This window comes from Taudactylus pleione, unplaced genomic scaffold (genome assembly GCF_031769625.1).
Source record: "Taudactylus pleione unplaced genomic scaffold, aTauple2 ptg000130l, whole genome shotgun sequence".
NCBI lineage: Eukaryota > Metazoa > Chordata > Amphibia > Anura > Myobatrachidae > Taudactylus > Taudactylus pleione.
This window is the reverse complement of record NW_028284532.1, coordinates 1989883-2050830: the sequence shown is the minus strand read 5'-3', so window position 1 is coordinate 2050830 and position 60948 is coordinate 1989883. Positions and strand designations below refer to the sequence as shown.

General features: G+C 46.8%; 1 protein-coding gene across 1 annotated transcript; it reads left to right on the top strand.

Moving 5' to 3' along the window:
* The first annotated feature begins 8612 nt into the window (after positions 1-8612).
* Positions 8613-42852, top strand: CDK2 (cyclin dependent kinase 2). The gene is made up of 7 exons (XM_088473083.1): positions 8613-8952; positions 17976-18053; positions 18518-18638; positions 19202-19372; positions 29335-29436; positions 39551-39754; positions 41788-42852. The coding sequence occupies exons 1-7, from the start codon at positions 8837-8839 to the stop codon at positions 41887-41889; spliced, it is 894 nt and encodes a 297-aa protein (XP_088329209.1). The 5' UTR covers positions 8613-8836; the 3' UTR covers positions 41890-42852.
* The last annotated feature ends 18096 nt before the right edge of the window (positions 42853-60948 follow it).

Here is a 60948-nt window from a genome sequence, read left to right as displayed (position 1 = left end):
TACCTCCACACATTACAGAGAGCATCCTAATGACTGCTATACAATAGAGAGCATCCTAGTGACCACCATGCAATACAGAGAGCATGCTAACAACATCCATTCAATACAGATAGTCTCCTTGTGACATATGTACAATACAGAGTGTATCATAGTGATTACCATACAATACAGATAGCATACAAGTTACAACCATATAGCATTGAGCATTTCAGTGATTGTCATACAATGCATAGAGCATCTAAATGATGATCAAACAATACATAGCATTCTAGAGACCACCACAGAATACAGACCATCACATAATACAAGGAGCATCTCAGTGACCACTACATAATACAGAGAGCATCCCAGAGACCACCATACAATATAGAGAGAATCTTAGGAGTAAATAGTAAAGTTATCACTATCACTTTACTGCTGAGTTCAGACCCAGGGCCTGATTCAGAGCCGGACGCTCTGACCAGAGCGCTCGCTCTGAATCAGTGCCCTCCTACCTAAAAATGGAGCGGCCTCTTGGACGCTCGCATAGCTGTGGGTTACCACCCACAGCTATAGCGAGCATCCATGATGATGGTCGCGATGGTCAAGACCATCGCGGCCATCAGGCTTGCGATGAGATCCTGCGGTAGGGTCTCGTAGCCGCAAGCCCTGGAGTGATTTTGGCTCTATCAGAGCCAAAATCACTCCCACTGACATCACTACTGATGTCAGTTGGGCCGGACCTAGATGGTAGGCGTTCCCATGGGAACACCTCCGTCTGGCAGCCATGCCCCCGGCACGCCCACCAAAGGGGACGTGCTGTCACTCACCAACGACAGCACGCCCCCTTTGGCATGAGACCCCGAGTGACGGATTCCTCGTCGCTCGCCGGGTCTCGCGCATGCGTACGACGGAGCTCCCTCCGCCGTGCGCATGCACATTAGGGCACCATCGACACGCTTGCGAGCGTCCTACGCTTGCGAGCGGGTCTGAATTAGGCCCCAAGTTTGTGTACTGCACATGCACACCCATCCAGGGCCCCATATGTGTAAGTACAGGCTACATGGATGAATTGGATGATCCCTCTGGCACAAATTTTACTAAAATGTAGTGTCGAAACTGGATTATTGGCTGAGACAAGATCAGTTTAAAATTGAATCGCAGCGACGCCATTTTGTGAAATGGCAACCTAAGCACCATTTTAGATAAACTCACACTTTAGTACATGTGGCGATAATACTATCAGCATCATGCGAATGCATCTGTGACCATCGCCATAAGTTACGACGATTCACCAAAAGAATATTTCATGACTTTACGTATTATAAAGGATATATTTCAGAAATGGCTTTACAGTATGTCAAAATTGGATTGCATTAGATGAATAGAGCAAATGGCCACGTGACAACTAGCTTGTGTAGATAAGCTTCCTGGTTAGTGTCTGTTCTCACTACAGGTGGCCTGGCTCGAATACACACCTTACATTAGCAAGCTTCCTGCAATGAAATGACTTCAAAGACTAGAGTGTTAGCTTAGATCTGTGTCTTGTAGCTAGGCTATTTGCATTCACACAAGAGACTGGGAGAATAAAGAGTTTTTCTTTTGAAGCCTGGGAAAGGTGGGGGCCTGCTGACAGAGGGGGCATGTGGAACTATCAGGCTCAGCATGTTACATTGCTAGATGTTCACTTAGTGAGATTTAAGTGCATAATTTCTCATACACACATTAATACGCACAATTGCGCTGTTAACTAGTCGCATATTAGCGAATGCATAGGACTTTGCATGAAACCGCTGTTTTATTAGCTTTATGCGCACGCATCTGCCCCAAGTTAACTAGCGTCCTTATATCAAACCCTGCATACTCACACATTACATATTCACACATAAGGTTTAATAAGCTTTAAAGTATAAGATTTAAGTTGGTTCAGTTAGTTTAAATGCTGTGAAATAAAGATATTTGATAACTAAGAATTTTATACATGCTAAGAGAGCCATGTTTGGTTTCGTACTGATGCGTACTCTTTCAACAGAATTCCGGTACTATCGGTGTGGAGATTGCATCATGCATTCTCAACTTATGAACTGCAGAGACTACAAGCAACAAAATGTATATTTAATGAACAACTGTTAGGATGTAGCATGGGGGCGGGAGGGAAGAGACCCCCGGTTGTCAGAGGCTGGGTGGGTCTATTTGAACCAGCCTGTTAAATGCACTGTAACAGATGCTTCTCCCCTGGGAACCAATGATATCAGCAACAAACTTCTCTATTGTCCTGTCTATTCTGGGGGGGTATAAACATGTGTGCTCAAACACTGAGTTTTTAGTCTTCATGTTGAATGCTGACGGAGAAGGGGTTTCTTGCTGATACCTAACATCTGGACCAGAGGCGCTGCGTATGTATTCTGTACTTGGGTCTGTATAATTCCTCTGCGCTAAATTGTACACAGATCATAGCGTGTAACTGACTGTACTTTTACTTGAATAATTCTTTGTGCTTCGGAACCACATGTTCTGAGTCTGGAGTCTCTATTTATTGTATGACTGCGTACGCAAATTAGCGTCATCCTTAGAGGTTTATAGGAAGGATTTTAGAAGGTACAGGCAGGGGTATATAGAGGTTCAAATATAAATTCCTTAGTAGGCTGGAGGCTACAGTGGCTAAAATGGCATAAGCTTTCGGATCTTGATAAATTGCCATTTTTACAGTCCCTATAAAAAGCCATAGGAACTGTGGGCTTGATTCAGACCCACTCGCAAGCGGGTCGATGGTTGCGCATGCGCAAGCCCCGGAGCGAGTGAGAAACTCACTCGCTCCGGGGCTCGCTAAAGATGGGGCGGCTGTCGATGCTGATCGACAGCTCGTCCCGTTTTGTAGGTGGGGTGGCTAGACAAACGGAGGTGTTCCTGAAGGAACGCCTGCCGTTTGTGGGAGGCCCTACTGACATCACCAGTGATATCAGTAGTGAGCTTCCGGCTCTATTAGAGCCGGAAGCTCACTGGGGCTTGCGGCAGACGAGGCCCTACCACAAGGGTCTCGTCGCAAGCCTGATGATCGCGACCATTACCTGGCCGCTCGCAAAAGTTGTGGGTAGTCACCCACATCTTAGCGAGCGGCCAGGAGGCCGGTTCAAAAAAAAAAGTGGCCACCTTGATTCAGAGCGAGCACTCGCTTTTTGCGAGCGGCTCTGAATCAGGGCCTGTTTTTGTAATTGAAAACTGAAGGAACACTTTAGATATCTCTACTATCTACAGCATTATCCTCATAACAAATAACTCCCCATACTTGCCTACATCCCGGCTTCTTCCTCCGGGAGGGAGCAGCCAGGTCAGCTTAGCAGACCTATATAGAGGGACGTGGCCAGACACATTACAAGCCGTTTAGGGTCGGAGACACGCGATCGTGTCATTTAGGCCCCGCTACACAATGCTGATCTTTCTGGCATTGCGATGCAGGGGGCGGGGTCATGATGACCCGATTCAGCGAGAATCGCGTAATCAGCCCCTCTGCTGCGGGGGTTTGGAGCTACATTGCGGGGGGACAAGAGGAGTGGGGAGGCCTGCCTACTTTTCCAGGGGGCCAGGAGCGGCACCCGATTTTCGGGAGGCTCCCGGCCAAATCGGGAGAGTAGGCATGTATGTAACTCCCATACTTAAATTAAACAGAAATCTTCCAAAACTGTCTATGCATAGAACAGATGGAATCTTTATTAAAAAAAAAAAAAAAAAGATATTTAAAACTGGTCTGCCAAATTGAACATTTTTGATGGGGTCTCAATCGGTCACCTTAATAACTCTAAGTTTAGTGTGTCTAGTTTGGTGGCTGACACAAAGGGTGACTTTTACTACAGAATATGGAGATAATAATAGCCAGCAAGAGACCACTCACTCCCCTATAGAGTAAGCTGGTAATAGGGATGTGCGCCGACCCCCGTGTTTTGTTTTCGGTTTTGGATCTGTGTCTCCTTCGTGTTTTGGATCTGGATGTGGTTTTGCAAAACAACGTAAATGTAAATGATCCCATACATAAACAGCAGCGATTGACGACACAGGAATCACTAGGTTGCTGCTGTCTGATAATAAGTGCGGCTAACACACACGCACACAGAAAAAAATAAATACTTTTTATTATATATACTGTAAATTTTTTTTTGTCCAGAACTTGGGGCCCAGAGCACCCCTGACGGAGGCAGCAGCGATTGACGACACAGGCAGCACTAGGTTGCTGCTGTCTGATAATAAGTGCAGCTAATGCACACACAGAAAAAAAAATACACTTTATATTATATATATATATATATATATATATATATATATATATTTTGTCCAGAACTTGGGGCCCGGAGCACTCCTGACGGAGGCAGCAGCGATTGACGACACAGGCAGCACTAGGTTGCTGCTGTCTGATAATAAGTGCGGCTAATGCACACACAGAAAAAAAAAATACACTTTATATTATATATATATATATTTTGTCCAGAACTTGGGGCCCGGAGCACTCCTGACCGAGGCGGCAATGATTGATGATACAGGCAGCACTAGGTTGCTGTCTGAATAAGGGCGGCTGACGCACACTCGAAAAAAAACAACACTTTTTATTATATAGATTTTTATTTATTTTTTGCCCACAACTTGGAGCCCGGAGCATCCTTGACCGAGGCAGCAGCGATTGACGACACAGGGAGCACGCTATCATCCCAGATGGACACAGCACAGCAGCCCAGGTGGACACAGCAGACAGCACCAGCCCAGATGGACACAGCACAGCAGCCCAGATGGACACAGCACAGCAGCCCAGAGGGACACAGCAGACAGCACCAGCCCAGATGGACACAGCAGACAGCACCTGCCCAGATGGACACAGCAGACAGCACCAGCCCAGATGGACACAGCACAGCACCTGCTCAGATGGACACAGCACAGCACCTGCTCAGATGGACACAGCAGACAGCACCAGCCCAGATGGACACAGCAGACAGCACAGCAGCTGTCAGCCTAGATGGACACAGCAGACAGCACCAGCCCAGATGGACACAGCCCAGCAGCCCAGATGGACACAGCACAGCAGCCCAGATGGACACAGCAGACAGCACCTGCGCAGATGGACACAGCAGACAGCACCAGCCCAGATGGACACAGCAGACAGCACCAGCCCAGATGGACACAGCAGACAGCACCAGCCCAGATGGACACAGCAGACAACACCAGCCCAGATGGACACAGCAGACAGCACCAGCCCAGATGGACACAGCAGACAGCACCAGCCCAGATGGACACAGCAGACAACACCAGCCCAGATGGACACAGCACACAGCACCAGCCCAGATGGACACAGCAGACAACACCAGCCCAGATGGACACAGCAGACAGCACCAGCCCAGATGGACACAGCAGACAGCACCAGCCCAGATGGAAACAGCAGACAGCACCAGCCCAGATGGACACAGCAGACACCACCAGCCCTACACTGCCCACCCTCCCTGTTCACTCTCCACAGCCGGAGTGAAATGGCGCTGACGCGGGCTCCTCCTTATAAAGCAGACACGAAAGCTCGCAAGCCGCAAGATTTTGTCTCTGAGGTTTTGCCTCGGTTTGAGATACGGGGCCGGTGGGGGAACCGAACGCACGTTCAGTTCTCGCCCCGGATTTCTAAGTTCGGGTGGGTTCGGATCTCTGAGATCCGAACCAGCTCATCTCTAGCTCGTAAGGCCACCTCATACTTGACTGAATATTTATTTATAAACATTTACTTATATAGTGCCAACAGTAATAAAACAAGACTGGGTAATACTAATAACAGACATATGGTGCATGCACACAGGACGATTGTCAACGATAACGATATCATTGAACGATCTCCCGGGTGTGCTGGATGTTAGATATCGATCATCCTTCACACCACCTACCCACCAACGATGGCCAACGACCCTTGATCGTCCCTATAGTAACCTGGTCGATATAGGTTGGCCTGCATGCACGGGCGATGGACAATATCGTTATCGTCTATACGTGCCCGCACTTCGCAGGTCGTTGGGCAACGATAAATGCACGATATGAACTATAACAATATGATTGATATCGTTATCGTTCATATAATCCATTTTAATCGTACCGTGTGTACGCACCAATAGAAGAGGCAAGAGGGCCCTGCTCACAAGATTACAATCTATAGGGAAATAGGAATTTGGTACATGAGGGTAAGCGCTACATATTGCAAATGGTCCAGAAAGATTGTAGCATACTTGCTGCCCACAAGTGAGAGCAAGTCTCCCCAACCCCACCGCAGCCGCCCACTTACTGAGTGAAAATGGGTTGCCGGGGGGGGGGATGATGTAATTTGCGCTGAATCGCATCATCATAGCCCCTTCCCCTGCTTTACCAATCTTGTCATTTCGGCATTGTATAGCGGGGAGAGGGCCATTATGACACAATCGCGCCACCATGCCCCACTCACCATTGCTTCCACTTTGCCAGAAAGTCGGCAAGTATGAATTGCAGAGGTTCTTGTTGGGCAGTGGTGAATTTCTTGTGAGGCACGTGCCTATGGGCGCCACTTGGATGCTTTAGTACTGTTAGTCCGCAATTTACCAGTAACTACAAAATATTTCCATTCTACTGTACCATACTGTATGTAACCTTAAGTAGAAACAGGTAGGACATGCACAAACTGCCCCTGTAAACTGTCCTACTTAGTAAATATGTATACATAATTAAAAACAAAATGTAATAGTTTATGGCATTTTTATTTTTATATTAAATTCCTCATTACCAAATGAGGGCTTATAAACAAACAATGAAAATAATAAAACTAGGCAAAAGGGGGGTAGTTATGCTGGCCTCGGGTCGTGGGTTGTATGAGTATACATAGAGGGCCTGATTCAGCAGCGTACGCAATGGCAATTACGTACGCACTTTGGTTGATTGTTCACAACTGCGTATGTGTGTAAGCCGCACTGCGATTTCACACGCAGAGAAATCCATCGCACAGTGATTGACAGGCTGTGTCTGTGTCAGGGGGTTATGACGGGGGAGTTGTCGTAGAAACGCAAGAGTGTCTGTCCGTTGGAATGCCATTGCATGGGCGTGCATAAATTAGCCACTGTGATTGCATACACAGTTTGAGCACTCACTGCAGTGACGAGACTAAACCCTGTATCCACTAGCAGATACCGGCACGACAGTACGATTACGACATTGTAATCGTACCGTTGTTACCTTCCCCCTGCAGTGCCTACACTGAACGACTGATCGTTCAGTGTAGGCACATCAATCATCTCTGAACATGGGCAATCTGTCGGATTGACCAGCATGTTCAGTAGATGATCGATGTCGGAAACGACCAGCGGGAGCGGGCATCGCTGGTCGTTTCCGACATAATAGTGCCAAATTTGTGCCCGATTACAATTTCTCTGGCTGGTCAGACCTGGTGTAAATTTTGTGACGGGCTGATGTCTGTCAATGGTATCGCATACCCTCCAACATTTGTCCCAGATGAATTGTGACTTCCGTGCGCAACGTGGCCTGATAGTAAAATGGCCGTGGCCTGATGGCATGCCCCCATTTACATCACTAAGGGGCGTGCCCACCATCTCCGAGATGCAGGGCTTTCCCCCGCACTGTGAATAGATGCTGTGCGCATGCGCATGGCATCTATTCTCGTTCTGCATACCCGCTGCTCTGCTCCCCCCAACCGAGAGACACTGTGGCCCATGGGTGGGACAGTCCCAGAACAGTTGGGAGGTATGGTATCGTTCAGTGTAGGCACATCAATCATCTCTGAACATGGACAATCTGTCGTTATCGGCAGATTGACCAGAATGTTCAGTAGATAATTGATGTCGGAAACGACCAGCGGGACCGCGCATCGCTGGTCGTTTCCAACATAGTAATGCCCGATTACTGAGCGATTGCACGATTACGATGTCGTAATCGTGCAATCGCTCAGTAACATTGCGTAGTGGATTTGCGGCTTTAGTTTCTGCGGCTGGTCAGACCTGGTGTAAATTGTGTGTGACGGGCTGATGTCCGTCGATAGTACCAATATATATGCAGGAGTGTATTACGGATATGAGAAAGCAGCAGTGGGCGTCTCTATGCCGGATGAGCTATGGCAGACATTAGCATACATTTGCAGATGCATTCTGTATGAGCCTTACTGAATCAGGCTCATAGAACATATATGTGAATTGCATAATACTGCTTGTGGGCGATAATATCTGTAATCACGCTTTCCTCTATAGTAAATTTGTATATATTTGGTTGATTTTTTTTTTAAAAAAGCATTTTTAATAGAAAATTGATTCAAGTCAGGTGTTAGTGTAATAAGCTGCTGCATTTATTCCCCACATCCTGCATTATACTGTAATGTATATGCACGGTAATCGCTTTGGTATTATTACACATGACCCTCTCCCATGCAGCAGGTACAAGCAGCCTGTCGTGCTAATTCCTCCCTACAAAATCAGTGAGCGATTATCGTAATTTGCAGCCCAGGATACGACAGGAGGATACTACATATATAGGAGTAGAGTAGACTGTAGGACAGTACAGCCAGTGTAGCGGACAGAATAGTAGTACACTAGTACACACAGTAGGAGAGAGTAGATGTGGACACTCACTCAGTACTGCCCAGTTTGTGACGTGTAATTAAAGTGACGCCCTCCTGTATGTGACGTCACAAAGCAATAGCTCCACCAATCAGAAGTTTCGGGGGTGTGGCTGAGCGGTGGCGGGAAGTTTTCGGGGGGCTGCTGGTAGTGTAGGGAACCCGGAGGGGACCTCCCGACTGAGCCCGGACCCGAGTGACGTACACGGCGAGAAGTCAGCCCAGGAGCCGGCACTCTCCGCCTCACCCGCCATGGAGAACTTCCAGAAAGTGGAGAAGATCGGGGAGGGCACGTACGGGGTGGTGTACAAAGCCCGCATCAGGGACACCGGGGAGGTGGTGGCATTGAAAAAGATCCGGCTCGATACGTAAGTCCGCCGCTATGTTACCACAGACCGCCATGGAGTTGGGCTTCTGGTGGCCCTTCATCTGTCCGTGGGACTACAATTCTCAGCATGCCTTGTCTGTTGGGGAATGCTGGGGAAAAGCCACATGGTGCCCCCATCACTCACAACAGGTTCCCGTGCCATGATGGAGGAGGGGTCTAATTACTAAGCACTGTTAGGAGACAAGGTGCCAGCCAATCAGCTCCTAACTGCCATTTTTCAAACAGTCTGTGAGATGACAGTTGGGAGCTGATTGGCTGGCACCTTATCACTTTTCACCCTGTCCCCTAACACTGCTTAGTAAATAGACCCCTACTGGCCATATTCAATTTGGAGCGAAAAGCAGTTTTCGCGTGTTTTTCGGCGAAAACTTTACGCCGATGACGTCATTTTCACCTGTTTTTGTTTTACTACGTATTCAATTTGGAAGACTTTTCGCCTAGGCAGAAAGTCAATGCAATGTAATAGGCGGAAAACTTTCGCCTATGAATAGCAGGTGGAAATAAGTGCAGAATTGGGGTTTTGGGTGCAACTTTGCGGGAACCCCCATGCAGCCTTCAGACAGTCCCCCAAAGGTAAACTGTGTCAAAAAAATACTTAAGAACACCCCAAAAAAATCACTTTGAATTTGGGGGTGAAAAATAAAGTTGGGGGACAAAGTTGAAAACTAGCGAACTTGACTCTGTGGGGGTCCCCAAGTATGCCCCAGGTGTTTTTTCCATTGCAGGGGCTTGCGGCAGGTGGGTTTTGCACAATTTTTTTCCAAGTTAACTTTAGCAACTTTTAAATATGCTGGCCCCCATTTTCAAGTACCCAAAATTTGCTGGGATAAGTTACTTTCTGCAAAAAAAACTCCTGAATACTATTCTGCACCACTTATACAAAAACGCTATTTAGCAGCTATTGAGCCCGTTTAAAAACACCAAATACCTTCACCAAGCCAAATCCGGGAGTATCATAGCTAACCTCTGTGTCATCTTTTGGGGGGTGTCAGACTGATTTCCCTAAAACTGACAGTGCTTTCCGCTTGTTTAAGTTTCGCCGGGTCCCGTTTTCGCCTACTTTCAAATTGAATTCGACAATACGCGGGCACGCGTGCGATACTTTTCAACCTGCAAAACAGGCGAAGTAGGTGGAAAGTCTGGGAGGCGAAAAAGTATTGCGGCTCGGCTCAAATTGAATACGGGCATAAGTGTGATATGGGATGGGACCCTAGTGGTCTGTCTGACTCCTTCATATTCTGGTATCTGTGTGATAACTGCAGCCACGCCAGCTGTTACCTATTATGACAAGATCATTATTAATACCATGGGTGGGCGTATCAAAAACAGGTTGAAGGTGTTCAGAGCACATAGGTTCACACTGTACACCCAGCAGCCATACATTATACTTTCCTCTCTGGAGGCCAGTGCTGTAGAAATTATTGGGAAAACGGAATGACCACCATTATACTTAATATTTGCGCATCGGCAGTAAAGAGATTACTATGAACATGGTGCCATTGTCATGTTCCCGGAGACCTGTGCTTGGCCAATAGATGGGCACAATGCCAAAGTCTATGCTGCAATGCCGAGAGCATGCCGCACAGAGACTGCATATGGACCCCCCTTCTCTTAAACTGCCTCTGATTAATACACTTATTTGCTAAGTCTCCAAGCAATGTCTGATGCCTAACCTACAGCGTCTATTTTAAAGGGGCGATTCCATTGTTTTGTGCATCTCTACGATTGGGCGCCATACGTACTGATTCAATTGTTGCTCCGTTTGGACTCCTAAAGTCGAGGGCGGACACATTTCTTCTCGCAGACTCCTAAGCTGAAAGAAGAAATGTGTGCAAAGTCTGTCGTTTGGGCGTCCTAACCATTACTTTAGACAGGTTTATCTGCTTTGCACGGCTAAACCCAGTGCTTTTAGGCGCGTTAAATGCTAATGGTGCCTGAGCGGAAAAACAATTGAATAGCTCCATCGAGCTCCTATTCGTATAGATGCCCAGCAGGGGGCATGTAAAACAATTGGATTGCCTCCTATATGTCTGGTAACTACACATACTCAATCATTATGATCAGTATACATTTGGATGAAAATCTCATACCCACCACAGACACATCTATCATGAGTGTAATGCTGGGTACACACTGGCCTATATACTGGCCCATCAATTGATTGGCCAATATTGTGCCCCCGTCGGCCAGTGGGTACAGACGATATGTCTGTGAACAACTTCGTTCACAGACATATTGCATTGGTTGTGCTGCACAGCCAATGAACAGATATTTCTGCAGACATATCTGTCCATCTGCAAGTGTGTATGGGCGATCAGCCGTTTGCCGGTACACAGGCGCCGAGAGGGGGGCAGGAGCGGTGAGCGGGTACTACTTACCTGGGTCCGGCACAGCTCCCCATCCACAGCAGCTGTGCAGTACACAGATCCAGGGAGGGGGGGCCTGTGCCGCGCACCCAGGACCGAAACACGGTCTGCCAGTGCAGGCGCCGACTCCCTACACTTGTCCTGTGGTGCCAATTTTCATTAAGATAGCACTGGGCCAAAGTCTTTCGATTTATCACCAGAAAGATGGCGCCGTGGGACATTCTTTGGGAGCCGGCGCACCACACATTCAAACGGGTATGGTGGAGGGGTTCGCTGCACATGGGCCCTGTCAGCTCTTAATACACCCCTGATAACTGCTGGTGGTGTTAATGCTAGTACAATGAATGAAAACACATAATGGCATGGCCGCTTATGTAGTGGGTCCCTGACACCAAATGACCTATTCTACAATAACCGATCTGATTTGCTGATGATTGGAAAAATCCAACATGTTGATAATCCTTGATTTGCCAATTCCTATAATTTTATGGCCGGAATCAGCGCAAGGAGGATTTCCAATATGTTGAATTTTGATGATGATTTTTTTTTTTTTTTTTATACTAAACAAAACCATCGGAAAAACACATAATCTGGCCATTGGATTGTTGGTTCATGGGCCCCTTAACATAACTGTTTATGATTTCACTGGTATTTCAGCTAGGGGTGGCCATCGGAAGGTCACAATCATATTATTGAAGATTTGTGGCCATCGGGTAACGACCTTCTATTGTTTATGACCATCGTTTCTAAACCATTTCATGGTTAAACCACCAGTGGTACAGCTATGCGCCTGAGCAGCAGGCAGAACTGGTCTGCGCATGCGCTAAGGTGCACGTTGCTGGGTCAGTGTTCCTCACTGTAGTGTATTACATCACCACATTAAAGAGAAGCATGCAATGGTGCTGACAAACGCAAAAACCATCACAATCGCTTGGAAAACATGGATGCGAAACATTTGTTTCCGATTGCTGTCCCTGATTTGAGGCGGTGGTTTTTAAAAGCAAATGAAATGCCGCTTTAGTAAATATACCCCCTAGAAGGGGTTGAAGCTACTGCCTGATGGCACTAAATTATGCTATTTAACATACAGAAAACGGGCATTCTGGAATGAAGAGGTGGCATATGATTGGATGTGAACAACATGTGTGCAGCTCACATCTTGGTCATGTGTAGACAACAAATTGTAATTTGGAAATATAAGAGAAATATACACCCATAACATACAGATAATTATTTCTTGATGGATTATAAAAGTTGTGGCAATTTCTCACTCAAGAAATCCAGTCCTCATGTGCCTCCAATAATGTAATTACTCCCAGGTGTTCAACATGCAGTCCCAGCTGTATCCCAGTATGATGTCACTCAAACAGAATATATAAAAAGAGAGGGGAAAATATAGTACAGGTCCAAATATCCCAAAATACGGAATATTTTTAGCATAACTGAAATACTGACACCTTTGCTTTCTGGTGGTTCAATGTACACAAACTTTGTTTAAAGCACAGAATTATTAAAATAAAGTATAAAATAACCTTCAGGCTGTGTGTGTATAGGGTGTATATGAAACATAAATTAATTTCAAGTATGTACACACACTTTTTTTGATGCACAAAATTATTAAAAATATAGTGTAAAATGACCTGCAGGCTGGGTGAATATAAAACAAATGCATTCCGTATTTAGATTTGGGCCCCATTCCCAAGACATTTCATTATGGTATCCAAATATTCCAAAATACAGACTATTCTGATATCCAAAATACCCCTGGTCCCAAGCATTTTGGATATGGGAGACTCAACCTGTTGTTTATTTGGTTCACACTTATTTTATTACATATAGTGCAGTGTAATCAATACATATTCATAAAAACAATATATGCGACTATATTCTCAGCCACTGTACACTTAGTCATATAGTGCAAAATTCATAACCAAGGATAATCTTCCATAATTAGTGGAATAATAAGATTGGAACCATAACGTTGTTTGGCACCAGATTCGGTGCTTCAAGTGAGTATAAACGGGAGGTATCCAGATTACAACTCTCCTCCCTTCAAGCAACTCGTCCAGCTGACCTTGCAAGGTTAATGGTTTCAGTCCGGGGACTGCAGGTAAGTCCAAGCAAAGCTTCCAACGTGTTTAGAGCAATGCTACTCTTCCTCAAGGCTGCATTAGGGAAGAGTAGCATTACTCAGAATGTGTTGGCGGATGCAGCCTTGGGGAAGAGTAGCATTATTCAGAACGTGTTGGCGGATGCAGCCTTGGGGAAGAGTAGCATTACTCAGAACGTGTTGGCGGATGCAGCCTTGGGGAAGAGTAGCATTACTCAGAATGTGTTGGATGCAGCCTTGTGGAAGAGTAGCATTACTGAGAATGTGTTGGTGGATGCAGCCTTGGGGAAGAGTAGCATTAGTCAGAATGTGTTGGTGGATGCAGCCTTGGGGAAGAGTAGCATTACTCAGAATGTGTTGGTGGATGCAGCCTTGAGGAAGAGTAGCATTACTCAGAACGTGTTGGTGGATGCAGCCTTGGGGAAGAGTAGCATTACTCAGAATGTGTTGGTGGATGCAGCCTTGAGGAAGAGTAGCATTACTCAGAACGTGTTGGCGGATGCAGCCTTGGGGAAGCGTAGCATTACTCAGAATGTGTTGGCGGATGCAGCCTTTGGGAAGAGTAGCATTACTCAGAACGTGTTGGCGGATGCAGCCTTTGGGAAGAGTAGCATTACTCAGAACGTGTTGGCGGATGCAGCCTTGGGGAAGCGTAGCATTACTCAGAACATGTTGGCGGATGCAGCCTTTGGAAGAGTAGCATTACTCAGAACGTGTTGGCGGATGCAGCCTTGGGGAAGAGTAGCATTACTCAGAACATGTTGGTGGATACAGCCTTGAGGAAGCGTAGCATTACTCAGAACGTGTTGGTGGATACAGCCTTGAGGAAGCGTAGCATTACTCAGAACGTGTTGGTGGATGCAGCCTTTGGGAAGAGTAGCATTACTCAGAACGTGTTGGTGGATGCAGCCTTTGGGAAGAGTAGCATTACTCAGAACGTGTTGGCGGATGCAGCCTTGGGGAAGAGTAGCATTACTCAGAACATGTTGGTGGATACAGCCTTGAGGAAGCGTAGCATTACTCTGAATCCTTTATGAATTTTGCACTATATGAGAAAATGTACAGTGGCTGAGAATATAGCCGCATATATTGTTTTTATTAATTAATATGTATTGACTACACTGCACGATATGTAATTAAATAAATGTGAACCAAATACACTACACTATATTTGCCCCTTTATATATTCTGTTTGAGTGACATCATACTGGGATACAGCTGGGACTGCATGTTGAACACCTGAGAGTAATGACATCTTTGGTGGGACATAAGGACTGGATTCCTTGAGTGAGAAATTGCCACAACAAGAACTTTTATAATCCATCAAGAAAGAATTATCTGTATGTTATGGGTAACGCCGCATGGGTATATTTCTCTTATATTTCCCATTGATTTTCTGTGGTTGCTCAAAGTGGGAACAACCAGTTGTACACATTGGCAGCCAATACTCAGTGCGCCAGTGTTTTTTCTTATTTCCTTTGTGTAAATTGTAATTTAGAACTACAGAGAGGATTTACTTAAGAGCTGAAGTTTGTGTGTTGAACATATGTTGAAAAATGCATGAAATGTGACTATAGCCTCAATGCTGATGGAATGAGTACTGTCAGCTGTAGAGGTCAAAACATAATCAGAAGTGGCTAGTAATGCTGGCCATAGACGCTGCAATTATCGGGACGATCCGCCCGATATCGGCGGATCGCCGCGATAATTATAGCGTGGGGGGGGCGACCGAGGGTTAAATATTGCTCGGTCGGGCATGCTGGATTGTCCAGCATGCCCGTCCGATGCGATATTTACCCGGTAACTGTCGGCCGCATCGGGCAGTGTATGTCCAGCACGGCCGACAGACAGACATTTCCTGTGTTCCTTCCTACGGAAGGAACAGGGAAATGTCTCCTTCCCCGGAGGTGGAGCGCAGATGTCGGGCTATACACTGTGAGAGAAATCTCACAGTGTATGCCGCGGACATCTGCGGCTGGCAGCCGGCCAGATAAAATGTCTGTCGGTCTGACAGACATTTTATCTGGCCGTGTATGCCCAGCATTAGTATTGCTGTTAGTCAAAAACATAACGCTGTATCTTTGCAACAATCAGCCAGTACCCAAATGCAATACGCCTCACATAAATCTAGATATGGTCACATTTTTGATTTGCACATGGAATGTGTATAAACACCGAAGAAAGTGACGTACAACCAACTCTAAAGCCCCAAGTGCCCAAGTCCAGGCCTGTAAAAGTACAGCAGCTGGAAATCATACATTTTATGTGATCTTGATTCAGTGTGCCACAATTATTACTACTCAGAACAATTTTTTTGGAGCACTGGCTAGTAGTGGACAACACACCTAGTTGCACTGTACTTTTGCTTATAGTAATTCTGCTAAAACAGCTAATGGAAACACTATGGTGTAGATTTATTAAAAAAAAAAAAAAAAATGGGTTGCCAAAATGTACAATCTTTGGCGTCTTTGTCTGATATTTTTAAAATGGCAATTAGAGTAAATGGGAAACAAGATCAATATTTTCAGGTTATTTTGGGCCACAAATTATGCTTACCTTTACAGGAGTTCATTTGTGTACACGGCACACTTTCATTTTAGCATTGGCATTGCAGGACAATATAGGTACAGCAGCAACTGCAGTCGGCACAATCTGATGTAGTTTTGGTGTACTGTACCAGAGGAATTAAAATATTGGTTTTAAAATATATGTTTTTGTTTTTTTTCTGTACTCACTTTGCTTGCTAAAAGTAAATCCGTGTATATGTGGCTATTCAGTCCTGCACCCTCTTTGCACATTGAAACCTTACAACTGTATAGTCGGAACAGGGGTGGGAAGGGGTATTTTCACATAGGCAGAGTTCTGTAAGGGCACGTGAATACAGCCCAGCAAGTAAGTGTGTGTACGCCTGTTAGGAATTGTATCTTTTACACCTGCTTAGGATAGGTACAAATACAGACTGAATAGTTTAAATAGTGTAAACCTAAGATGTGTTCTGAAATGTGTGTTCACGTCAGGCTGTTTTAGCAGGGCACCCTGCTAAAACAGCCTGGCCGCTGCCGTTCTGCCGCCGCGTGAATAGATGCCATGTGCACGGCATCAATTCACATTGAGAGCTTGGGGAAGCCCGTATGGAGGTGCTGGGCACGCAAACGTTAGTAGTGTTCCTTCTAGCTCCGGCGGTAGGCAGGGCGCCGGAGCTAGAGAGGGCATGCACGCGCGGCCTTCGGCGCGCGCGACCGAGAAGGGGGCGTGGTCATCGGAAAAGGGGGCGTGTCTATAAGACGCGTCCCCTTTTCATCACTCTTGGGGGCGTGCCCGGCACTTACGGACACGCCGGGCAGCCCCCAAGCCCTGCAGACAGGGAGAATAGACGCCGGGCGCATGCGCCCGGCGTCTATTCTCCGGCGGTGACCGGGTCACCGCATGTTTCTCCACCCACGGGACACTGCGTCCCGCAGGTGAGAACGGCTCCCGCAGGCTGTGAGGGCAGGGCGCTTTTTGCCCTCCTCCTGGAGGGCAGGGTGCTTTTTGCCCTCCAGAAGGAAGGCAGGGCGCCGCGCCCCGCTAAAACAGCCTAGCGGGAACGCTACGTTAGTCATGCCGCCGGCTGGGTATAGAAATGAGTAAGGGAATATTAATCCAGTGTGTACACATCTGATATGGGAGTAGACAAAAACTTTTTAGGTTTGTCACCAGTATGGCAGCCATCTTGAAGTCTGCCATCTTGGATGCAATTCTAATTTTTAAATGGGAAGGTAGTCTTGTGACATATCAAACAGATGAAGAACACCATTGTTTTTCTTATGAAATTCTGCATTTTCATGTATTCATTCTTATTTTTAACTTGGTTTTCTTTTGCAGGTAGTGACATTAATAACAATGACACTAACAACGGAACGTGTTGAGATTGATAGGCAAATTTCTTCTAATATGTTTCATTTAAATTTGACAAGGAGTTTGGCAACTGCACTGTGAGTAATGGATGGCCTATTTGGGTGACGTTGGTTGAAATAATTTGCAATAGCACGTGTACTTCCTTATCCAGATATCAATACAATGTCAGCACCTTCTGTTTGTGTTAGTGCCATTTTCGTTAATGTCACTACCTGCAAAAGAAAACTCAGTTAATACTCGAAAATGAATACATATATATGTTAAAGCGAAGAACACCGTTGTTTTTCTTATGAAATTCTGCATCTGTTTGATATGTTGCATGATTACTTTCCCAATTAAGAAATGAATACCCTAAAAAGTTTTCCCCCATTTCCATATAATATGTTAAGGCACTGGATTAATATTTCTGTATTAATTTACTTTAAGGGTGGTTCTACACTTATGGACCACCCTGTATGTGTGAGTGTGTATTAAAAAAAATATATAATAGTAGATCAACATTGGCGGTTTTCTGGTGGGTCTTTTTCATGGGGGTTTGAACAAAAACAATACAGTTGCAGCATACATGGACGTCTTAACCCTGCCTTTCTCAGAAAAAGATCTTCTAATTGCTTTTCTTTTCTCTTCTAGGGAGACAGAAGGGGTTCCAAGCACAGCCATTCGGGAAATCTCTCTCCTGAAGGAACTTAATCACCCAAACATAGTCAAGTATGTGAATTTAACTGCCTGTATGCACCCTATCAATGACTTTAAGGAATTGCAAACACCTAGACGTTTTCCATGCAGTTGTGAAGCATTTTCACTTTAACTTAACGCATGGAAGAAGCTTGCACAGTATCCCTATGAAGAAAAATAACGTTACTGTGAGGCTGTAGGAAGAATATTGATTATTGCTATTTCTGCTTGATTTGTTTCTTTGGATGGCTACAATGATTTATAATGCTATTCGATACATGGACTACCATGGCAGCTACAGTTGCAGAGATGCTTTGGGACCTCCCTCCGAGCTCTGTCCTATGCACTCCTTGCCCACATGTATGCACACATTGTTTTTGGTTTCTCAAGTGTAATTCCTGCAGTATTGTCATTCCATGATTAAATTAAGTCTCCTAAATGTTTGCTTATTTAGCTCTATTTTAACATCCTCTTTCTTCGTAATTTTCTGCTGTTAGGCTATTGGACGTCATTCACACAGAAAACAAACTATACCTCGTCTTTGAGTTCCTCAACCAAGACTTGAAGAAGTTTATGGACAGTTCCAATATTACCGGGATCCCAGTGGCTCTTGTAAAAGTTAGTTTGTATATTATTAGTCTTTTTATAGATTACCCATCACCTTACCATGTCTCCTAAATATGTGAAGATTTGTGCTTATGTATTTAAGTGCATAAAACTGTAAATCCTCTTTTGCTTAAAACATTTCTGCTTAAGCTAAACTGTGGTATATTTTGTTGTGTGACACTTATGCAGCATACCAGGGTCAGCATGTGTGTTATCAACTTTATTCATGATTTGTTTGATACCTTGCGGGCATATATACCCATACAATCGACAATTTACTGGGTGACTCAGAAAAACGCAGAGGAACACAGTTGATCAGATCAATCTTTTTAAAAATGTATGTCATTTTATCCTTTTAAAATACTTCAGTGGCTGAGCTGATCTGTTTATTTTTCTATAAATATATCCTGTAAATTGTAATGATCTGCACTGGAGTTTTGTTAACAGTTCCAGGGCACTGCTTTTTCAATCAGAATTATGTTACAACACTAGGGGCAATAAACACAGCACTGTTTAGTTACAGCATTGTTTGAGCTGTTTGTGAACACTTTTTTCCTTTCCTTCCATGTTGTCAGAGTTACTTGTACCAGCTTTTGCAAGGCTTAGCATTCTGCCATTCACACCGGGTCTTGCATCGTGACTTGAAGCCTCAGAACTTACTTATCAATGCAGATGGAGCGATCAAGCTTGCAGACTTTGGGCTGGCACGAGCATTTGGAGTGCCAGTGCGAACTTACACGCACGAGGTGGGAATAATCCAGCTTTCTTTTGCTGCTTTGTCTTCTTACCCTGTGTCATACACTGAGTGAGTTGTTTTTGGCTACTGGATTATTTGCAATCAGGTTTTCTCTGGTGCACTTTACAGCCTTATATATCCAATATATGTTTTGTAAATCAAATTACAGTGAGTCAGTGTAATTCATAATTATGAATGTTGGGCTCAGACTATTTTAGAAAGCAATTTGCAGTTGTGTGTCCATATCTGTACATTTTATAATACCTTCCTGTAACACCCAAGATGTAAAACCATATACTAATCCTCTTAGTGATAACAATTTGTAGTATCTGGCTATATCTTATGGACCTAACCATTCCACACAGAAAATTTCCCCTCTAGTTAACTGAGCAATTGTTAATTATGCTTTCAGTGTCCTAAACACTGAATATTGATGGCTGGTAAATAACCTAATATGTAAGGGTAGATTCGCTATTGTGCTTTTTCAAAAAAGTGTGCAATAGTAAATCTACACCGTAGTCTTCTAAAGCGCCACCTATGTAAACAATCTTTACTAATGTGTTACCCCCGCTAGCCTTATCCCTGTGCACATTAACATGTAGCCGTTTTTTTTCCTCCTATCCTCTACTGGTTCTTTCTTCTTCGGGGTCCATAGGGTCCACAGAAATTACCTTTAAGCTATGTGGTTGGAGTGGTCCAGGCACCAAACAGTTAACAATCTCTCAGCTCCCAGGATGCACTGGGTCCTCCTCCATATATCCCCTACCCCTGGCTACAGGCATTTAGTTTTTTGTTTGGTGTGCAGGAGTCCACCTCTCTGAACAGGGGGACAAGTTTGTTTTTTTTTCTGTACTATTATGTGTAAACAGCACTAGGCGCCCGGATGGATGCCCGTGCTGCTGCTCTGTCTTCCCCCGCCGGCGCCGCAACAACAGTGAAGAAACTGGTGATTTTGGCGGGTGTCAGCAGAGGAAGCTGAGCCCACGACTGCAGCCGGGAACATCGGGGACGCAGGTAAGGTGGTTCCCCGCGGGCACTGACGGCGGGGAACCACGTGGCAGTCCGTGCCTCCAGCGGTGGAGACCAGCCGGAGGACACTGTAGTGAGGAGCCAGGTGAACTGCCTCCCACATTAGACCACCGGGACATGAGGGATCCTGACAGCCGGGGGTAAAATAATGGTGGCGATCATGTCAGTGTCCCGGGTGGAGCTATACAGCAGAGGGGACGTACACTCTTCCCGGTGGCCCCTCCCCCAACTCAGACGCTGATCCAGAGTCGAGGTTTCCCGCCTCTGGGTTGCTCCTCCCAGCCTCCCTGTATATGAGACTGCCAGAGACCACTCTTAGATGCTCTCGGTGGCTGTGATCTTAGGAGGTTGGGTCAGTCTCCCTGTATACCTAGCCTTAGGTAGCCAGATTATACAGAGCTCAATATCCTTCTTGGCCTGGGGCTGCTGTGTGTTATACTGCCTTTTTGTTCCTGAATAACTGTCAGTTAGTGCTATCACTGCTGTTTCTCCTCATAAGCCCTCTGCTACAGGTGTGTGGGTTATTTTGGGGTGAAACATTGTCACATTGTATATTACTTTGCAATACATTATTGATATTATGTCCAAAGAATCTGACAAACAGGTGGCTGAAGCCGTTGTGCTGGTGTCGTGTATGGCCTGTAAGGCAGGGTTATCCCCTGAGGATTTCATGCAAGATGGATTATGTGGTCACTGTTTTAAAGAGTCACCACATCAGTCAAACCTACCAGCTCTTGTGTAGGAACCCCCTTGGGCTTCCTTTTCCCAGATCATGGCGCAGGTTGTAGACCGGTTGTCGGCCCCTAGGCTGGCCCCGACTTTAGGGTACCCTCAGTAGCTACAACCTTCTATGTTTATGCCCCCTATGCATCCGTACTGGATGGACGTTTATGCCCACTCAGGTCAGAGAGTATGGCTTCGTCCTCGGCTGCTTTTCAGCAACCGTTGCAAGCAGCTAGACCAGTACAGCCTAAAACCAGAAGGCGGTCGGCTTCTTCCTATCACTCCAACCAGCCTGCTGACTCTGGTGCATCTTCTGATGAGTGTGGGGATGCCACCGCAGTAGCCTACCTCAACCATCAGGGAGGCATGCGGAGTCAGGCTGCCATGGCAGTGGTCTGGGCAGAATGTCATCTTCCAGTGATCTCGGCAGTATTCACACCAGGAGTCCTCATTTGGGAATCGGACTTCCTAAGTCAGCAGGATATACACGCAAGAGAGTGGGCTCTTCATCCACAGGTGTTTCAGGGACTAGTGAACAGATGGGGTCTTCCAGAGGTAGATCTCATGGCCTCAGGCCACAACCACAGGGTCCCCAGGTATGGGGTCAGAACCAGGGATACTGCAGCCAAGTTTGTGGACACTCTAGCAGTAAAGTGGGACTTCAGACATGCGTATCTGTCTCCTCCGTTTTCCCTTCTTCCAAGGGTCATCAGGAAATTCAAGCAGGAGGGCGGAACAGTAATACTGATAGCCCCTGCTTGGCCCAGACGTCATTGGTTCACCAACCTCCAGATTCTCTCTATAGACACTCCGTGGCCTCTTCCTCTAAGGCCGGACCTGTTAATACAGGGTCCCTGCCTGTATCCGATCCTTCCTCGTCTATCTTTGACGCCATGGCTCTTGAAACTTCCATCCTAAGAGCCAAGGGTTTTACCAGTTCTGTAATTCAGGCGATGCTTAGGGCACAGAAACCTTCCTCTGCGCGCATTTATTACAGAATTTGTCACTCGTATTTTCAGTGGTGTGAACATAGAAAATATGATCCTGAAGTGTTTAGGGTCTCTTGAGTGTTTGCCTTTCTTCAGGCTGGATTAGATCGGGGTCTCCATCTGGCCACCCTGAGGGTTCAGGCATCTGCACTTTCAGTTTGTTTCAGCGAAGGATCGCCCCGCTGCCTGATGTTCCCCCATTCGAACCCCTGAAATCAGTAGACCTTAAGTGATTGACAGCAAAGACAGTTTTTCTTCTTGCTATCGCCTCAGGGTCTCTGATATGGTAGCCCCTTCTTGATTTTTCATCAGGATAGAGCTGTTCTTCTTACCAGGGCGGGTTACCTTCCTAAGGGTGTATCCCGTTTTTATGTAAATGAAGAAATTGTGGTTCTAGCCTTCAGGTCTCATTGTAGGTGAAGCTTCGCTGGATGTTGTACGCGCACTACGTATTTACGTGGATCGCACCAACTCCATTAGGAAATCAGACTCTCTGTTTGTGTTGTGTGGCTGTAATAAGCGAGGTTGGCCAGCTAACAAACATACTCTAGCTAGGTGGCTTCAGATGACAATTTCTCAAGCTTACACACAAGCTGATCTCTCTGTTCCAAACACAATGACAGCACATTCTACTCGATCCGTGCGACCATCGTGGGCGCTTCGTCGTGGTGCCTCTGCGGAACAACTGTGCAAGGCAGCCACGTGGTCCTCCATCCACACTTTTTGTAAAATTTGACACATTTGCCTGTCAGGATGCTTCCTTTGGGCATCGGATTCTCCTTTCTACTACACAGGAGATGCTTTGGGACATCCCCAAGGTCATTTCTATGGACCCCGAAAAAGAAATGTAAGAGTTACAGTATAACAGCATTTCTACTTCAGGGTCCATAGGGTATCCACAGGATACCTTGGGGTATAGGCGATGGCGGCAGACATCCAGGCACCACAGAGTTACATTTTCAGCCTCCCAGGATGCACTGGGGTCCCTCTCCTATACCCCTACCCCGAGCCTCAGGCCACTCAGTTTTCGTAGGTGCCTGGCCGGACCAGTCGCACCGTACAGAGGGGGGTCTTTTTAAGGCCCCTGAATATTTCTTCGCAGCTGTGGCTGCACAACTAGAGTGCTCCAGCATAGGACAGTCAGTATTGACGTCCATGCTGTCACTCCTACACCCCGCTGGTACCAGAACGCCGGTACCGATCCGGGCATGCTGGTAGGTAGCTGGGGTCACAGCTAGCGGTGATCCCCGGCTACCTGGACTGTGGCCGGATGCACGGGGAACAAGGTAAGCGGCGGGGTCCCGCGGTGGGCACCCGCCGGTAACACAGTCCTGTTTGGTCCCCAGGCAGGGGACTGGCTGCGCGTGGGGCCAGGTACTGATCCTGCGCCTTCCACTAGACCACCAGGGACAGCGGGCCGCAGCATGTGCGGTACAGCGCGGCGTCCCAGGGGTTAATAGCACGCCAGGGGAGAACGCCTTCCCTGTCTCACAGCCGGCGTCTCCCCCGCTGCACAGTGCCATTCCACAGCGGGCTGTGTCAGCGCTCCTCCCCCGGGCCCTGCCTTCTCTCTGCTCCTCGGTGGCCATTTTCTCACTACATGTGCTGGGGATGGCAAACGCTGCTGGAAGCTGATACAGATGCCATTGCAGTCCGGGTCCCCCGCATACCTCTCCTTCAATTAAGGTCAGTGTATGCAGCACTGTTTCCTACTAGGCTCTGGTCTGTGTAGTTGATCGCAGTGCTTGTAATGCAGGATGTTATCTGTGCATTGTATGTGACTTAAATGCCTGTACTTTCATTTCTGACTGTCAGTCTTTTCCTATCCCTGTTCTTTACCTCACAGTAAACGTGGTTTTTCTGTGTGGGAGGTCACATACGCTCCGTTCACACTCCTCATGTCGGAAAGTGAACGAGCATATCCTCTTCCAGCTATAATGTACTGATATCATGTGCAGTTAGCGGAGGGATATGTAGACGCTGAGGGTTTATGGAGGGCATGTTGTATTATATATCACGCCCCATTTCTGTCACTGTGCCTGCACATTACAGCCTTTGTGGGCAACGCCCCCTGCGTTTCCCCATAGGGGTTATCGCAGCCTGTGGTGGTCTCATCACATGCAGGGGGTCCCTGGACAGTTGATGGTACCCCAGTGTATCCTGCTTTTCGCCCCCCCAGGTCTCGCAGGAGCCTGTGTGGGTGAATTTATTGTCCAAATGGTATATCACCTGATGGACGTTTTACAGGGGGAGTCACCATTTCGGCCTTCTAAACGGCCTTTCGGGTCTCGGACGGGTAAAGACATGACGTCTGATGACTGTGACATTATTGACTTTTTCAGACACGAGCCCCTTAGTGCAAAGGAGGCGTAGTCTGGGTCTAAAGTCTATATACCTGGCCTTCTACGGGCAGTCCGTGCGGCTTTGGTTATTACATATCCCCCGTGGCTAAATCCAAATATGCCTTCTTTAAGGATAAGGGTGTTGCCACTGTAATTCCTCTATCTGGTCAGGTCAATCATTTAGAGGAGGCGTGGAAATTCCGGGTAAGCGGTTCCAGCCTCAAAAACGGTTGACCTTTTGCATACCCCTTTTGCGGATAATTACATTTCCGAATGGGAGTTACCTTTACGGGTAGATTCTCATGTTACACGCCTAGTGAGGAGTGCTACGTTGCCCATGCCCTCCAGGTCCTTTTTGAAGGAGGTTCCAGATTGCAAGGTGCAAATATATCTAAAATCCAATATTCCCTTGCTGGAGGGGCTTCCAGGCCGGCTATGGCCGTGTGCTGGGGGGCCAGAGCCATGGAACACTGAGTAGGTAACTGGATCTCTGCACACTGACTCTCCAGCAGAGCAGGTGGATAGTGGCAAATTCTCAGAGACTTTGCCACGTTCATAATGAGACGGTCTTACATATAGCCTACTCCTTTCCAGAATCTCCTCGGCAGCAGTAGCGGCTTGCCGCTCCCTGTGGTTGCGCTCTTGGAAAGCGGACGCAGATTCCATTTGGAATGCTTTGCCTTTTACGGGACAAGTCCTGTTTGGCCCTCGTCTGGACGCAATTGTGGCCCTGCAGGCAGCAGCTACGTCTGCGTGTCTGCCATCGGCTACAGTCCCATCAGGGTCTGGGACTTTGTCTTTTCGGCCCTGTGAGGCCAGGGTAAGTCTAAAATACAGCTTTCCAAGACAGTCAGTAGCCAGGAAATCTGCTCAGCCATAAGAACAGGCTTAGAGTACAAGACGTCCTACTCCCAAGTTGGACTATAAGCCTTCAGCCTCACGGGACGGGCCTCCTCTCGGGAGCCCCCAGAGTTGGAGGCCGGCTTCTCCAGTTCGCCCAGTGCTGGTGTCTGACCACCACGGACACTGGGGTAAGAGAAGTATTTTCTTGAAGGTATGTCCTCTCTTCCCGGTAAAAGCCTCCCAGACGGTTTTTCGTTACAGGTCTTCTGTCAATTCAGGACAAGGCCCTGTAATTTTTGAGGGTGTTACACTCTATGCTCCAGGCAGGAGTTATAGTACCTATTCCGTTGCCCCAAAGGGGAACGAGGTATTACTCCATCCTCTTTCTGGTACAGACACCCAATGGGGCTTACCAGGACATTCTCAACCTCGAATCCTTCAACAAATTCTTAAGGGTTCCTCGGTTCGGGAGGGGGACCCTGCATTCCATCATTCAATGGAGCCTGGGAATTTTGTGGTGTCGTTGGATATATTCAGGGTGACTACCTGAATATCCCTCTTTTCTTAGCACACCAGTGTTTTCCTCAGGTTTGCAGTGGTCGATAAGCGTTTCCAGTTTCTGGCATTGCCCCTTGGTCTGGCCTCCGCGCCTCACGGTTTACCAGGGTAATGGTAGTTATGGCAGCCCACCTGCGGATGCAGGGGGTCCGCTTGTTACCCTATCCGAGTGATCTCCTGTTGTTACCATGGTCTCCAGAGATACTTCAGTGCCATATGCAACGGACAATATCTGTGTTGCTACGTTAGGGCTGACTGATAAACTGGAAATGGTCCTCTCTGATTCTTCACAGAGGATGCTCCATATCCCAACATCTGAGGATCTTTGTGATTGAGGAAAAGATCTCTGCAGGCAACTGCGTACCTTTGCCTGTAATGCAGAGTCGCCGAGTGTCTATTCACTTGGCAATGTGGTTCCTGGGTTCCAGGATGTCGCTGTTCGACATGGTGGAGTACCCAGCTTCACTCTAAAGAACTTGATCCTCTCCGGATGGGATGGGTTGCCCCATAGGATAAAGTCAATAGGCTTTCCCCGGAGGTTTCTCTCTCTCTGGCCTGGTGGCTGCAGAAAGCTCACCTAAACAAGGGGCGCCCCCTTTGGGATTGCGGACAGGGTCCTTCTGACGACGGACGCCAGTATCCGTGGCTCGGAAGCAGTGACGGGTCCACACTTGTTCCAGGGCAGGTGGACACCAGTAGTTTTTGCGCTTCCCATAAACATCTGAGAACTCTGAGCAGTATTCAAGGTTCTCCAGCATGCAGGACAGGTCCTCCACGGAAATACCGTGCAGGTACAGTCTGACAACGCCATCATGATGGCTTATGTAAGCCACCTAGGAGGTTCCCGAAGTCAAGCGACACGAACAGTGGTGTCCCGAATTCTGGCCTGGGTGGAAGGCTATATCCCTGCCGTCATCGGCAGTGTTCATTCAGGAATCCTCAGATGGAAAGCATGCTTTCTCAGCCGTCAAGACGTGCATTCAGGGAAATGTCCTCTTTATCAGGAGGTGTTCAATCTTCTGATGAACAAGTGGAGCCTTTCAGAGATGAGACTCTTCTGACAGACGTAGGTAGGTCCAGTGGACCTTCCAAGTTGTGTACCTCCCTCCGTTATCCCTTCTTCCTCCAGTTATAGCAAGAAGGAGGCACGCTCCTGCTGATAGCTCCAGCGTAGGCCAGATGGCACTATTACTCAGATCTTCGGAGCCTCTCAGTTAACACTCCGAAGCTGTTGCCTCTACGCCCGGACCTATTGTCTGAGGATCCTGGCTGATACCCAGACCTGGGTTGTCTGTCCTTGACGGTGTGGCGGTGGAGACTGCCCTCTTAAGGTCTAGGAGTTTTTCCAGCTCTATAGTTAACAGGGGCTCTGTCCATGCTAAGAGCTCGGAAGTTTTTATCTGCAAGAATTTACCATTAGGTATGGTATACTTTCTTTCAGGTGTCGCCCTAGAGGCTAGGCTCCTCGGGTATTCCTGATATCCAGAGGTTGGCTTTCCTACAGGTGGGCTTAGATAACGGTCTTCGCCTTGCTTACCTGAAGGTGCAGGTTTCTGCCCTGTTAGTATGGTTTCAGTGTAGGATTGCTACTCTTCCTGATGTCCGCACCTTTGTGCAGGGTGTACGTTATATTCAGCATCCCTTTGTTCCACCTGTGGCTCCTTGGGATTTGGCTGTGGTCCTTAGGGCTCTCTGAGGACCGCCATTTGATCCACTGGGCTCAGTGGATTTCAAATGGCTTACGGCTAGGACTGTATTCCTTCTGGCTCTTAATTTGGCCAGTAGGATCTCAGAATGGGAGGCTCTGTCATGTAGACCTCCCTTTTCCTCATCTTTCCTAGGAACAGGGCAGTGCTTGCCTTTACTTCCCCAGTCCTGTCTGCTGGTGAGGCCTATTTGGCTGTGGTACGGGCGCTAAGAATTTAAGTTGACCGTACCAGTCCATTTAGGAAATCAGACTCTCTGTTTTGTTCTTTCTGATTTCCATAAAAAGGGTTGGCCTGCCACTACGCTAACTTTGGCAGGATGGATTCACAGGTCTTCCTGTTCCATCCTCTATTAAAGCTCTTCCACTAGGTCTGTGGGTCCTTCGTGGGCAGCTCGACGTGGCGCCTCAGCGGTGATTGGCAGCCACGTGGTCATCTGTCCATATTTTTGTAAGGTATTATGCTTTTGATACCTTCGCCTCTCAGGATGCTTCCTTTCGGCGGCGGATTCTCCTTACAGCACAGGAGCGTCCCCACCCTTAAAGGATACTGCTTTGGGACATCCCCAAGGTATCCTGTAGATACCCTATGGACCCTGAAGTAGAAAATGAGAGATGGTAAGAACTTACCCTTGTTATCTCTATTTCTACGAAGTCCATAGGGTTCCACAGGACTCCCGCCCTGTCGCACCTGTACTGCAGATGGGCTTTGATCTGTTCACCGGTTTCTCCGTCTACCTTCTGGTGAGAATGTGATTCTTGTGTGTTCCAGACTGTCTTCTCTCTCTTTTTTGCTCCTGCTCCGGCCTATGGCTTGTTACGAAACTGGGTGGCCTGAGGCTCAGGGGCGGGGTATAGGAGAGGGACCCCAGTGCATCCTGGGAGGCTGAAAATTTAACTCTGTGGTGCCTGGATGTCTGCCGCCATCGCCTATACCCCAAGGTATCCTGTGGAACCCTATGGACTTCGTAGAAATAGAGATAACAAGGGTAAGTTCTTACCATATCTCATATTATCTTTTGTTAACTCTTTCTTCGAGGTCCATAGGGTCCACAGGACACCCACCCAAACGCACCTGGTGTTGTGGGGTAATCTTTTCTTTTGTATTTCTGTGATTCCCTCTTGTTAGAGAGAGTGGTTCTAAAGTATAATTGTCCTTCCTTCTCATCTTTTTCCTTCTCCTGCTTTGGGCTTGGTAACAAACGAAATGCCTGTAGCCAGGGGCGGGGGATATATGAAGGAGGACCCAGTGCATCCTGGGAGCTGAGAGCTTGTTAATTGTTTGGTGCCTGGATCACTCCATCCACATACCCCAAGGTAATTTCTGTGGACCCTATGGACCTCGAAGAAAAAAGTTAATTAAGGTATTTTATACCATAACTCTTAATTTTAAGTGTGAGCTGATGTACAGTTGAACGCAAGTTGGTTTTGGCAAATGTGTGGGCTATGCAGAGTTGTGTGTACATGCAATTATACCTGTTTTCAGATGGAATTTCTACTCCAGGGATAATGATGGTGGCTTTAATAACCAAACATATGGACAGGGGTAGTACAGTCAATTCGATCCTCACAACTTTGCATACTGGATTATGCTCGCACTTAGTTCCGCACATGCAATACGGGAACAATCACTACCAACTTGTGTTCACCTCTGCATCATACCCATAATCTATATGACTTGCATTCAGTTGAATATGCGATGATTAGTATAGCTGTAACCATGGAATTAAGAAGCTGCCAAATAGCAGCAATGGAATTAATTGACTATTTTCTCCTTTATAAGGTGGTAACTCTCTGGTACAGAGCTCCGGAAATTCTTCTTGGCTGTAAGTTCTACTCCACTGCTGTGGATATTTGGAGCCTGGGCTGTATTTTTGCAGAAATGGTATGTTTTCAGCGCCAAAAAGCAAAACTGCATGCAATTTCAACCCATTATATACTGTAGGCATAGCCAAGCATGGTAATTCTACATTAACATTTACATGCTCCTCTCATGGCTTCTTCAGTACCTAGTGTTTCGAAAGACTTAGGCCCCCATTTATTAACAAGTTTTATCACCAAAACGAGTGATACATTTCACTGTGAATGATAAATGGTGCTCCAGCCAATCAGCTCCCAACTGTCATTTTTCTGACAGTTGGGAGCTGATTGGCTGGAGCACCATTTATCATTCACAGTGACATTTATCACTTGTTTTGGTGATAAAACTCGTTAATAAATGAGGCCCTTAATTCTCTCTGTATTTTTATCTGATTTTATTACTAACTTATGACCATTTGCAGTTAATCCTCTGTCCAGATGGTAGCGATGGCATTTTTTGTCCTCGTAAATATTTTATTGCCTTTATGGAGAGTAGTGTAGCTGTATGAGAATTGGTGAAACAACATATTATGGTAAATGTAATGGTTTGAGCTGCAGGCGTCTACAAAATCTGCGAATTAGCGGCTACACTTTTAAAGCAAATCGATTTTGTCTTTGAAATTATTGCCGCTTTAAATCTAGCTGCTAAATTGCCTCAATTTCACGGCTGTCTGCATTTCTCAGGCCTAATACATTTACTCCATGTTCATAGTTTATCTTAAATAATCATCAATACACAATGGCACAAACCTTTGGCTCTTCAGTAATATAAGCAGATGCAGCCTTAAGGCCCCCAAACATGGAGCGATATAGCAGCCGATCCGACGGTTTTTAACTATATTGTTCCATGTGTGGGCATGATATCGTCCGCTGCGCGCTCCCGTGGGGTCGTCCGTCACTCCTCCAGATCTTTCTGCATGTTCAATTGATCTGGGGGATTGACGAAACAATCCCATACAGCGCTGTGGGGGAGGGTGGTGCCAGCACATGGGGCAGTGGGCCAACGGATCACTCAGTGTGTGGGGACCGTCCGATATATCGGCCGTCGGATCGCAAAGTGCCCTTTAGTGTTCTCCAATGTGAAATTACTGTGGCTACATCGGTGTATTTTCTTCTAGAGAAAATTGGATTGATGTGATGGATAAGTGTGCAAATGATTCTAATTACTGTGAGATCAGTAAATAAACCGCAATGAGACTACTTACAATGAAAGGGAAAAAAGTTTGAAGCTGCAGGCATTTTGCTAGATTATCTAAGAAGCAGCATGATTTGTAGTTTCGGCAATGTCTGATGATGGCTTTTATACATATTTTGGATGCTCTTTATGCTTAGACATCTGATGAACATAAAATGATCTCTCTGTTTATTCATCATGTATTCATTAGTGAAGGGCTGCAGTCTGCTGAGTTCTGGGAGCATGGCACAGAATAAGGGCTTTTGTCTGACTTGAATGTGGCTGTTATTTCATAGTCATGACCGATCGCTTCCTCTCCCTAAGGGAAGGGTGGGAAGTGCAGAAGTGGCTGTGAGTGATCCTTTATGGAGGGCACTGCTGATAAAGGAATGTTTCTTGAGGGAAGATGATATGACGCCGCTCTCCCTGCACTTGTGGATATTCTGCAGTAGCATGTGACTGCAGTCAGTCTTGTGTGGCTTATGTAATAGTGACTTCCTGTGCACTAGCTAAGCTGGAAGGAAACATATTACTTACACATTTTAATGTTTTCTAAAGATGCTTGCAAACTGTGCTCTTGGACATGCTAAGGACGGGGTTTTGCTTTTGTCATAGTAAAATGAGACTATTGAAAAGCCTATATTCTATTCTGGGGAAAAAGGGAAACAAACAAGGATTTTTGTGGTGAAGAAAAAGAGGAAATATGCAGCGCTAGTAAATACACAAATTTAATGAAAAAACAATGTAAAACAATAATAGAAAAAACAATAACTAGTACACAGTAATTAATACACAAATAAATGTGGATACACTAAAAGGATAGTTTAAAAGTTCAATGAACATAAAACAAATAATCATGCATGATATTGACCCTGTAGGCACTAATTGCTGCAGCAATATTAGGACATAAAGATGGAAGACAATGTCTTTCAGGCAAAACTGGAGTATAGTTGTATGTCCAACAATGGGGAAATGATTACCAGCTTAAGTCCAGATGAAATGAGGATCCTGTAATTAGCGAGGACATCACAGCCGGCGAACATCCAACGCAAGGAAATACCCCTGGGAAATCAGTGCTGGAAAAAGATGTGTCCCAACTCCAATGCGGGCTCCAGTATATGTCCTTAGAATAGTCCCAATGATAAGTGCCTAGATCAGGGGAAGCCACCAACGCGTTTCGCTACCATTAGGTAGCTTTTTCAAGGTGTCTCTGTAGCTGTTACACAGCCCTTTTTATACCACTTTACATTGTGCTTAATCATCTCCAAGTGTATCCAATCAGCTTATGTAAATCACAGTCAATAAAGAAAGAGAATGTAGACAATAGAAGGCAGACATAAAAACATTTAATCGGAAGTCTTAAGAAAATAAAACAAAAATAGAAGATAAAAAATTATTAAAAGATTACCTCTTTAGCTATCTAAAAATAGCTCCGATACTTAGTGTAACGGACTACCCCAGGTGTGTTAAATATTAAGGATTTTTGTGGTGTAGTGTTCTTGTAGAGCAGTGATTTTCAACCTTTTTTAACTGGAGGCACACTACACAAGAACTTAATATTAATAAGGCACACCATACGGCGTGCGCGACCTTGGAAAAAACATACATATTGGCTCCCACATAAAAAAACACATACATTGGCCCTCACAGGGATTAAAGGCAATACATTGGCCCCCACAGTAAAAATTAACACTGGCTGACCCCCACAGAAACAAAAAAAAAAAACATTGTTGGCCCCCAAAGGAAAAAAAAACCCACATTGCTCCCCCCAAAAAACAAAGTACTCTGGCCCCCACATAAAATATTAATATGAATTTTTTTTTTTTTGTCCCTACCTGTTCCTCATATACAAAGCTGTCAGCAGAGTGCAGGCAGGCTGGTTTGTGGCAACGGGGCTGGCTGGGCGTGCAGGTAGAGCTGGTGGCTGTGGGGCTAGCTGGATAGTGAGGCAAGCAGGTTGGCAGTGCTGGTGGCCGCGGGGCTGACTTGTGGTGGCAGGGCTGGCTGGCGTGTTGGGGGTGCTGGTGGTCGCGAGGCTGGCTGGTGAGGCAGGTAGGATGACTGGGGGTGCTGATGGCCTTCATACAGATCATCTGCAAGGGCTGCGGAGCTAGCGGGCGGGCAGTCTGACTGGAAACGCGGCGTGCGTGACCTGTGATGTCACGCTACCGCGTCTCCATAGGTGATGACCCGGGCGCACCTGAGACTCCCAGAAGAGCTCACCGCTGCCCGGTCCGCAATACGGCAGCTCTGACCGTGCGGCACTTAACAACCGCTCGTGCCGCGGCACAGCGGTTGAAAAAACGCTGTTGTAGAGACTCCATTATCAATATTATTTCTCATGGATCCAAAATGCCAACCAGTGCAGACTGTTTTTTTTTTTTTTTTTTCTTGTAACTAGCAAGAAGTTGTGTGCGTTGTTTACCTAGGGAAGAGATGGCGGCAGGATGCATTGTGGGGACTGTTGGAAAACACTGGGTCCCGTCATTCATATGGATGTTAATTTGATGCATACAAAGAATCAGAATTTGATGGCAGATAAGAACCTCTTGGCCCATCTAGGTTGTCCTCTTTTTTTTTTATATATATATAATTATTTTGGTAGCCTCAACCCTATTTGATCATTAGTTCTTTTTTATTATTATCATTTATTTATATGGCGCCACAAGTGTTCCGCAGCACCTTACAAGGTACATAACCAAAAAGTGACTTATAGTAAGATACAATACAATGAAGGACAAGGACATGGATAATATACATTGATACATAGGTGGCCATAACACCCAATTAAGCAACAAAGTGTAGGCACCAAGTGTTAGGTGTCCTAGTGGTGAGTAAGAAGTAGATGAACATAAAGTAAGGAGAAGCACAAGAGGGTAGAGGGTCCTGCTCGCAAGAGCTTACATTCTCAAGGGGAGGGGCAGACAGACGGGCATGATACAGATGGGGAAGACAGGCAGGAGGGAGCATGTAGTAGCAAGTTAGGATGAGAGCTGGAAAGCATTTATGAAGTAGTGTTTGAAGGATTGTAGAGAGCTGGAGAGTCTGATGGGGAGAGGGAGAGTTCCAGAGGTGGGGAGCAGCACGGGCAAAGTCTTGGAGGTGGGAGTGGGAGGAAGTAATCAGTTGGCATGAGAGGCTGTGTGCATTTGTTGAACGAAGAAGGCGGATGGGAGTGTAAAGGGAGAGGAATGGGTGATGGCTTTGGAAGTGGGTGTAAGAACCTTGAATTGGGTTCTGAAGGGGAAGGGGAGCCAGTGGAGGGCTTGTAGGAGAGGAGAGGCACATGTAGAACATTTGTGGAGGAAGAAGAGCCGAGCAGCAGCCTTGAGGACAGATTGGAGTGGAGAGAGGTGGGAGTCAGGGAGGCCAGATAGGAGTTTAGCGTAGTCCAATCTGGAGATGACCAGTGAGTGGATGAGGGTTTTAGTAGCATCCTGGGTGAGAAAGGCTCTGAACTTGGAAATAATTTTGAGAGGGAGGAGTCCAGGATAACTCCAAGACAGCGCACTTTGGGGCTAGAGGAGATAGTTGTGCCATCAATTGATAAAGAAATAGTGGGAAGTGACTTTATGTGGGAGGGTGGGAAGATGATCATCTCAGTCTTAGACATATTAAGTTTAAGAAATCGCTGGGACATCCAGGAAGATATAGCAGAAAGACAGTTGGAGATACGAGTCAGGAGAGAGGGAGAGATGTCAGGGGAGGAAAGGTAGATCTGAGTGTCATCAGCATAGAGATAATGGAGGTCAAAAGAGCTGATAAGTTCACCTAGAGAGGATGTATAGAGGGAGAAAAGGAGTGGTCCAAGAACGGAACCTTGGGGAACACCTACTGTGAGAGGATGTGGGGGGGGGAAATAAGCCATGAGAGGAGATGGAGAAGGATCGATCAGAGAGGTAGGAGGATAGCCGGGAGAGGGCAGTGTCACGTAGACCAAGGTAGTGAAGGATTTGCAGCAGGAGAGGGTGGTCCACAGTGTCAAAAGCAGCAGAAAGGTCAAGGAGAATGAGTAGAGAGTAGTGGCCTTTGGATTTGGTAGCAAGGAGGTCATTGCTAGTGAGGACAGTTTCTGTGGAGTGGAGAGAACAGAAGCCAGACTGAAAAGGGTCAAGGAGGGAGTGGAAGGAAAGAAAGGTGGTGAGGCGGTTGTAAACAATACGCCCAAGGAGTTTGGATGCAAAAGGGAGAGAGATTGGTCGGTAGTTGGCGAGAGTGTTAGGATCAAGAGTAGGTTTTTTAAGAATGGGGGAGACGAGGGCATGTTTGAATGCAGAAGGGACAGTGCCAGATGAGAGGGAGAGATTGAGGCGGTGGGCAAGATGGGAACAGGCACAGGGAGAGAGGTAGCAGAGGAGATGTGAAGGATAGAGTCAAGGGGGGAGGTGGAAGGGGGGGGAGGACTGGATAAGGGCCATGACTTCCTCTCCAGATACAGGGGAGAAGGATGTTAGTGTAGGTAAAATGGAAGGGGAGGGATGACCCGGGAAAGGAGGAGGTGTAGTGCTGGGGAACTGGTGGGATATGATGTCCTGACGTATGGAGTAAATTTTAGATGTGAAGTAGGAAGCAAAGTCAAGGGCAGAGAGCAAGGATGGAAGGCGAGGAGGGGGTGGACAGAGGAAGGAGTTCAGGGTGGTGAAGAGACTCTGCGGATTTGATGACTGGGAGGAGATGAGGTGCTTGAAGTATGACTGTTTAGAGAAGGAAAGGGCAGCACTTTAGGATGAGAGCATAAATTTGAACTGGAGAAAATCTGCCTTAGAGCGTGACCTTCTCCACTGTCGCTCGGCGGTTCGGGAGCACTTTTGCAGATATCTGGTGCATTTGGAATGCCAGGGTTGAAGTGTGGATCTGCGAGGGTGAGTAGTGATAGCCGGAGCAACAGAGTCAAGAGCACAAGTAAGGGGAGGTGTTGTATAGGGAAGCAGCTTGTTCAGGGCAGGAGAGAAGAGAGCAAAGAAGAGAAGCGAGTCAAGTAGGGAAGAAAAGGATACAGTGTCGATAGCCTCAATGTTACGCCTAGTGATTGTGGCCTTAGGAGGTAGAGGGGAGGAAGGAGGGAGGGATATGTTAAGAGAGAAGGTGATGGCCAGAGGGGGAATGGGGAATTGGAATAATCAGAAATATCACAACGGTGAGTAAAGACCAGATCAAGCGAATGCCCACTCACATGGGAGGGTGAGGAGGTCCATTGGGGGAGACCAAATGAGGATGTGAGGGTAAGGAGTTTGGAAGCAGAGAGTTCAGTGGGGATATCAATTGGAATATTGAAGTCACCTAAGAAAATGGAGGGAAAGTCTGAGGAGAGAAAGTGAGGGAGCCAGGAAGCAAAGGTGTCAAGGAATTTGGAGGGAGGGCCAGGGGACGGTAAATGATAGCTACTCGCAGGTGTACTGGTTGGAAATTACATATAGTATGAACCTCAAATGTAGAGAATGTAAGGGATGGTTCAGGGGGTATAAGTTGGTAGGTGTAACCAGGGGATAGAATGACGCCAACACCACCACCATGGTGACCCCCAGGCCGAGGGCTGTGAGAGAAGGTGAGGACCCCAGAGGAGAGAGCTGCAACAGAAGTGGTGTCAGAAGGTGAAGTCCAGGTTTCAGTAATGGCTAGGAGATGCAAGTTGTTGGAGATGAAAAGGTCATGGGTGGGAACCAGTTTATTACAGACCGATCTGGGATTCCGGAGGGCACTGGATAAAGGGACAGAGTTTGTGGGAGAGATGTGAATGAGATTTTCAGGATTACTGTAACGAGTATGTGAGATTGATTTTGGGGACCGAGATGAATAGAGTGGAGAGATGGTGCCCGCACAAATGCTGGGAAGGGAACCTTTAGGTGGTGAGTAGGGAGGGGGCTTAACGAGATGTGTATGGAGGTGGGATGAGGTGGCATGGAGAGGAGGGTTGGAGGCGGGATTAGCAGTGAGGTAGTAGGACCATGGTGGGGTAGAAGAGAGTGCAAGTTTAGTAGTGGGAGAGGAGAGGGAGGAAGGCAGACAGAGGAGGGGAGTTAAGGGAAGGAGACAAGGGGAAAAGGATAAAGTTGGAAGAAGGGGGCAGAGCAGAGGATTAGGTAGACACTGAGTGAGGGTGGAAGTGGAAGAAAACATGGTTATGGTGTGGCAGAGGTGGTTAGGGGGAGGAAAACTGGAAGAAGGAATAAAGTATAAATGTGAGTGACAGTGCAGGAGATTTGCAGAAAATCATGTGAGAATACAGTGGATAAAAGGTGTCTGCACAATAGCAAAAGTTTATTATTGAGGGGAGTAAAAGTGGAGATTTTTGTAAGGATATTCTTGTGCCTATCCCAAGCATGTCTAAATTAATCTATTACCTTACGCCGGGTACACATTACACAATGTGTGTACCCGGCCGATGCACTGTGCCAGGGCTTGACAAATTTTTCTAAAATTTAGAAGCCAGGATGATCAAGTGTAGGACCCAAACCACCGCCCCCCCAAATTACAGGAGTGAGTAAGGAGCACAGCTCTATGTGTTATGCAAATGTTATACACACTATACTAGTCCACAAAATGGTCATAGTTGAATGGATACAGTAACATGGAGGCCTCCTCACTGCTCTGCACAGCTCCCCTGCTCTACCCTCCAGTAATAACGGACCACATTTCACATAAAACAATGGTGCCAGAAAGTACAACAAAACCCCCCTCCCCTCATAGTCACACCACTATCCCACTGAAGCCGCTCTGCAATCCCTGGCCACGCTACCGGAGAGCTCTATGCAGCCGGAGATAGGAGACAGTAGACAGCTGAAGACGTACAGGAGGATCAACGTAGATTGGGACAGACAGCAGGGATCAGAGCAGGCCAGTATGGAGAGGAGTCGTCAGCGCAGGCCGGGACGGACACAGGCACAGCAGTCACCGTAGGCAACACTCGGCACATACACTCCTGTGCATGAGGTGAACACCGCTATACTAAGGCACAAATCTCCGCCAGAGCTGATGAGGATCTGCTTCCTCCCTCACTGCAAAATCTGGTAGCCAGCCAGCAAAATCTGGTAGCCATGGCGACCTGGTCCCTGGGATTTGTCGAGCCCTGCACTATGCGACGGACCTCATATTGTGCAGTCGTTTGACACCGCACGATCTGGTGAACAACATTCAACAGCCGCATCCAAATGCATGGGGTCGTTCATCAAATTGACAGATTGAGCAGCATGTAGGCTTGATCTGTCGATGCGATGAATAACCCTGCAGGATTGCACATGGTCCGACATAGTGCGTACACACTTGCCGACATATCGTCTGTGTATCCACCTTTACCACCACTGATGCGATGCTATGCTACTTGTCCGATTCCCTTCCTGTGAAATTATTTTTTCTTATATTCCTCTGAACCGCTCTACCTCCAGTTTCAGTGCATGTCCTCATGTACTACTACTTCTCTTCCACCTGTCTAAACATTGCTGCAGACCAAGTACATCTTTTCATGGCAAGTAGCCTCTTTCAGCAGGGTAATGCACCCTGCTACACTCAAGACTGTTTCAAAATGCTTTTAGGAACACGATGAACAGTTCAAGATGCAAATTCACCAGATCTCAATCCAGATCCACAGTGGCTCCACCTCTCAGCTTACAGGAGTTAATGGATCTGCTGGTAACGTCCTGGTGCCACATATCACAGGACAGGTCTTGTAATGTCCACTCCTGCGGGTCAGAGCTTTATTGGCGACATACGGAGGAGCAGCAGCATATTAGGCATGTGGTCATAATGTTTTGGTTCATCAATTTATCTATGGTTTGTCAAGGATACACTATAGTGCATGTGTTGCTAGGTGCTTTACTACAGATTGTCTATGTAGTAGGCAGTGTGATTGGCATGCTGTTGGTTAGCCCATGACTTGACAAAACTCATGCACCAGTTCCCTTAAAAATTGGGCAGCGCGTGAGTCAGGACATTTCTTATCAGAGCACTGCCGTGTCATGCTGCACCCATAGCGGAAAGCTCCGGTGTACATGGCAGAAGATAGCTCTAGAATTACTTCTTGAATCTACCTGCTGTCTGCTAATTGACACCACAGAATGGTGTGATTTACATTTTGGTGTGCCACATTTAAACTTGCTCAAATGGGCTCTGTGATTTTGGGAGGTAAATTAGATATGGCTGCCAGACACAGGTTCACACACCTATTAACACATCATGTGATGGAGGGCGGGGGAGAGGGAGGATGTTACAGTATGGAGAACAGTCACTGGTATTCCAAGGCATCTGCTCTCTACGTCATGTGCCATGTGATTGTTTGCCATGGCAATATATAACATTGTGTAAAATAATGAATCGTAAATGGCAGCCTGAAAAAAAACAAAGCAAGGAAACGCTAAATTTTCAGATTCTTCCTCTTCCCTGCTATAGTAATAGGCACAAAAAGAAAAAGAGGACTATGCGTATGGAGGGTTTAATTATGATCTGGGACAGGCTGGTTGAGCTACAAAAAGGATGAGGATGGTAAGGGAGGCAATGGGATATTAAAGGGTAGCTTTTGTGTGGGCAGTAATTCTGAAACGCAGAAGGGAATTGTGTTATAAGAAAGAATATAGCAATGGATCTGCGCGTGGATTCAGGTGCGAGGTGGAATGAAAGGGGTATAATGTCTCTTATAGAGATTTAGCTGTGTGTAGTGAGGGGCAATGTGTGTGGTCTAATATTTCATTAGTGGATTCATACACAAATGACTTTGAAATGTTTCTAAATGTTTAAATTCTAAAACAAAATAAATCAAAAAATATTGGCCTGGATTAGACTATAGTTTATCGGAACACTTTTTATGCTGATGTGATCTGACAGGTCCGTAACAGGCTGCACATTACTTGTTGTGGAGATGCAGAAGCCACTTAGGAGCCCTGAGAGAATTTGTTGCCTACCAGTAGTTTAATATGCAAGATGGCCGCGTTCCTCCACAATTGTCAGTATGATTTATTTGCCTACCTTGTTGCAGATCACACGAAGAGCCCTGTTCCCAGGAGACTCTGAAATTGACCAGCTTTTCCGTATTTTCCGAACACTTGGAACCCCCGATGAGGTGTCATGGCCAGGGGTTACTTCTATGCCGGACTACAAGTCCACTTTTCCCAAGTGGGCCAGGCAAGACTTCAGCAAGGTGGTACCACCATTGGATGAAGATGGTAGAGATCTTTTGGCAGTAAGTGTCTAAAGTGTAATCATAGCTTCATGTCCTCCTCCCCCTACAAATTCTTTCTTACTTTCATACTTTTGTTACAGTAATAGGGGCATATTTTTCCCCAAAAAACTTGCAAAATGTAAGTATCACCCAAACAATATTTTTAGCAAGAGCTAATAAAGGCAAGAAATAAATTCCTTTTTTTGGGAAGCACTCATTTGTAAGAAATAACAAGAATAAGTATTTTTGAAAAATATAATGTACATTAAAACATACCTCTTCATTATTGTTTCTTTAAAATACTGTGCGTCTGAGCTCTTTAAAGATCATGAGTCACCCAACAACATTAAATAGAGTTTTGATCACTGGAAATATATTCTATTACAATAATTATATAACAGCGAGATATGATTCAAAGTTATATGTATGTATTAGTACAGTGTTCACTCTAGCTCTGACGGCAGGCAGGGTGCCGGAGCTAGAGAGGGCACCTTTGTGCGCCCAGAAAGGGGGCGTGGCCATTGAAAAGGTGGTATGTCTATAAGATGCGTCCCCTTTTCGTCGCGCCCGGCCTCTCTTCTCCGGCGGTGACCGTGTCCCCGCACATTTCTCCACCCGCGGGACACTGCGACCCGCGGGTGAAGACGGCACCCGCAGGCTGCGAGGGCAGGGCTCTTTTTGCCCTCCTTTTGGAGGGCAGGGTGCTTTTTGCCCTCCAAAAGGAGGGCAGAGTGCTGCGCCTCGCTAAAACAGCCAAACGGGAACGCTATTAGTACTTGTAGCAGTGGAGACCAAATCATTCAAATAAACTTCTGTGACTCAAAAATATCTCACGGGTACTAAATAATTACATTAGTGACTCAAAAATATCTCACAGGTACTAAATAATTACATTTCTAGATTACTAGAGTATTAATGAATAAGTCCAATTTCAATAATTTTTCACATCAATAAGTTGTACACCATATCTTTTAAAGAGATCGTAACTTATTAGAGTAATATTTGTGAGCACTTAATTAATAGGTGAGTAGGTAAGTTGTCATTCTTCATAACTCCTTGCCATATCTAAGCATAATATTCTGGTGCAATGATTATAAGTAAACACCATCCCCTATTACATTCACAGATATTTGAGCATAGCCAGAAATTAAAACATAAATGGTAAATATAACAGCATGTAAACCATTGATATAACTGAAGGTTAAGGTATAGATGGTGAGAAGTACAGCACACAGATGCCCTGACACCTTCTACTTTCCAGCCTCATCCAAGAGAGGATGCTGGATGAGAGGGGCCCAGTTGCTGTGCTCATGGAAACAGAAAAGTGCAGGCTATCACTCACATGCTAGGTATTAGGTGGCTTCTGATATCAAAATTAGGGCATTGCAGGAGTCAAATGCGCCATGTGAGCACTGCCTGCACAGAAAGGAAATACCTGGGAGTCCGTGTAGGTTACAATCTCTTAATGCTCTAAGATTGCGTTTCCCCGCATGGAAGGTATACAGAGTGGGGAGAGAAGCAGGACGCGCGTTTCGCCGGGTAAGCTTGTTCACCTGTGATACTAACTCTGTCTTTTGCGACCAGTCAGAGGCTCCCACTGGGCGGCTGCCTGTAGATAGTCTTCTGCCCGGCCCCTCTGCATCTCTGCACCCTCTTCCAGTGTCTGCCATGCTGCCAATCACGGATGATCTGGCAGCACCCTCCAATCGGCGGCTGCAGAGAAGTGCTGCTAGGCTGCCCGAGAATGGCTAATATTTTTTCAAAAACAGTCAAGTGGTTAAAACTATTTGAACACTTCCCTTTTTGCTCCTTAGTACCAACAACTAAACAGACTGTTCTCGAATTTCTCAGAAGAGATTTCTAGAAATGGCAGGATGTGACCATGACACACTTTTCCTGCTCAGCCTCTGCTTGTAATTTAGAAGTATTGGGACCATACATTTGCCAGTTTATAATCCACCTCCATGTAGCAACTCTCTCTATGTATATACATATACACACACAGCTGTATGGTCCACTATTCTCTCTTACTATCACGAACTTCTGTTTTTCAGCAAATGCTCCAGTATGATTCCAACAAGCGGATCTCTGCTAAGACAGCCCTGTCACATGCTTTCTTCCGCGATGTCAGCAGACCAACTCCACATCTCAATTAAAAGGATCTGCTTCAGTGGATTTTATTACTAAGCAAAGAGTGGGCTCGTGCTACAGTTTAAAACAGGACTTTATATTTTTTGAGAATGATACGGTCTGTACAATATCTTGCTATTTATTAGCCCCATATCAATGTGGCCGTCCAAGCAGCATAATTTTAAAAATATATATATATATATATTTTTTTTTTTTTTTACAGAAGACCCTCAAGGTTTTAAACAGTCTTTGATACTTCATCCTTTATTTTACTCTGCATGTTCCATGTTCAAACAATTTTAAAAAAATTTTAAAGTTTATAAAGATTGCTAACCTAAGTTGGAGACTATTGGACTAATGGAGTCATGTGTCTATAAAAGTTTAGCCGTACATTAGTTCTGCACAAAGGCATTTCCTGTTTTGTCTACTTGGGAAAGAACGGTCTTCGCACGTAGCTCTATTCTAGTTCTCAGAATAAGCACTAATCATTTGTGCGCTGGATACAGCCTATGCTACTTTCCACAGTGTAATGTCAGCTGCCCCAGATTTCATGATTTATAGATGAATTGGATTTAACCCATGATGCTTGACGGAGAATCTTTTTATTGATAATCCTAGTTTTCAGCTTCTGGGTCATTATGGTGGGAAGTTGCCAGAAGTACCTTTCTTGCCATACTCACATTTGTGAACTCCTATTGGTGAAAAGCTGGGACCTGCTAGATGAGTTCATGACCTGTCAGTAACTCATTGCTTTCAGTGAGTGTTCTCCAGCACCTCATCAGTTATTAAACAACACGAGAAATACACGTATGGAAGAATTTTACTACTTAAGACGCTGCACACGTTTTAAAGATTTGTTTCAAAGTTAAGTCTGCACCTTGTTTTGCATATTGATGGAAACCTTTTATGTATTGTTTTATTGTAGGCTGTTTGTTTTTAGTATGTATTTTTCTGTGTTAAGTTGGTTGATTAAAATATTTTTAATTTAAGCCTTTTTTAAAAATAATTTATTGGTACAAGTTGCTGACTTAGAAATAAGGTCTGTTATTAAGTGTGCAGCCAATCAGTTAGGGACGTGTGGGTGACTGATCATGTTCTTGAGGATTGGTGTTCAGCCTAAAGCATTGTCAAATGACAGAGTCTTATGTCGAACTACTAAAGTCATCTCTAAGTTTTTTGCTTTGCTTGTTTCCTATCTTTCTATTAATGTTTTGTGCTATGATTCTGTATGGTTGTCAATGTACAGTATTTCTACTTTAATCCTTTACTGTACAGTACAGAATTTTTTTTTATTTGTAGTAATGAATCATTCACATCACTTGCTGTCTTCATTCCCTTCCACACAAATACATGTAAGGGTCCACTTTGTCAGCAGCCAATTAAACTACCAGTATGTTTTTGGATTCTGGGAGAAAACTGGAGCAAACACTTGAGAGATAATGTCCATGGCCTCAGCACTATGAGGCAGCAATACTAACCTGTAACATAACTATCTGGTAAATAAGGAAAGTAGTAATATCACTCGCACAAACTGCTGTGAGACTGTTTGCAAAAATCAATGTAGAGTAGGAAGTGATGACAAATTCTTCAAATGTAGAGTAACGGTATTTAGTGTTGCTTAACCAAGACTCTGTTGGTCATATTTATCTCCTGCTCTTCCCTAGTATCCCCGGTATGAACTGCACAGGGATAGAACAACCTATAGCTAATGAGATCATTGGAATGCTCACAGCAGCACATAGAACATGAATGTGTTTGAGGATGAGCAGTGTCCAGATGTGAGGGGAATAGACCTAATCAGGAAGCCACCAACTGAGATAAGTAGTGTAAAGAGCAGGACATTACGTAGATGAAAGTGACTGAGAAGTCATGCAGATGATTGATGTTCAACGCACCTTTGTGTAAAGCCAGGTTTATACATACATCTTGTTTGATCATACAGCTGTTTGTACTAGACTTTTATAGTTTAATACGAGGTTAGAAAATCGCCAAGCTCCTCCTTTACCAGTTTTGTTAGGGGGTATTTTAGTTTTTCCTTTGTTTGTCTATTTGCGCTTCATTTACCTTTTGTTGCCTGGATTTTAATCTCCTATGTCTGAAGCAAATATTCTATTTTTATAATTTACTTGAAAGGTTATAATCATTAGAATAATTTCATTTAATAAAACATTGCACACCAGATGTACTAAAGTAAGTGTATTTATATAAACAATTGATGCTCCAAGTTCACATACAGTAGTACAGTAGATCATAAAAACAGTATTAGTCAAATACAATGTAAGATATACAGAGAGAGAGAAAGTTAGTATGGGGGTGTGGGAAGTTTGGGGGATGGGATGCCACATGTTCTTTGTTTCCAAGTCTCATGGTTCAAAGATAAACTCATTTGAATGTGAGGAAACGCCCATGATGCTATAGCCTCTGTAAGTCACCCTACAACATGGATATCCATCAATGATCATAACTATAATAACATACTACATTATACCAACGTAATGCAACCAGTAATTCTTGGGGGAAGGATAGCATGGATTCCTGTGTTTAGGCCACATGGTGACGGCCATCTTAACAAACTACAGACTTCATTCCAATGAATTCATCTCATAACAAACATATTTGAATCAAGCACATGGTTCAAGTCTTAAGGTATAACTGCCAACATGGATTCCTTTGTTTAAGCCACATGGTGGCGGCCATATTAACAAACTGCCGACGCCATTCCAAATTCATCTCTCACGATAACAAACCTATTTGAACGATACAATCGCATCTATCCCTAGTATCACATTATACACAACCCTTATTGAGTCAAGCACATGGTTCAGGGCCTAAGGGGGTATCCATCAAACAGTGTACAGTACTTATGAGCCTATTACAATATCTAATTATTACAGCATCTACTGCAGCCAACACCAATCACAACAGACTTACACATATAGACGAGCACATTATTACACAAACCAAAGCTTCACAACCTTGTGCTATGTGATCTACCACAAACACATTCAAGTAGCTATGAGTTTCAACTACATTTTCCCTGTAAGCCATGTGTGGGTTGAGAGAGAAAAGTACTTATCCATTGGGGAGGAAAAAAGCCAGCTTTCCCATTGAGGAGTATTACAATCCCATTCTTCTGGTATGGCTGTAGCAGTGTGAACTCATGGCCACATATGTTGAGATGTTACTCTTTTGCCTTATGCAGAATGTGGTCTTTGTGCGTGGACTGGCTATATGTCTTCAAATGCTAATCAACCAAGTAAGCTAGTGTCTGGGCTATGATAAAGTAAAGGAGTATATATGTGTGTGTATGTATGTATATATATGTGTGTGTGTGTTTATATATATATATATATATATATATATATATATACACACACACACACATAGACACATATATATATATATATATATATATATATATATTTCTACTTCAGGTTCCATAGGGGGTCCACAGGGTTGACCTTGGGGTATAGCTGGATCTGGATCCACGGGCACCACGCAGTTAAAGCTTTGCTGCTCCCAGGATGCACTTGGGTCCGTCCTCCTCTATACCCCGGCCACAGGCACCTCCGTTTTAGTTGGTGCCCGGCCGGAGTCGGGTCACCCTGTCGCAGTGGGGCTGCAGGAGCAGCCCCATAGCTTTATTTTTAAAGAGAAATTTTTTATTTTTTTCTACTTTTTTTACACTTTTAGAGCGTCAGCATCAGACTGTCCTTTAGGACGTCCACGCTGCCGCTCCTTCTCCCTGCTGGCGCCGCGACGCCAGTACAGCTCTGGGGATCGCGGTGGGACCCCAGAGCCTGTACTAGCCGGGCTCTGGGGACTCCCTTGACTGCTGTCGGACGCGACGGGGATCAGGTAAGCCGCGGGTTGCCGCGTGCGGCGGCCCGCGGATACTATTTATGCAGTCACAAGCCTCCGGTCTCTGGGGACAGACCGGAGGCGCTAGCGGCGGCGGCGGGCTCCCCCTCTATTGAGGAATACCCCGCGTGTCCGCTAGACCACCAGGGTAACGGGCTGGTAGCGGGACCGGCAACCCGGGGGTTAATTACTAGCCAGGGGAGGCAGCCTTCCCTGTCTAGCGGCTCCTCCCCTCAGCTCAGCGCGCCTTTCAACTAGCAGTCTGGCGTCGCTGAGCTGCTCTTACCTTACGACCACTCCTCCTCTGAGGTCTCCGGTGGCCATCTTTACTGGCAGGCATCGCAGACTCCCAGGCGGTATCAAGTGGACCGGTCCCCCTGTGTACCTCTCCCCTGCTAAAGGACAGTGTACACAGCGCTATAGCCCTCCCAGACACTGAATCTGGGCGGTTGATTGTAGCGGAAGGTGCAGTGAGTACTAACTTTTCTGCATTGTATGTGACTATTGCTAGTGCTGCCTGTCTGTGACTTATTCTCCTAGCTGTCAGCTTATCACTATCCCTTTCCTTCTCCTACGGCCCGGCAGGTGTGTGGGGGAAGGGCGTTTTTCTGAGACCCTCACTTATATAAAACACGTATTTGTGGGGTCAGTCACATACTGTTGTGTGCTACACAGTACCATATCTGGGCTGTTGTGTCGCAAACTGGTGAGTGCGCGGGTGTTAAAACCGTAATTCCTCTGGTGATACGTATTTCTTGTGATTTACGGTATCATGTCTGATGAGGAGACTGAGCGCTCTGTGGCTCCTGTGCTATTTTCCTGCAGACGCTGTGCTGCTGGAGTTGATGGGGAGGACTTATCTCAGGATGGTCTGTGCGGGCGGTGCCAGCTGGTACCGGGCCCCTCCAACCCCCCTGTATCACAGGACCCTCCTTGGGCGATGTTTTCACAGGTGCTGGCGTCTATTGCGGACCGGTTATCGGTCCCTTCTAGGGCGTTGCCGCAGCCCACCATCCCCCATTCCCCGGGTGTTCCACAAATGTTGCGGTCTCCCCCCGGGGCCCAGACTGTGGGTCCTTACTCAGGACTGCCTGTGTATGTGCAGTCTTCCCCAGTGACGCGTCAGTCTGTAGTGCCTTTGCAGAGTTTTGCTCCGACGGCTCCTCCGCCTTGGGTGGATGTTCTCTCCAGCTCCGTACAGAGTCTGGCGGCTTCATCCTCGGCGTTTCAGTCCATGTTGCAAGGTGATGTGCCACCAAGGGCGTCTAAACGTCCGGTTGTGAGTTCACTAGCTGCGCAGTTGTCGGACTCGGAAGTGTCCTCAGATGATGGAGAAATCCATGAGGACTCTGATGCCATGGGGCAGGAGGTGGAAGCTAAGTCCTCCATTAATGTTCCAGCCTTAGTTAGGGCGGTGCGGGCTATCCTACATGTTGAGGATGATGCGCCGGCTCCTAGGTCGAAGTTTCCTAATTTTAAAAAGGCCAAGGTGACTTCAACTGTGTTCCCCCTGTCTGATCAATTATCGGATCATATGGCGGTGGCCTGGCAAAGAGGTTCCATCCACAGAAGAGGTTGGCGGCGAACTATCCTTTTCCTGAAGCTCATTGCAGGAAATGGGAGACTCCGCCGGCGGTGGATTCCCACGTTACCCGCTTGATCAAAAGCGCGACGCTGCCATTGCCGTCTATCTCCTCTTTGAAGGATCCCACGGACAGGAAGGTGGAGACTTGTTTAAAGTCCATTTATTCTCTTTCCGGGGCGGTGGCTCGCCCGTCCATGGCTATCTCCTGGGTGGCTAAAGCCATTGAGGCATGGGCCAATGCCTTGGAGGATACCTTTCCTGATGAGGCTCCGGATATCCAGAGAGCGTTAGTGGGACAGATGCGGGATGCAGCTTCCTGTATTGGGGAAGCGTCTTTGGATGCCAGCCTGCTCACTTCTAGGGTGTCGGCTGCAGCGGTGTCTGCTCGGCGCTCCCTGTGGCTGAGGTCCTGGAGGGCTGATGCAGATTCAAAAAAGGGTCTGGAGGCCTTGCCTTTTAATGGTGATTTACTATTTGGTCCGGATTTGGACAAAATAGTGGATACTTTGGCTAAGTCCAAGTCGGCTTTCCTCCCTTCGGCCTCTGCGCCGGCTAAAGTGAGGAGCTCTGCCTTTCGGTCCTTTCGGGTTCAGGGTAAGGCCAAGGGCCAGTCCTTCCCGAGACATTCGGCGACCAAGGCCGCGCCCAAGCCCGAGAAGCAAGCATGGAGTGCTCGGTGCCCTTCTTCCAAGCAGGAGGATAAGCCTGCTGCCTGATGGGACGGGCCTCTATCTGGGGGACCCCAGAGTGGGAGGCCGACTTCTCCAATTCGCCCAGTGTTGGCACAATACCACCACGGATGCCTGGGTTTGAGAAGTAGTCTCTCAGGGGTACGCCCTGTCTTTTCGGTTCAGGCTGCCCCACCAGTTTTTCTGTACGAGTCCTTCTCTGGACAAGACCAAAGCTGGTCAGATTCAGGTAGCTATAGAATCCTTGCTACAAGCAGGGGTCATTGTTCCCGTTCCGCAGTCTCAGCGCGGGACGGGGTACTATTCTACTCTGTTTCTGGTACAGAAACCCAATGGTTCTCATCGCCCTATCCTGAATTTGAAGTCTCTGAACAGATTCCTCAGAGTTCCCAGGTTCAGGATGGAAACGTTACGTTCCATCATTCTGGCGATGGAACCCGGGGATTATATGGTCTCCCTCGATATCCAAGACTCCTATCTCCATGTGCCCATAGCACCGGCACATCAGCGGTATCTGAGGTTTGCTATCCTGAACCATCACTACCAATTTCGGGCGTTGCCTTTCGGCCTTTCCACGGCTCCGAGGGTGTTCACCAAGGTGATGGTAGTTATGGCTGCCCACCTTCGGGGTCAGGGTCTACGTCTGTTGCCGTACCTGGACGATCTTCTGCTGCTGGCGAGCTCCCCGGAGGTGCTTCTTCGACATCTCCACCTGACCATTGCTTGTCTTCAAGCACACGGGTGGTTGATAAATTGGAAGAAGTCCTCCCTGATTCCATCACAGCGGATGGTTCATTTGGGAGCCCTGCTGGATTCTCGTCAGCAACGGATTTTCCTGACTCCGGAGAAGGTCTCCTCCCTGCAGCTGCGGATACACAGTTGCCTGAGCAGTTGCCGCCTGTCGGTCCATTCAGCTATGAGAGTTCTGGGGTCCATGGTGTCGACATTCGACATGGTGGAATTTGCCCAGTTCCATTTCCGGCCCCTGCAGGGGCTGATTCTATCGGAATGGAACGGGTTACCTCACCCGGATCCGCTCTCAGATGCTGGTGTTGTCCCTGGAGGTTCGGCAGTCTTTGGCTTGGTGGCTTCAGACAGCGCATCTGGTCGAGGGGCGCCCCTTTTGGATCCCGGACTGGGTCCTGCTCACGACGGATGCCAGTCTCCGGGGTTGGGGGGCAGTGACCGGCTCATTATCGCTTCAGGGTCGTTGGTCCGCGGAAGAAGCACTTCTCCCCATCAACATCCTGGAACTGCAGGCTGTGTACAGGGCCCTGCAGTCGTCCGGCCCCACTCTTCACGGAAGGGCGGTTCAGGTGCAGTCCGACAACGCCACCACGGTGGCGTACATCAACCACCAAGGGGGAACTCGCAGTCGGGCAGCAATGTCGGAGGTGTCTCGCATTCTTGCTTGGGCGGAGTGTCACGTTCCAGCGATCTCGGCAGTCTTCATTCCCGGAGTCCTCAATTGGGAGGCGGACTTCCTCAGCCGTCACGACGTGCATCCCGGGGAATGGTCGCTTCACCCAGCGGTGTTTCAGCTACTCGGAGCTGGACTTGATGGCCTCCCGTCACAATCACAAGTTGCCCGTTTACGGGTCAAGGACAAGAGACGCAGGCGCCTGTCTGGTAGACGCTCTGACGGTGAAATGGACGTTTCACCTGGCGTATCTGTTTCCTCCGATATCCCTGCTTCCTCGGGTTCTGCGGAAATTCAAGCAGGACGGCGGCACGCTCGTGCTGGTGGCTCCGGCGTGGCCCAGACGTCCTTGGTACTCCGATCTGAGGTGCCTCTCCATCGACGCTCCGTACCTTCTTCCTCAGTGTCGGGACCTGTTGTCTCAAGGGCCCTGCCTTTACCCGGATCTGGGTCGGCTGTCTTTGACGGCGTGGCTCTTGAGACAGCCGTCTTGAGGTCTAGGGGTTTCTCCAGTTCGGTCATTGGTACCATGCTTAGGGCACGCAAGCCTGCTTCCATGCGGATTTACCACAGGGTGTGGCGCACTTATTTTCAGTGGTGTGAATCCAGAAACTATGATCCGCAGGTGTTCCGGGTTTCCAGAATCTTGGAATTTCTTCAATCGGGTTTGGACCTCGGCTTACGCCTGGCCTCTCTGAAGGTTCATGTGTCTGCTTTGTCCGTGTGGTTTCAGCGACGGATTGCTACACTGCTAGACGTTCACACCTTTTTCCACAGTGTTCTCAGGATCCAGCCTCCCTTCGTGCCTCCGGTGGCTCCGTGGGACTTGGCGGTGGTACTGCGGGTCTTGCAGGGTCCTCCTTTTGAGCCGCTTGAGTCGGTGGAGCTCAAGTGGCTGACGTTTAAGACCATTTTTCTCCTGGCAATTGCTTCTGCCAGGAGGGTTTCAGAATTGGGGGCGCTTTCCTGTCGCCCCCCTTTCCTGATTTTTCACCAGGACAGGGCGGTGCTCCGCACTCGTTCTGAGTTTTTGCCCAAAGTGGTCTCAAAGTTCCACATTAATCAGGAACTTGTTGTGCCAGTTTTTCAGTCACCTGATCTTTCAGCTGGTGAGGCTTCCTTAGATGTAGTCCGGGCACTTAGAATCTACGTGGACCGGACAGCTTCGGTTAGGAAGTCGGATTCTTTGTTTGTCCTCTTCGGTTTTCACAAGAGGGGTTGGCCTGCCAACAAGCAAACGTTAGCCCGTTGGCTTCGTTCAGTTATTTGTGAGGCTTATGCACAGGAGGGTTTACCTGTGCCAGCCTCTGTTAAGGCTCATTCCACTCGTTCTGTGGGTCCCTCTTGGGCTGCTAGACGTGGCGCCTCCGCTGTTCAGCTGTGTAAGGCGGCTACTTGGTCTTCAATTCAGACGTTTTTGAGGTTTTATGCGTTTGACACCTTCGCCTCTCAGGATGCATCCTTTGGGCGCCGGGTACTCCTTTCAGCACAGGAGCGTCCCCGCCCTTAGTTGAACTGCTTTGGGACATCCCCAAGGTCAACCCTGTGGACCCTGAAGTAGAAAACAAGAGATATGGTAAGAACTTACCTTTGTTATCTCTGTTTCTACGAAGTCCATAGGGTCCACAGGGCGCCCGCCCTGACGCACCTGGCTTCAAATGGGCTGTGTGGCTGGTCACCGGTTTTCTGTCTCCCATTTCTGTGAGTATGGTTTCTTGTGTGTTCCAGTCTTCCTTCTCTCTGTTTAGTCTCCTCCTCCGGCCTTAGCTGCTTACCAACTGAGGTGCCTGTGGCCGGGGGCGGGGTATAGAGGAGGACGGACCCAAGTGCATCCTGGGAGCAGCAAAGCTTTAACTGCGTGGTGCCCGTGGATCCAGATCCAGCTATACCCCAAGGTCAACCCTGTGGACCCTATGGACTTCGTAGAAACAGATAACAAAGGTAAGTTCTTACCATATCTCTTTATATGTATGTATGTGTATATATATGTGTGTGTATATATATATATATATATATATATATATATATATATATATATTTGATTATATACTAACAAGTTTGATTTAAAGATGCACTTGCATCATAATTATCACAGCATTAAATTTGTTTGCCAATATTTGCTGGCCTTTTTACTATGGTACTATACTGGAATCCTAACAAAGCTTGAGAGGACTAGATTGAGGCAATGGTCATTCACACCAAATCTCCCATGGCACAGAGACTAACTAGGCACCCTAGTTGTTTGAGAGGGAATGTAAAACTGTTAGTAGAAACAACCTTGGCTTGTCTTGAGGTCAGTGAGGGAGCATGAATGATAATAGGTCAGAGTAATGCCTAAACTGAATACTATGAAAAGGCTGGAGGCAGTATCCAGGATGACTGAATAGTGCAGTACTCCCTGAGGTGTGAGGCCTGTTACACACTGCCTTTTGGATTGAGTTCTTACATGGTGAGATGTGAGCTGGCTGTGCTGTGATAACTACCGGAAGTTTGAATTACATTCTGAAGAATAGCTTTGGGACTGGATTTCAGCAACGCATGACTGTGCATTAGCTCAGGTAACCGGACACTGTTCATTGCTCACAATAAATGGTGGTTTGTACCGTTTTGGAAGGTTTTATGTAATGAAGAATAAACAAATTTTCTTCTATTTGTGATCATGAAAATGGGACAAAAGCAGCCAACCTATTAATACTGCAGTTTGGACAGTGGCTAGGAAGTTTGAATAGATTTGTTATAATATACGTCAGAAATACCAATTTTTGACTCCCGGGTTACACAGTGTGTCTCTCACACATTGAAATCTCTGGTTTTTAATTGTGCTGCTCAATCACTGATACATCGTAATGACTGTAGACTCTGAGCTAGTGTTTTATAGGGAATGTGGTCAGAATACCGGTGCCGACATCCCTAGGTTTAGGGGTTAGTAGGCACCAGGGGGAGAGTTGGAGTTAGGCACTAGGGGGGAAAGGTTAGGGGAAGAGTTAGTATACCTACCAACAGGTGTTGGTATCCTAACCCTGTCGGGTTTTTGACCATTGGGATCCCATACCGAACCCGTTTATAGACTCAGCAATAGCTTGTTCTGAGTCTCCATTCTTTCTACTTCAAGGTCCATAGGGCTCCACAGGGTTGACCTTGGAGTATAGCTGGATCTGGATCCACGGGCACCACACAGTTAAAGCTTTTGCTGCTCCCAGGATGCACTGGGTCCATCCTCCTCTATACCCCGCCCCCGAGCCAAAGGCACCTCAGTTTTAGTTTGTGCCTGGCCAGAGTCGGGTCACCCTTAGCGCAGGGGGGGCTGCTTTTAATTTATTTTTTATTACTCTTCACAGTGGCAGCATCAGACTGCCCATTGGACGTCCAAGCTGCCGCTCCTACACCCTGCCGGCGCTGCAACGCCAATACAGATCTGGGGATCGCAGCGGGACACCAGAGTCTGTACTAGCCGGACTCTGGAGGAATCCCTAGGCTGCTGCCATATCGCTGGGGAACAGGTAAGTTGCGGCCCGCGTGTGCTTGCAGCCTTCTGCCTCCAGTCTCTGGGGACAGACCGGAGGCGCTAACAGTGGCGGTGGGCCCCCCCTCTCCGGAGGAATACCCCGCGGGTCCACTAGACCACCAGGGATACAGAGCGGGAGATTCCCTCAGCTCAGCGTGCCTTTCCACACGGGTCTGGCGACGCTGAGCTGCATTCCTCCTGCGGCCCCTCCTCTGAGGTCTCCTCTAACCCCCCAAATTCGGGACAGGATCCTCCTTGGGCGGTGTATTCTCAGGTGCTGGCTTCCATCGTGTACCATCTGCTCTCCCCCATAGGGGGTTACCCCAAACAGCCATCCCCCCCTTCTCAGGGTATACCACAATTATTGCAGTCTCCCCCTGGGCCTCAGACTGTTAATCCATGGGTGGATATGTTCTCCAGTTCAGTCCAGAGTTTGGCGGCCTCATCTTCAGCCTTTCAAACTATGTTATGGAGTGACAAGCCTCAGAAGGCGTCTAAACGCCCTGTTATGTCATCCCAGTCTGCGCAGCTATCAGACTCAGATGCGTCTTCGGATGAGGGGGAATTGCCTGAGGACTCTGACTCGGATTCCCCTGTCCGGGAAGTGGAAACGAAATCTTCCATTAATGTGCCGGCATTGGTGAGGGCGGTGTGGTCCATTCTTGATATAGAGGATGACACATCGGCCCCTAAGTCCAAGTATCCAAATTTTAAGCAGGCAAAAGTGACTTTGGCTGTATTTCCCTCTATCTGACCAGCTGACTGATCATATGGCGGAGGCCTAGCAGTCGCCTAGTAAGAGGTTCCAGCCACAGAAACGTTTAGCATCTAGTTATCCGTTTCCTGCAAGTCATTGCAAAAAGTGTTCGTTTAATCAAGAGTGCTACCTTGCCTATACCTTCCATTTCATCCCTAAAGGATCCCACAGACAGGAAGGTGGAGACTTGTTTAAAATCAATTTATTCTCAGGGGCGGTGGCCTGTCCGTCCATGGCTATCTCTTGGGTGGTTAAAGCCATTGAGAGCTGGGCCAATGTACTGGAAGATACTTTTCCTGAGGAAGCTCCGGAGATTCAGAGCGCTCCTATATTGGAGACACGTCTTTGGATGCCAGTCTTCTGACTTCCAGAGTTTCGGCGGCAGCGGTCTCTGCTCGCCGGTCTTTGTGGCTCTGGAGAGCGGATTCCAAGAAGGGCCTGGAGGCCTTACCCTTTAATGGGGAGATTTTGTTCGGCCCTGACCTGGACAAAATTGTTGATACCCTGGCAAAGTCTAAGTCTGCGTTTCTGCCATCAGCAGCTGCACCTTCTAAGGCTAGGACCTCTGCCTTTCGTACTCTATGGAAGGCCAAGGGTCAGTCCTTTCCGAGGCAGTCGTCAACCCAGGCTGCGCCTAAACCAAAGAAGCAAGCCTGGAGCACTAGACGCCCTGTTTCCAAGCCAGAGGATAAGCCTTCAGCCTGATGGGACGGCCCTCTCTCTGGGGGATCCCAAAGTGGGAGGCTGACTTCTTCAATTCGCCCAGTGCTGGTGCAATACCACCACGGATGCTTGGGTACGAGAAGTGGTCTCTCAGGGGTATGCCCTTTCTCAATGCGGGACGGGTTACTACTCTTCTGGTTCTGAAACCCAGTGGGTCTCATCGGCCTATCCTCAACCTGAAGTCACTGAACAAGTTCCTCAGAGTGCCCAAATTCAGGATGGAAACTTTACGTTCCATCATTCTGGCTATGGAACCCGGGGGATTATATGGTCTCCCTGGACATACAGGATGTCTACCTCCATGTTCCTATAGCACCTTCACACCAGCGGTATCTGAGGTTTGCTGTTCCCCAGCTTCTCTTCCAATTTCAGGCTCTGTCCTTTTGGCCTTTCCAGGGCTCCAAGGGTGTTCACCAAAATTATGGCTGTCATGGCTGCCCATCTGCGCAGCCAGGGTATACGGCTTCTGCCGTATCTGGACGACCACCTATTGCTCGCATGCTCTCCAGAGGTACTTTGACAACATCTGCACCTGACTATCGCTTGTCAGCAAGCGCACGGGTGGCTGATAAACTAGAAAAAATTCTTCCTGGCTCCGTAACAAAAGATGGTTCATTTGGGAGCCCTTCTGGACTCACGTCAGCAAAGGATCTTTCTGACTCCAGAAAAGATTTCCTCCATACAACTATGAGTGAGCAGTTGTCTGAAGAGTTCCCAGGTTTCGGTTCACTCGGCAGTGAGGGTTCTGGGGTCCATGGTGTTGGCATTCGACATGGTGGAGTGTGCCCAGTTTCATTCCAGGCCCCTGCATGGGCTGATTCTATCCAAATGGATCGGGTTACCACACTGGATGAGGACTCAGATGCTGGTGTTGTCTCCGGAGGTGCACCTGTCGCTTGCTTTGTGTCTTCAGACGTCACAACTCACCAAGGGTTGCCCCTTTTGGATCCCGGATTGGGTTCTGCTCGCGACAGATGCCAGTCTCCGGGGTTGGGGTGCAGTGATGGGTCCACTTTCACTTGTCGAAGTCGAATAATTGCATTCGACCGCAATTCAACTGTTATCGGACAATTTGGTCGTCCGCTGTCCGATTTATGTTGGTACAATCCATGACTCACCATTGCGTGGGCGCACGTATCCACACATTCGCACAACACTAAATAGCGAATAATATACAACACTCACACTGACAAACACAATATTCATGCAGGGTTTAGTTAGTAATGAGAAACAGCTTCTGTATACATGTCTGAGAAAAGTAATTAAAAAATATATACACCAGGATACTGTGAGTGTTTTACATAAAAATTGAGAAGCCCCGCATACAGACAAGTATGGCTATGGCAATTGAAATATAACCCAGACACTGATATGCACAATTGAATTTGTCTGAATGAGAAGTTAGGAACAATGGTTGGAGGTTTGCTTAAGAAGTACTGACAAGTGTATTCTAAATAGGCAGAGGAAAACCTTTGAATTGGCTATCAGACGAAGTGGCAACGGCAGTCAGCTAGGGTTATCCCCCCTGCTTGAAAGTGAACCTTAGTGCTTGTAACACCTTGCACTGTAGTTTTAAAATATGTTAGGAAGGGATAATATATATATATTAAATCCATCATAAATACACTGAATTGCATAACACACACACGTAGACTGAATTGCATAACACACACCCACACATAGACTTACATGCATAACACACACACAGACTTACATGCATACACACATTAAATAAAACATAAATATATCAAAACACAAACGCACCACACATTAGCTAAACTATGCAATGTTCTTACACTTACACGCTTGCATAAAAAGGTTCCCTAGCATTCAAGGTTTATTCATTAAGTATGTAATAAAGCGACTGTATTTAAGATCTCAGATTTAGTACATGATAAACAGACCGTGTTTGGTGCTATTCTAAACCACTGTGTATTAGCAGACTTCCGGTTCCATCAGTGAGGAAATCGCAACATGTGTCTAGGAATTATGGATCATAGAGAGAGAGGCATTAAAATGTACTCTGTAATGCAGCCAGTTTAGACTTGTTCTTCAGTGGGAAAATGGACACAAAGAGCTGTTGGAGGCTGGACTGTGATCATACAAACCGATCTATAACTGCATCGTAACAGGAGAACCAGGAAGAAGAACCAATGGGATTATGCCAACTTGTTCTATTGTATTGCCTATCTCTGCAAGGGTTTATATGCAAGCTCCCTGAACCTGCTAGTTGGTCGTCATATTCTTTCTGTTGACAGAGGCTTCACCTTTGATGCCGGAAATCTGGATCCAGAGCACCTGCATAATGTATTGACTGTACCATGTTTATGTATAATCTTTTGCGCTAATTGTATTTATATCACAGCGTGTAACTATCTGCTTTTTGGTGAGTAATATCTTTTTGTGCTTCGGAACCACAATCCAAGTCTGGAAAGCAATTATTTCTTGTGCGACCTATAACGCTATTTAGCGACATTTAGAGTGTATAGATAGGTAGGAATCAATACACTTCAGGGATGTTGGACGGCGGAAGAAGAGGTTCTTCCCATCAACATTCTGGAACTTCGGGCCGTGTACAGGGCCTTCCAGTTGTCCGGTCACGCTTTTCAAGGAAGGGCCGTGGAAGTTCAGTCCAACAACGCCATCCTCGTGGCGCACATCAACCATCAAGGGGTGACTCGCAGTCGAGCAGCGATGTCGGAGGTGTCCCGCATCCTGTCTTGGGCGGAGTGCCACCTTCCGGTCATCTCGGCAGTCTTCATTCCAGGAGTCGTCAATTGGGAAGCGGACTTCCTCAGCCGTCACGACGTGCATCCTGGGGAATGGTCGCTTCACCCAGAGGTATTTCAACTACTCGTGGACAGGTGGGGACTGCCGGAGGTGAACCTCATGGCCTCCCGTCACAAGCTGCCCGTGTACGGGTCCAGGACAAGAGACGCCGGCACAAGCCTGGTCGAAGCGCTGTCAGTCAAATGGACGTTTCAGCTAGTGTATCTATTCCCTCCGATATCCCTGCTGCCTCGGGCCCTCCGGAAATTCAAACAGGACAGCAGCGCGCTTCTGCTGGTGCCTCCGGCTTGGCCCAGACGTCCTTGGTATTCCGTTCTTCAGAGCCTCTCCATCGACGCTCTATTTCTTCTGCCTCAATGTCGGGACATGTTGCCTCAGGGGCCCTGCCTTTACCCGGATCTTGATCGTCTGTCTTTTGACGGCGTGGCTCTTGAGACATCCGTCTTAAGGTCCCGGGGTTTTTCCAGCTCACTCATCAGCATAATGCTACAGGCGGGCAGGCCTGCTTCCGCCAGGATTTACCACAGAGTGTGGCATATTTATTTTCAATGGTGTGAGTCCAGAAACTACGATCCTCAGGTGTTTCGTGTTTCTAGGGTTTTGGCATTCCATCAGTCTGGTTTGGACCTAGGCGTATGCCTAGCTTCTTTGAAAGTTCATGTGTCTGCACTATCTGTGTGGTTCCAGCGTAGGATAGCTACTCTACCAGATGTTCGCACCTTTTTCCAGGGTGTTCTCAGGATTCAGCCTCCCTTTTTTCCCCCAGTGGCTCCTTGGGATTTGGCGGTGGTGCTACAGGGTCCTCCATTTGAACCTCTTGAGTCGGTGGACTTCAAGTGGTTGGCGGTTAAGACTTTTTTTCTGCTGGCGATTGCTTTGGCCAGAAGGGTGTCAGAATTGGGGGCGCTTTCCTGTCGTCCTCCTTTTCTGATTTTTCACCAGGACAGGGCGGCGCTTCGCACTCACCCGGGTTTTTTACCTAAAGTGGTTTCTAAGTTCCACATTAATCAGGAAATTGTTGTGCCGGCATTTCAGTCACCTTATCTCTCGGCTGGTGAGGCTTCCTTAGATGTGGTCCGTGCTCTCAAAGTTGATGTGGACCGGACCAGTTCCATTCGGAAGTCGGATTCCTTGTTCGTCCTCTTTGGTTTTCACAAGAGGGGTTGGCCTGCTGGCAAACAAAATTAAACCGTTGACTTAGTTTGGTTATTTGTGAGGCTTGCCTGTTCCGGCCTCTGTTAAGGCTCATTCTACTAGGTCTGAGGGTCCCTTGTGGGCTGCCAGCCGTGGTGCCTTGGCTATTCAGCTGTGTAAGGCGGCCACGTGGTCTTCCATCCAGACCTTTCTGAGGTTCTATGCTTTTGACACATTCACCTCTCAGGAAGCATCCTTCGGGCGCCGGATTCTCCTTTCAGCACAGGAGCGTCCCCTCCCTTAGTTGAACTGCTTTGGGCATCCCCAAGGTCAACCCTGTGGACCCCCTATGGACACTGAAGTAGAAAACAAGAGAGATGGTAAGAACTTACCTTTGTTATCTCTGTTTCTGCGAAGTATATAGGGTCCACAGGGCGCCCGCCCTGACGCACCTGGCTTCATATGGGCTCTGTGGCTGGTCACCGGTTTTTCGTCTCCCTTTCTGTGAGTATGGTTTCTTGTGTGTTCCAGTCTTCCTTCTCTCTGTTTCTTTCCTCCTCCAGCCTTGGCTACTTACCAACTGAGGTGCCTGTGGCTCAGGGGCGGGGTATAGAGGAGGATGGACCCAGTGCATCCTGGGAGCAGCAAACGCTTTAACTGCGTGGTGGCCGTGGATCCAGATCCAGCTATACCTCAAGGTCAACCCTGTGGACCCTATAGACTTCGTAGAAACAGAGATATCAAAGATAAGTTCTTACCATATCTCTTGTTTTACCGTGTATTGGAATTATAGTGATTAAGGGCCGCTCTTATCTGGTTTTAATAGCCTGTGTGACATTGCTATAAGATTATACCAGATGTCAAACTATCAGCAGTGCAGTCAGTGCATTGAATCAGGACCCGCAGCAATGAATGCGCCCGCAGCTGGCGACATGAGGGATGGTACTAACAATAAGTCTGAGTGACTCATAATACTCCGGGCTGCAACAGAGGAGGAAGCTGTCCAACCGGAGGAGGGGTTCCCTCACCTTTTATCTCTTACCCACCTTGCACCTCCCTTCTGGCTGCTTTTGCTGGGAAATGTCCATTTCAAACAAGATATCTGACGCCACAATTTCATGACTGTCCCTGCTGTGAAGAGGAGCAGCCCTGACCCTATACAATAATAAAAGTAAGTACGTTATCACATACCACACTTCACTCTTGCAGCGTTCTGATCAAACAAAATAATGTTTGAACTGCTTGTGAAGACCAGGTGAGAAATTTTGGAGTGCAGTTCACTCCCCAATCCAACTATATCCATAATTTAACATACACATTGGCCCCCACAGGAATAAAACAACACACAAGTTGGCACCCATAGGTATAAAATGTTAATACAAACAAAATATGAAAATGAATCAGTGTGTGTTTTATTTTTGGCTGTGGGGGCAATGAATCAATGTGTGTTTTATTTTTCCTTTGGGAGCAATCATTTGTATTTTATTTTTTTTACCTATGAAAGCCAATTTTTTTTTTTTTTTTTTCCTGTGGAGGCCAATGTGCATGTTTTTCTTCCTGTGGGGTGCAATGTGTGGTTTGTTTTTGTTTTTGTTTTTTTTCTGTATCAGGGCCAGTTTTTTACCTGATATATATCAGTTTTTGATTTTTTTTTAAAAAATCAGATTTTTCTGCAACCCTGGTTCTGAGCATGTAGGGAATATGGTGATCTCTATGTAAAAAGCAGTGCTAATTACTGCAGAAATACACAGTGCTCGTGATTTAGAAGTGACTTCATCTTGCTTGAAAGGATCCAGCTATTTGGAGTTATTGACCCAGTTTAGTAATCATTTTTATGAATGAATGTTAATTAGCCTAGACTGGCTAAGGGCGTGTACTCCTTTGGTCAGACTGACACTATGGATTTGAATTTAGTATATACTGTATGTTGTGCTGATTAAGTAAATCTTGTTGTTCTGTTAATCATACGTGACCATATGGCAGTGTTTCCCAACCTCTGTCCTCAAGGCACACTAACAGTCCAGGTTTTAGTGATATCCATGCCTGAGCACAGGTGATTAAATCAAAATAACTGCAGTAATAATAAACACACTTGTGCTCAAGTATGGCTAACCTTAAAACCTCGACTGTTAGTGTGGCTTGAGGACCGTGGTTGGGAAACCCTCACATATGGATTTTAATTTGGCTACATACTATTGTTTTGTATCTTCCTAATTTTTAAATGTTTTAACACTTTAGGAGAACTTAAATAGCCTGCGAGATGCAGGTATTGGCCCAATTCCAGGCATGTCTGCCCGATGTTTTAAATCGGCTATATAACACTGGTCAGCATGATTTTATTCACAAGAAAATTGAATAGTGACTCCTATTGCAGTTTTAGATTCTGAATTCAAATATATTAATATAATATTTCCATCAGGCATAGTGGGCCAAATGTAATACGGTGAGAGTTTAGCAGTAAACTCTCACACTATTACATTGGTCATGTTTTATCTTCAAAATAGGAAGACTTCTTGATGAGAGTTTAAATCGTGAGAGAATTCTGAGTGTGAAAAACATGTGAGTTTACATGTTCTCGGCTCTATTACAATGGGCGAGTTTAAAAAGTGTGAGAGTTTACC

What these genes read in the sequence shown, in the direction of transcription:
- CDK2 (XM_088473083.1), top strand. Translation starts at nt 8,837, where the DNA reads ATGGAGAACTTCCAGAAAGTGGAGAAGATCGGGGAGGGCACGTACGGG. An exon ending in TCCCAGTGGCTCTTGTAAAA is followed by an intron (nt 18,639 to 19,201) that starts GTTAGTTTGTAT and finishes CCATGTTGTCAG; the next exon opens with AGTTACTTGTACCAGCTTTT. An exon ending in GCTGTATTTTTGCAGAAATG is followed by an intron (nt 29,437 to 39,550) that starts GTATGTTTTCAG and finishes ACCTTGTTGCAG; the next exon opens with ATCACACGAAGAGCCCTGTT.